The sequence below is a fragment of the Sorex fumeus genome, unplaced genomic scaffold (genome assembly GCF_029834395.1).
Source record: "Sorex fumeus unplaced genomic scaffold, SorFum_2.1 ptg000042l, whole genome shotgun sequence".
Classification (NCBI taxonomy): domain Eukaryota; kingdom Metazoa; phylum Chordata; class Mammalia; order Eulipotyphla; family Soricidae; genus Sorex; species Sorex fumeus.
The window spans coordinates 5,417,868-5,486,734 of NW_026606099.1; the positions used below are offsets into that span (position 1 = coordinate 5,417,868).

Here is a 68,867-nt window from a genome sequence, read left to right on the forward strand (position 1 = left end):
CCGTCTCGGTAACTTGCCGGGCTCTCCAAGAGGAGCAGAGGAACCGAACTCGGGTCGGCCCTGTTGGCCACGTGCAAGGCAAGCGCCCTATACACTGTGCTATGGCTCCAGCCGTCTCCAATAACAAGCGTCTGCTGGAATTTCATTTTTTTTTTTCATTTCATCATCCTGTTAATCGTCGATTGCCTCGAGCAGGCCCCAGTAACATCTCTTTCATCCTGGCCCTGAGATTATATTCAAGGCTCTTTAGGAGAATGAGACCCATCATTGTTACTGGTATTTGGCATATTTGGTACGCCACGGGGAGTTTGCCAGACTCTGCCCTGTGGGCAGGCTACATTCGGATAGCCTGCAAGTTTGTCCAAAGTAGGAATGAGGTAGTAAGATGTCGCGCAGCCGCAAATGCGGCCGCGCGGTTCCGGGATCTGGATTTTATAGTCTCTGAGTCTTGGCCGCTGATGGGATTACACGGCGCCAGGGGGCCAGGTGGTGGGTGTGACCCCCGCCTACTGGAATTTGGAGGATCTGGGTGGAAGATGCTCGACTCCAATTCGAGTAGGCTTGGAGGTCTTGGCTGGAATAATCTTTATTTTTTAACAAACAGCAAAAACATTTATAGGATGCTCATCTGATGCAAAGTATCTGTCTAGAGCCCAGTGAACAGAGAAAGAACGTGAAATTCAAAGACAAATAACTGATCCCCGGAATTCAAAAGGCTCAAGTCTGGGGCAGAAAAGATAAGGCAGAGAGGAAGAGGATCATGAACCAAATTTGAAGGAACTAGCTGGGACTGATTATCATGCTCTCTTGGTAGTTACCAGCTTTTAAATCCCTTCCTGAAGTTCTCTTAGATTTAATGATCCTGACTCTTATTTTCTCTGCTTTTCTTTTGGAATTCAACAGCATTTATGCATGCAAGACATTGTGCCTTGGGAAATTACCACATATATAACTTATAGCTCCTTTATTAGCTTTTTCGTGGGTATTTTTTGTTTGTTTGTTTTGGTATATGTCTAGTCTGACCTGTGGAATTGTTTTCTGTTGTTTTAATGTAATACGTAATGAAGTGCTGGGGACATGGTTCAAAGGACTGGAACACATGGTTTGCATGCTGGAGACCCAGATTTGATCCCTAGCATCACATGGTCTCCCCAGAATCACACCAGGAGTGACCCCTATGTACTACAAAGCAGGAGCCCCTAAGCAGCACCAGGTGTGGCTCAGAAACAAAATAAAACAAGAAAGACACACCTATCCAATATCTCACTTGCTCTAAGTAGAAGATTTGGTGATGAATGGATTTTTCTTTCAGGGGGTTACAACCGTGTGAGACAGGTTCTCAAAATAATGTTCTTGTTTGTTTATTTTTGTTTTTAAATTAATTTTTTTAATTGCATCCTAGTGAGATACAGTTACAAAGTTGCTCATGATTGGGTTCCAGTCATATGTTCCAACACTCATCCCTTCACCAGTTATGCATGTCCCACCATCAATATCCCCAGTCAAAATATTGTTTAAAATCTACATGCTAAAAGCTGTAGTCACTGTCCACTGTCCTCCCGTTGTTCATCGATTTGCTCGAGCGGGCCCAGTAACGTCTCCAATTTTTGAGACTTGTTGTTACTGTGCTTGGCATATCGACTACATCGCGGGTAGCTTGCCAGGCTCTGCCATGCGGGCGAGATACTCTCAGTAGCTTGCCGGGCTCTCTGAGGGGGCGGAGGAATCGAACCCTGCTCGGCCAGGCTGGTTGGGCGCAAGGCAAAAGCCCTACCACTGTGCTTTCGCTGTAGTAGGAGTGCAAAATTAGGAGTTAGCATGAAGCTGTAAGGAAGGTTTCAGGAAACAGATACATGAGCCAAGGAGTGAAAAACTGATAGATGTGCCAGAAGGGAAAAATGAATGTAAGGGATGAGAATGAAAAGGAAAGGGATCAGGAGGGGGAATGGTGCAGATGACAGAATATATTTTTACAATAGTAAAAATTTCACCTATAAATAATAAAGAGCATAGTTACTATTATGACAGTTTTGAAAACCTAAACAAAGTGAATAAGTTCATAGAATAATTAAATAGCCTGATTCCTGCTCATGGCGTGTCCCACTCCATTCTACATAATTGCCTTGCAACTACAGAAATTACCTCAAAACCACAAAAGGACCTCTTTGTCACCACTACTTAATGGAGATTTATCCTGTTTTGTGATGACTCCCGCAAACGAAATTCCTACGGAAACATAATTTTTAGTTATGCCGTAACCACCACCACCCCACATGAAACACACTGTCCTCCCGTTGTTTATCGGTTTTGCTCGAGCGGGTCCAGTAACATCTCCATTTTTTTTTTTGAGACTTGTTACTGTGTTTGGCATATTGAATACATCATAGGTAGCTTGCCAGGCTCTCAGTAGCTTGCTGGGCTCTCTGAGAGGGGCAGAGGAATCGAACCCGGGTTGGCCGGGCTGGCTGCACACAAGGTGAAAGCCCTACCACTGTGCTATCGCTCCAGCCCACATGAAACATATGGGAAGTAAAGTCAGAAAAGTCTGGGGCCAAAGAGACAGTACATTGGGTGGGGTATTTGCCTTGCATGCAGCTGACCTGGATTCAACCTTATTTATTTATTTATTTATTTAACCTTTTGGATCACACCCAGTGATGCTCAGGGGTTACTCCTGGCTCTGCACTCAGGAATTACTTCTGGCAGTGCTCGGGGTGCCATATGAGATGAAGGGGATCGAACTGGGTTGGTTGCATGCAAGACAAATGCCCTATCTGCTGTACTATTGCTCTGACCCTGAGATCTCTGACACGACATATGGTGCGGTATGTGTCCTCCTGCCCTGCCAGGAGTGATCCCTGAACACGAAGTCAGGAGTAAGCCCTGAGCACATCAAGTGTTATCTGAAACTTAAAAAACAAGCAAACAAAAAAAAATCAAAGACAGAAAAATAAAAATAAACAAAGGACATGTCAAATGGAAAAGCTTTTGCACAACAAGAAAAGTCATGAACAAAACAAGAATGTTTACCTCCTATTCTGTAGGAGGCAAATACAGAATAGGAGGAAAATATTTGCAAATCATATATATGATAAGGGATTATTTAAAAACAAAAAAAAACAGAGAAATATGATTTTAAAACAGTCAGAGGAGCCAGAGAGGTAGCACAAAGGGCTTCTGTGACGTGTTTTGCATGAGAAAGGCCCGAGTTTCTGAGTACTGAGCCACGCTGGAAGTCATCTCCAGACACCAAGGACTGGGCACCACCATGTGTAACCCCAGACCTCCCAACCTCCAACCCACGATCATGATCATCCTGTTGTTTGTCGATTGCCTCGAGCAGGCACCAGTAACGTCTCCTTCTTCCTGAGATTTTAAAAGAGCCATATTCAATGCTCTTTTAGGGCTAGGAGAATGAGACCTATCATTGTTACTGGAATTTGGCATATTGAATACGACACGGAAAGTTTGCCAGACGCTGCCGTGTGGGCAGGATACTTTCGGTAGGCTTCTGGGTTCTCCAAAGGAAAAACGAGATAATAAGATGTCTCCATCCTATCTGCAAATAAAGAGAAAGACTTGGGATGGGCTCACCAGTGGTCTTGCATATCGGAGGCATTGCAAAAATAAATGAAAAGGGTCAGAGAAATTGACTAGATGTTTTTCCAATTCATGCATGAACTGTAACTGACATCACTAACCATTAGGGAAACGCAAAACAAACTCATGAAATATCACCTCATACCTGTTAGAACAGTAGCCATTCTAGTGACCAGAGACAGTTCAATAGTTTGAGTGCAAGTTTTGCATGCAGAGAACTTGGATTAGAAATCTGGTACTACATAGCCCCCTTGAGCATAGAGCCAGGAATGTACTCCAGAGCACAGAGCCAGGAATGTGCTTCCCTGGAGCACAGCCAGGTGTAGCCCAAAAACTAAAACCAAACCAAACCAACAAACAAACAAAAGCAAAGTGGTGTTATCTAAAGGACAAGAGAGAACATGTGCTGGAGAGGATGTAGAGCAAAGGGAATCCTTGTACACTGTTGGTGGGAACGTAAATTGGTGTAGTCACTATGGAAAACTATGGAAGTTCTTCAGTAATTAAAGATATGTGCTCCAGGGGCTGGAGTGATAGCACAGCGGGTAGGGTGTTTGCCTTGCACGCAGCCAACCCGGGTTCGATTCCCAGCGTCCCCTATGGTCCCCCGAGCACCGCCAGGAGTAATTCCTGAGTGCATGAGCCAGGAATAACCCCTGTGCATCGCCGGGTGTGACCCAAAAAAGCAAAGCAAAAAAAAAAAAAAAAAGATATGTGCTCCAGAAGTTCTACTTCTGGATATATATATGGGAAAGAAACAAATTGCTATCTCAAAATCCAATCTCCACCCAAGGACAGTAGATATAAGGGTCAGGAAGATTGCTCCATAGTTGGAAGCCTGTCTCATGAGTGGGCAGGGAGAGGACAGCTGGAATAGAGAAGGGATCACTAAGAAAATGATGGTTGGAGGAATCAGTTGGGATGGGAGAGGTGTGCTGAAAGTTGATAAAGGACCAAACATGGTAACCTCTCATTATCTGCATTGAAAACCATAATGCCCCAAACTCTGTCAGACCAAGAGGTCGTACTTGATCATTCGCGCTTGTACCATCAGGTCCTCGATGGATGTATCTGATGCTAGCGTACGTGAATTGAAAGTACAGACGATCATTTTTGTCTTCCTTCGTTGTGGCAGCCTAGTTCGGCCTTGAGATTTTGTCGGCCTCTCCTTTCTCATCCTTCTCAGTGCTGCCATGTCGGTGAAGCCTTCAGGGTCAGGTGAATGAGACGAGTTGTAGTTACTGGTTTTGGCATATTGAATACACAACAGAATAAATAAGAATAAATACACAATGGAATAAATAAATAAACAAGAAGGCACGAATCTCACCATGCCGTTTTCGACACTGGAGAAGAATTGTTCCTCGGAACATGCGATAAAAGAGGTGTCGGAGGCGTCGGTGTCCTTGTCAACACAAACTTGGCCAAGAGCATTGATTCATTCGAATGCCTAAAAACCCGAATTGGACGTTTACATTTGAATAGATGTGGCTCACTGCCTGCAGTTTTTATCTTTGTTGTCTACGCATCAACATCTCATTATGATGAAAGAGAAATCGAGAAGTTCTACATGGAGCTGGAGAAGTTCTATAAAGAAGACCACACCTTCTACAAGATCATCGTGGGTGATTTTAATGCCAAGATAGGACCGAGAAGATCAGCTGAAGAACTTCACATCGGGACCCATGGCCTAGAATGGAACGAACAGGGTGAGAGACTGTCTGAGTTCATCATGTCGAACAAGACCATCCATGGTAACTCACAGTTCCAGAAGGCAGAATCTAAACGTTGGACATGGGAGTCTCCCAGTGGACGATTCCACAACGAAATAGACCACATCATATTCAATCGACGGTTTTGCCTGACTGATGTCGCTGTTGTCCCAAAATTTCGAACGGGATCGGACCACCGTCTCCTTCGTGCAAAATTCTACTTCACAGAGCGGGGAGAAAGGGCTGCAAAGTTCAAAAAGAGAACTCCCAGAATGACCACCAACTGGGAACTCTTTGGTACTATTGCGGCAACATGGGAAGATGCCATTGTTGACAACATTGACGAGGAATACAATCGACTGGTTCAGCACCTCCATGAATGTGCGAGGAACGCCAAGAGAGAGATAGCCACAAAAAAACGCCTGTCTTCGAAAACTCTTGAGCTAATTCACCAGCGTGGTTTGGCGCATGCCTCAGGCAACCGCAAGCTAACATCTGAGCTCGCAAAGCAGTGCAGACATGCGATCAAGGAAGACCTCAAAGAGAGAAGAGCAGAAGTACTGGTAGATGCGGCAGAAGCCGGGAAAAGTATTCGTTACGCCCGCCTGTCCTTCGCCAACTACAAGACCAAGATGACTGCCCTCCGACATCCTGATGGATCCATCACATCCTCCAGAATGGCAATGGAGAAGATTATCCATGACTTCTACTCAAATCTCTTCGATAGCCATGTCCACTTGCCGACATACCAAATTCCACAGGATGGATATGTCGTTCCCAACGTTCTCCCTTCCGAAATCCGACACACCATTTCGTCGGTAAAGAAACAAACAGCACCCGGCCCAGACAAGGTCAGACCTGAACACCTGAAGAACCTGCCGTCAGTACTCATCAATACACTGGCTCGGCTCTTCACTCGCTACCTGTCTGAATGCAAGTTTCTGTCCCAATGGAAAACCAGCAGGACCGTACTACTTCAAGAAGGGAGACATCCATGACATTGGCAACTATCGCCCAATCTGCCTATTGTCTGTCATCTACAAGTTGTTCACTCGAGTCATCCTAAATAGGATTGGCAGAACACTAGATGAAGGACAACCATGCGAGCAAGCCGGGTTCCGCAAAGGATTCAGCACCATCTACCATATCCACACAATAACCAAACTCATTGAGGTTTCTCGGGAGTTCAAGATGCCGCTCTGTTTAACGTTCATTGATTTAAAGAAGGCCTTTGATTCTGTTGAGAAGGAAGCGGTCATTGAAGCCCTAGCCAATCAGGGCATTCAAGCCCAATACATCAGGATCCTCCGTGAGCTGTATTGCGGATTCACTACCAGGATCTCACCATTCTACAAAGAAGTGATCGTTGATGTCAAGAGAGGGGTGCGGCAGGGTGATACCATTTCACCGAAACTCTTCAGTGCCACCCTCGAGAACATCATGCGACGACTGGAATGGGAAGGAATGGGAGGGAAGATAGATGGTCGGCAACTACACCACCTCCGCTTTGCTGATGACATTGTTTTAATAACACCAAACATCAGCCAAGCGGCACAAATGCTGGCCGACTTTGACCGTGAGTGTGGAAAGGTAGGACTACAGCTGAATCTTACGAAGACAAAGTTTATGAGAAACAGCCTCATTTCTGGTCCCCCATTTGCTCTCAACGGAATGACCATCTCCGAATGCAACAGCTATGTGTACCTAGGTCGAGAAGTCAACATGACAAATGACCTGGCACCCGAGCTGCGCAGGAGGAAGAGAGCGGCTTGGAACGCCTTTAAGAACGTCGAAGAAATAGCTAAGAGGACGAAGAACCTCCGGCTCCGGGCACATCTCTTTGATTCCACTGTTCTTCCTGCATTAACATATGCCTCAGAGACCTGGGCCCTACGCAAACAGGATGAGAACGCTATTCGGGTCTCCCAAAGAGGAATTGAAAGAGCTATGCTTGGAATATCACGTTTCACTCAAATGAGAGAAAAAATCCGGAGTTCCAATATCCATCGACGATCAAGAATCAGGGACGCTGTCTCATTTGCCAAGGTGTCAAAAATCAGATGGACTGGTCACGTAATGAGATTTAAAGACGACCGCTGGACTAGAGCTGTTACTGACTGGATTCCACGGGATGTCAAAAGACCGTGTGGCCGCCCACCTACCAGATGGTCAGACTTCTTCGTGAAGATCATGAACGATCAGTTTGAGGCTCTTCATGTTCCTAGAGCGAACAGATGCCATTGGGCTACACTAGCACGCGACAGGGACAAATGGAGACGTTACTGGCGCCCGCTCGAGCAAATCGATGACTAACGGGAAGTTAAGTGATTAAGTGATAAGTAAATGCCCCAAACTAGAGAGTATGGGGAATATTGTCTGCCACAGTGGGAGGGTGGGAAAGGTGGAGGTATACTGGGGATATTGGTGGTGGGGAATGTGCACTGGTGGAGGGATGGGTGTTTGATCATTGTGTGATTGTAACTCAAACATGAAAGCTTGTAACTATATCTCACGGTGATTCAATTTAATTTGAAAAAAAAAATCCAATCTCCAATTCTGCATTCATGCAGCTTTGATCATGTAGCCAAGACATGGCGACAATCTAAATGTCATTCTCTAGAGGAAAGAAAAAAGAACCTGTGGTATAAAGGCATCTGGACATGAACACACACACATACATATACATACACACAACAGATTCTTATCCAATCATAAAAATGATGAGAATTCTGCCATTTCAGACAACATGAATGATGGTGACGGTATTATATAGCACTGCACTGTCCTCCCATTGTTCATCGGTTTGCTCAAGCGGGCACCAGTAATGTCTCACAACAAATTGTGAGACTTGTTACTGTTTTTTGGCATATCGAATACGTCACGGGTAGCTTGCCAGGCTTTGCCGTGAGGCAAGATACTCTCGGTAGCTTGCCGGGCCCTCTGAGAGGGGCAGAGGAATCGAACCCCAGTCGGCTGTGTGCAAGGCAAACTCTCTACCCACTGTGCTATCGCTCCAGCCCAACGGTATTATATACAGTAGATAAAATGTCAGAGCAAGAAAGATAAATGTGGGGCTGGAGCAATAGCTCAGCGGGTAGGGTGTTTGCCTTCCACCCGGCCGACCCAGGTTCGATTCCCAGCATCCCATAGGGTCCCCCGAGCACCGCCAGGAGTAATTCCTGAGTGCAGAGCCAGGAGTGACCCCTGGGCATCGCCGAGTGTGACCCCCCCAAAAAAGAAAGATAAATGTTGTATACCTCAATTATGTGTATAATCTTCGGGGAATTAATTTCAAACCAGAGAGATAGGTCAGTGCTCGCCTTGCATGAAGGAGACTCAGGTTCAACCCCTGGCATCACATACGGTCCCCTAAGCACCACGAATAACTGTCCCAACCAAAGCCTTTAGTGAGGGGGCTGGAGCAATAGCACAGCAGGTAGGGCTTTGCACGCAGCTGACCCGGGTTCGATTCCCAGCATCCCATATGGTCCCCTGAGCACTGCCAGGAGTCATTCCTGAGTGCAAAGCCAGGAGTAACCCCTGAGCATCGCTAGGTATGACCCAAAAAGCAAAAAAAAAAAAAAAAGCCTTTAGTGACCCTAAACCAAATAAAAATACAGTAATTTTGTTAAAGTCCTGGAAGCTCATGGTCCAAGATCAAGATACCATTAGTATATTTCGTGTAAGGCTTCTCTTCTCATGATGGGGTCACCTTTGTGTGTGTCCTTTGTGACCTTTCCTTTATGCACTTATTGAGAGGTCCCAGAGTTTCCATTTCCTACAAGAGACAAGCCTATGGCATTAGGGAGCTCCTCAATGGCCTCACATACCCATAGTTAGCTCCCCCAAACACTTACCACCAAATCTAGTCACACTGGGAGCTAGAGTTTCAAGACCTGACTTTGGGGGAAGAACACATTCAGTCTGTAACCGAGATAAACCTGCTGAGATAGATAGCGACAGGAGGTTGATAGGCCTTGAAAATGTTGTCTATTATTTTTCAGTGCACTATAATTTACAATATTTTTTTCACATTCATTATCTGATTTGACCTTTTATATCACTGTAGGATGGAGATATCATCCTCATTACTTAGGTGAGTAAACAGACTATAAGAAATTAAGTAGGACTAGAAAGAGAGTACAGAGGTTAAGGAGTTTGCTTTGCTTGTGGTTGTGGCCCCAAATCTGGTTGAATTCCCACAGCAGGTGTGGCCCCTGAGCACAGAACCAGGTGTGGCCCCTGAGCACAGACTCAAGATTGCCCCCTGGGGGCTGGAGCAGTAGCACAGCAGGTAAGGCATTTGCCTTGCACGCAGCCAACCCAAGTTCTATTACCAGCATCCCATATGGTCCCCTGAGCACAGCCGGGGTTATTCCTGAGTACAGAGCCAGGAGTAACCCCTGTGCATCGCCAGGTGTGACCCAAAAAGAAAAAAAAACTGGCCTCTGAACACCACCAAGTGTGGCCTTAAAAAAATAAAAAAAGCTAACTATATCCAAGACCATATTTAGCTAGTAAATAGGAACCCTGGCACTGAATCTGGTGTTTGATTAGGAATCTCACGTTATTTTGATTCTCTTGTGAGAAGTGAGGGAACAGAGAAGGCTGAAAAGAGGAGGGCAGCCTGAGAATCCCTTAGTTTCTAGGGTAACAGTATAACTCTTAGGTAACTGCTTCCACCTCCTTACTCAAACACCTTCAAGTGCTCCCCAGGACACTCCCACACCATGCCTATCTACTCCTCAAAGGGCTTTTTAGAAACATGTTCCTCTTTCTTGGAAGAGAAATGTGAATACAGATATTTCAAAGTTGTTTGTTTTTCTTTTCCACTTACTGCAGGGCTGGAGTGTGAGTCAGATTGGTAGGGCGCTTGCCTTGCACTTGGACAACCTGGGTTAGATCCCAGACACTCCATATTGTTAAGCCTACCAGGAGTGATCCCTGAGTGCAGAGCGAAGGAGTAGCCCTGAGCACCACCAGGTAAGCACCGCCAGGTGTGGTCCAGGACCAAAATAACAATTTTTTCATTTTTTTCATTTCATCATCCTGTTAATCGTCGATTGCCTCGAGCAGGCCCCAGTAACGTCTCTTTCATCCTAGCCCTGAGATTATATTCAAGGCTCTTTAGGAGAATGAGACCCATCATTGTTACTGGTATTTGGCATATTTGGTAGGCCACGGGGAGTTTGCCAGACTCTGCCCTGTGGGCAGGCTACATTCGATAGCCTGCAAGTTTGTCCAAAGTAGGAATGAGATAATAAGATGTCATAAAAAGATGTCCTGATAAGATGTCGCGCGGCCACGAATGCGGCCGCGCGGTTCCAGGAGCTGGATTTTATAGTCTCTGAGTCTTGGCCGCTGATGGGATTACACGGCGCCAGGGGGCCAGGTGGTGGGTGTGACCCCCGCCTACTGGAATTTGGAGGATCTGGGTGGAAGATGCTCGACTCCAAATCGAGTAGGCTTGGAGGTCTCGGCCCCGGAACCCGCGTGGCTTTGTCCCTCTGCCAGTACCTTCATGTGTGCGGAGAGTGGTCTCAGCATGGTGGTGGCTGGTCCTGGAGGTCTTCGGCTGCCGTAGCCCTGGTCGGGGCGGGGAGGAAAGCTCAACCCGCTCCCCTCCAAGGGACTCCGGGAAGGAACACCCAGGCGCGGGGGCAGAGACTGCACTGCTCTCGTCCGGGATCTGGATTTTAGGTGTGGTCCAGGACCAAAATAACAATACTAAACAAAAATAATTTACTAACAACAGAATGTTTTGGCAGGAGAGACAGTACAGGTTGTAAGGCATACCATCAACCCTGTTCTGAATCCCAAACACCACATATGGCCCCCCAGCACTGCCAGGGGTTCCTCCTGAGCACAGAGCCAGGAATAGTCCTTGGACGCTGCCTGGAGTGATCCAGAAACCCTTAAACAAACAAGCTTTCCTCTCCAAAAGACCCCAGTATGTTCTCTCCTCTTTGCTGATTAATTCCTACTTCTCTGTTCAACTCTTTTCTCTGAGTTGGACTGAGAGCGTCTCTGAGAGCAAGTAGTATCCCAACATATCTCCAACATCACACCATGAAATCATCAGATTGCATAAGTTCCTCCGGGAATCTTCCTAATATCCAGCAATAGCACCCACTCCATGTCTGTTACATGCTCATTGAGCAAACGGATGACTTCATACCTTGTCACAATTTTCCCACACAATGAGAGCCTTTTTAGTCTTATCCTACCCCATCCTCCCCTGCTACAATGTCTGCTTCTGTCACTCAGGAAACAATCCCCCCCCCCCCCCCCACACACACACTAAGCAGTTGAAGAATACAAGGATGGAGTGTTCACAGAATCACCTGCAAAGAGCCCCTCCTCTGGGCTAAAAGTTCAGGTGGACATGCTCTGCCTGGGAGGACGTTGCTGCCTCTGCTGCTGTTGGGGAGGGGAAGGAGAGGAGAGAGGGGGTGTAAAAGCTGCACTAATGACTAGTTTTAATAAGTGACTACAGCTGTGGACAGGAGATCTGGAAGCTGTGAGCAGGACGTTGTTGCTGCTGCATTCTGATGCAACCACTTCTCAATATTTGCAAAGCGAGGGACACACTGCCTTGTTCTAGAAATAGAGCACATTGCTATGGCCTTGCTTATGAGCCTCGATTGCAATACAGTGGCCTTTGTCTGACATCTGTCTTCTTCGTTGGGGTGGATGGGTGGGGGTGGACACAACCAGCTGTGATTAGGACTCACTCCTGGCTCTGTGTTCAGGGAATCACTCCTGGTGGTGATAGGGGACAATATTCTGTGTCAGGGAGTGAATCGGTGTAGGCTGAGTGGAAGGCAGTTGCGTGCCTTAGCCTCTGTCCTTTCTTTCTGGCCTTGTTACGAGAACTAAAGACAAGACAAGAATTGAAAGAAGAGACTGCAAATCATATTTTATGACTTGTATCCAGAATGTTTTTTTAAAAAATCAATAATTAAAAAACAACTCAGGGACTAGAGAGATAGCACAGCGGGTAGGGCGTTTGCCTTGCACGCGGCCGACCCGGGTTCGATTCCCAGCATCCCATATAGTCCCCTGAGCACCGCCAGGAGTAACTCCTGAGTGCAGAGCCAGGAGTCATCCCTGTGCATCGCCAGGTGTGACCCAAAAAGCAAAAAATAAATAAATAAAAAAACTTAAAAAAATTAAAAACAACTCAAACTGAAAAAATAAGCAGTAGCTAGAAAGCTTGGAGGGCTGGAGTGCAGGGCCAGAGCTTGTTCCCTGGCACCATGTGCGTCCCCAACCTAGCACCACTGGAGGTGATATTGGTTGGTTCCCTACACTGCTGGGCCTAAGCAACATTGTGGTATAACCCCAAACCCTGAGCCTCCAAGCATTGCTAGTAGAGATTCCTCCCAACTCCAGACCATGGGACGCAGATTTTTTGAATTTTTTGTTGTGGTGCTTGCTGGAGATTGCCCCCTTTTGTTTGGGCTGGAGCGATAGCACAGCGGATACAGCGTTTGCCTTGCATGCGGCCGATCTGGGTTCAATTCTTCCGCCCCTCTCAGAGAGCCCAGCAAGCTACCTAGAGTATCTCGCCTGCACGGCAAAGCCTGGCAAGCTCCCCGTGACACATTCGATATGCCAAACACAGTAACAACAAGTCTCACAATGGAGACGTTACTGAGCCCTCTGGAGCAAATCAATGTATGGGAGGACGGTGACAGTGACAGTTTTGGTGCTTGCATACTTCTGTATGCCAGAGATTTCACAGTGTGTTCTGGTACGCCCCTGGTATGACAGCTAAGCCATAGGACTGCATTCACCCAGGCCGGTAACACTGTGAAGATGTACAGAATCATTCATATAATTCTGTATGTAAGGAATTTAAGTATTTTTCCCGGGCCATAGGACTAGAGTTTATAACTCTAAAGTTTATAACTTTATGACTTGATTTATTTTATTTTATTTTGCTTTTTGGGTTACACCCAGCGATGCACAGGGGTTACTACTGGCTCTGCACTCAGGAATTACTCCTAACGGTGCTCAGGGGACCATATGGGATGCTGGGAATCGAACCCGGGTCGGCCGCATGCAAGGCCAAGGCCCTACCCGCTGTACTATCGCTCCAGTCCTGAAATTATATATTTTAAATAATGCAGTTTATAATATGTAAATTATACCTAAATAAAGTTATAAAACTGTGGGGCTGGAGCTATGGCTGACCTAGCGGGGCTTTGCACGTGGCTGACCTAGGTTCAATCCCCGGAGTCCCACATGGTCCCCCGAGCACCACCAGGAATAATTCCTGAGTGCAGAGTCAGCAGTAACTCCTGAGCATCGCTGGGTGTGGACCCAAAACAAAATAAAACAATTTTCAGTTTTGACATGAAATATTATTATGAGATAATAAACATAGTCCTTATCCTCCTCTAAAACTTCCTCATGCCCCTGGGTAATCCATACCATCCTCCCATAACCCAGATAACCACTGAACTGTGTTCTATCACTATAGATAGAACAAATTTTCTAGTCTTTTTTTGTTTTGGTTTCGTTTTGTGCTATCACTGTACTATCAGTATCACTGCCCAGATTTTCTAGTCTTATACAAGTAGAATCAGACAATACGGTCCTATTATTCAGCTTCTTTTAGTCACATCGTTTGAGATTTATCCATTGTTGTATCACAGTTCACTCACAAGTATGTGAAGGACTGTAGTTCCTCCTTGGGTATAGTATTAGATGGCAATTTTTTTTTTACTTTTTTTCCAGCTAATTTAAAATGCTAAGAACATTGTACATAAGCCCTTTGTGAGCCTGTAAGGTTCTTTTGGTGTAGATATCTAGTAGGTATGGCTGAAGATGGCTCAGTAGTAAAAAGTGCCTGCTTTGAAAACCTGAGGCTGTAAGTTTGATCTCTGATGCCCCAAGTTCAATCTTGGTACCTCTGCCAGTTAAGACACCTAGTGCTGCAACCATGTCAGGCCTTTGGGTACAACAACCAGGTGTGTGCAATAATTACGTCTAAAGTATCTGACACTTAGCAAGCACCGCAGTGAAGATGTGGGAGCCCTGCTGCCAGGACTATGACCCTCCACTGGGCACATTTGTTACCACCTCTACTAAAGATGTATGACCCATGGGAAGCACATCCAGGCATGTATGAGACACCACCTCCCCTCATCACCCAACAAAGCAAAAGGAGGTATCCAATTACCTCACTCTCCCATCTCAATTCCTTCTGTAGTCCATCCCTAATTTTCTCTCATTTGTTCTGCTTCAGCAGCTTGGTTTTCTTGGAGGCTACTCTCATTTTTACAGTTCATTGGGTACAGATTCAGCTACAATGATTGTTTTAAAAATACGAATGACGGGGCTGAAGTGATAGCACAGTGGCTAGGGCGTTTGCCTTGCACGCGGCCAACATGACCGACACAGGTTCGATTCCCAGCACCCCATATAGTCCCCTGAGCACCGCCAGGAGCAATTTCTGAGTGCATGAGCCAGGAGTAACCCCTGATCATCGCCGGGGTTAACCCAAAAAGCAAAAGAAAAAAATACGAATGATGTTATGTACTAGTTCTTGCTTCTCATTTAATTCCTCTCCCTCTTTGGAGGGTGGGTGGGGGGGCACACCTGGCGATGCTCAGGGCTTACTCTAGGCTGTGTGAAGGGATCACTTCTGGTGGGCTCAGGGGCACTGGGGATGGAATTCAGATCTGCCATGTGCAAGGCAAGAGTTCTACCCACTTACTATCACTCCAGCTCCTAGTTTTTCTCTTTATTGCAATGACTGGCACCTACAAGTGCTTACACTCCAAAGCCCTGGAGCTTTTTTCACAACCAGAATCAGAAAAGGAAGCTGAGAAAATATAAATAAAAACAAATCTCAAATCAATTAGCACCAAACTTTAAGGTTTAAAACAAGTAAATAAAAACATTCATTGTCTTACACAATTTCTTAGAAAGCTGGGAGAGGCATAACTGTGTATTTCTATTTCAGGGTCTTGCAATAAGACTGGAAAGCTGGTCATCCAGAGGATTGCTTGCTTTGAAGTTGCCTCACTCACCTGTTAACAAGACTCCATCGTTCCTTGCTAATAACTGGCAGAAGGCTCAGTTACTCTGTATCTCGACCTTTCCATAGGTTGAGAGTCCTCCTGACATGACAGCTGGTCTCAATTGGGGCTTGGGGTTCTTATTGTGACCTAGTCTCCCGGGTCTTTATTCACAAAATCACAAAAAATCACAAATCATCCTGTTAATTGTTGATTGCCTCGAGCAGGTCCCAGTAACGTCTCCTTCATCCTAGCCCTGAGATAATATATTCAAGGCTCTTTAGGAGAATGAGACCCATCATTGTTACTGGTATTTGGCATATTGGGGAGTTTGCCAGACTCTGCCGTGTGGGTCTTTATTAACTCCATTTTATTCTGTCTTCAGAAGAACGTCACCATGTTCAGCACAGTGATGTTTATATATCTAATTATTTTTTTTTAATTTTTAATTATTTTTTTTTTGCTTTTTGGGTCACACCCGGCGATGCTCAGGGGTTACTCCTGGCTCATGCACTCCGGATTTGCTCCTGGCGGTGGTGCTCAGGGGACCATATGGGGTGCTGGGAATCGAGCCTGTGTCGGTCATGTTGGCTGCGTGCAAGGCAAACGCCCTACCCGCTGTGCTATCGCTCCAACCCCTAGCTAATTATTTTTTAAAGAAAAAAAACTTTGCCACATGTATATCAATAACATAAATATTATCGTTCTGGTTATTTTATATTTACATATATTGCACCATACTGTACGATCATGCCATTTTTTTCACTCACATTGTGTTGTTTAATGTTTTAGATGTACCCACACTATTCAATACTCGATTATATTATTTTAATAAAATTAAATATAAAAAGAAATAAGATGTAACCACGTACACATTATCTTACATAGTAACCCTTACATAGTAGGATGCTTGCCTTGCACTCGGCTGACACAAGTTCTATACCTGGCATCCCATACAATCCACCAAATCCAGAGTGATCCCTGAACACAGAGCCAGGAGAAAACCCTGCCCTGAGCACTACCAGATGTGGCCTGAAACCAAAATCACAAATCACAAATCATAAATCATCCTGTTATTCGTCGATTGCCTCGAGCAGGCCCCAGTAACATCTCCTTCATCCTAGCCCTGAGATTATATTCAAGGCTCTTTAGGAGAATGAGACCCATCATTGTTACTGGTATTTGGCATATTGGGTACGCCACGGAGAGTTTGCCAGACTCTGCCGTGTGGACAGGCTACATTCGGTAACCTGCCAGTTTGTCCAAAGTAGGAATGAGATAATAAGATGTCATAATAAGATGAAACCAAAATAAAATAAAAGATGTACTATTTGCATAGTGTAAATTTCTTTGTATTTCTTGTAATTCTATACTGCACGCCTCCCTCTGCACCCCCCTCCCCTCACCCCCATGCCCCCAACACCATGGTAAGCTTGCTACTGAAGACCAATTCTGTTTCTATAGCCTTTTGTGTGTGTGGAGGAGGCCATGCCCGGAGGTGCTCAGAGTTTATTCCTGACTCTCTCTGTGTTTAGGGCTCACCTCTGGAAGGGCTCAGGAAATATATGGTGCCAGGGATCGAACATGGGTCGATGGTGTGCAAGACAAGTGCCCTATCTGCTGTTGTATCTCTTCAGTCTGGTTTCTGTTGCTATTTATAACCCCCAAAACCTCCATTTTTTTGGTTTGCTTTGTTTTGTTTTGGGGCCAGGGTGTAATACTGGCTCTGTGCTCAGGGATTACTCCCGGTGGGGTGTGAGGGAGTACCAGCGATTGATACTGCGTTATTTGTGTGCAAGGCAAGTGCCTTACCTCTCCAGCCCTCTATAATCAATGTATTTTTTAAAACTTTTTTGAGATATAATTATCTATTGATGAAGATTTGGAAAAAAGAATGACATGAGGGGCTGGAGAGATAGCACAGCAGGTAGGGCGTTTGCCTTGCATGCGGCCGACCCAGGTTCGATTCCCAGCATCCCATATGGTCCCCTGAGCACCGCCAGGAGTAACTCCTGAGTGCAGAGCCAGGAGTAACCCCTGTGCATCGCCGAGTGTGACCCAAAAAGCAAAAAAAAAAAAAAAAAAAAAAGAATGAAATGAGGGTAAAGGTAAAGGTAAAGGCCCTCCCGTTGTCGATTTGCTCGAGCGGGCCCAGTAATGTCTCCATTGGAGACTTTGTTGTTACTGTGTTGGCATATCAAATACATCACGGGTGGCTTGCCAGGCTCTGCCGTGCGGGCGAGATACTCTTGGTAGCTTGCCCAGCTCTCCGAGAGGGGCGGGAGGAATCGAACTCGGGTCGGCCATGTTGGCTACGTGCAAGGCAAGCGCCCTACCGCTGTGCTATCGCTCCAGCCCTTATCACTTATTATCCATATCAGAGGATGAGATGATTCTTCAGTGTCAAGGTACTACCTCTTTTTCTGTAGTTGAGAAATCACATTCCTTTTTCAAAAATTTTTAAAAAAATTTTTTAGAATTTTTATTATTTTTTATTTCAGTCATCATGAAACTAGGTATTCATGATTTGGTTTCAGACATCCAATGTTTCAACACCAATGCCTTCACCAGAGTCCCTTTTTCCCTCCACCAAAGCCCTCCTCACTCCCATTTTACTTCCCACCCTGCTTTTATGAGAAGCTTTTTGGTTTTGTTTTTGTTTGGGGGCCACACCCAGCAGTGCTCAGGGCTTACTCCTGACTCCTTGCTTAGGGATCACTGCTGACTGGCCTGGGGAGCCATTTGGGCTGCTAGGGACGGAACCGTGGCTGGTCGTGGACACAAGGCAAGTGCTCTACCTGCTGCGCTATCTCTCTGGCTCCATGTAATTCCTATATACTAGTAATTATTTCTACAAATATCATTACTCATGGACTTGCATCATTCATGATGTCACCCATGACTCAAAAATTATTACTGTGTTTTGTTGATCATGATCACAAATGTCTTACTCAAAGTATGCATAAAAATTTGAAAAAAATTTTATGGTTAAGTTTATTCCTTGCCACGCTCTGCCGTGTGGGCAGGATACTCTCAGTAGCTTGCCAGACTCTCTGAGAGGCATATATATATATATATATATATATATATATATATATATATATATATTCCTCTATGATTTGTTGCCTACTGTCTGAACCCCATCAAATATGCCAAAAACAGTAACAATAACGGGTCTCATTCCCCTGACCCTGAGAGGCTGTTAAATCTCAGGGCTGGGACAAATGGAGACATTACTGGTGCCCACTTGAGTTAATCGGTGCCCACTTGAGTTAATCGATGAAAAACGAGATGACAGTGATACACTGATACAGTGAAGTTTATTCCAAATTTTATTTTGATTTGGAGCGATAGCACAGCGGGTAGGGCGTCTGCCTTACAAGCGGCCAACATGGCCGACCCGAGTTCGATTCCTCCGCCCCTCTCGGAGAGCCCGGCAAGCTACTGAGAGTATTGGATATGCCAGACACAGTAACAACAAAGTCTCCAATGGAGACGTTACTGGGCCCACTCGAGCAAATCGAAGATCAACGGGAGGGCCTTTACCTTACCTTTACCTTTTATTATTATTTTATTCGTTATTATTATTATTTTGTTGTCATTATTATTTTGTTGTTGTTGCGGGAGGCATACCCAGTGGTAATAATGGCTAATTCCTGACTCTGTTCTCAGAGATCACTCCTGGCAGGGCTCAGGGAAGACCTTGTGGGCTGCTGGGTATCAAACCCAGGTCAGCTGCATACAAGGCAACTGCCCTATCCTCTCTACTATCTCCGGCCATCATTCAGAATTTTACATTATAAATATAACACTAATACTCTTTCTAATCCTGTCTGCTTTTATACTCTGCATATTTGTTGTCAGGGCTAGGAATCGAATCCAGGACCTCACACAAACAAGACCTCTGAGTACAGGCAGATTCACAGACATAAGCCACCTCTAAGCTACATCCCCTGCCCCTTTGTACTCTTGAAGCCATAATCACATACTTTCCAGGCTATGATTTCTTTCAGTGTTGACGACATCCTACTTGCCACAAACCACCATTGATATTTGTGAGGGGCTCATGGGGAAGAGCACGAGATCCCATTTGTACATGCCTCATTTGGAATAACTTAAAGTTGACATGGCAGGGAGATAGCCGCTGGCACCACATACCCCCTAAGCATTGCCCGGTGTGGCCCTGCAGACTCCCAAGCACTGCCAGTATGACCCTGGTGGTCCCTTGCAATGCAGTATCTAGAGCAGTATCACATACACAGGCATTGCCAGTGCCCCTGGACCCACTGAGCATCAGTAGAAGGTGAAAAAAAAAATAAATGAATAAAATTGACATGGGAAGGGGCCATGGATGTGGCTCACTGGCAGAGTACTTGCTTTTTTTTATTTTAATTTTTTAAAATTTTTATTAGTAAGACACCATGAGGTACAGTTGTAGACTTACAAATTTTTGTGCTTGGGTTTCAATTGTACAATGATCAAATACCCATCCCTCCACTAGTGCCCATTTCCCACCACCACGAATCCCAGTATCCCTCCCACCCCCATCCCCCCCATCCCACCTTTCCTCTGTGTCAGGACATTCCCTTTTGTTCTCTCTCTCCTCTTGGGTGTTGTGGTTTGCAAAAGAGGCATTGAGTGGCAATCATGTTTGGTCTATAGTTTACTTTCAGCATGCTTCTCCCATCCTGGGAGGATCCTCCCAACATCCTTTATTTGGTGCTCCCTCCTCTAGCTGAGCTCCCTTTTCCCCCAAGCATGTGTGGTTGGCCTCCAAGCCATGGAGCTAACCTCCTGGTACTAATCCCGGGCACTCTTGGGTGTTAGTCTCCTATTTTGTTACTTTATGTTCCCCAGATGAATGCAATATTTCTATGTCTATCCCTCTCTTTCTGACTCATTTCACTTATCTTGATACTTTCCATGTAGTACCACTTGTATGTAAATTTCATGACTTCATCTTTTCTAACAGCTACGTAGTACTCCATTGTGTAGATGTACCAAAGTTTCTTTAACCAGTCATCTGTTCTCGAGCACTCAGGTTTTTTTCCAGATTCTGGCTATTGTAAACAGTGCTGCAATGAACAAACAAGTGCAGATGTCACTTTGAGTATACGTTTTGCCTCTCTGGGATATATTCCCAGGAGTGGTATTGCTGGGTCAAATGGGAGCTCAATTTCTAATTTTTTGAGAATCGTCCATACTGTTTTCCAAAAGGGCTGAACCAGTCAGCATTCCCACCAGCAGTGAAAGAGGGTCCCTTTCTTGCCACATCCGCGCCAGCACCGGTTGCTTTTGTTCTTGTGGATGTGGGCCAGTCTCTGTGGTGTGAAATGATATCTCATTGTGGTTTTGATCTGCATCTCCCTGATGATTAATGATGTGGAGCATTTTCTCGTGAGCCTTTTAGCCATTCGGATTTCTTCTTTGCGAAAGTTTCTGTTCATTTCATCGCCCCATTTTTTGATGGGGTTGGATGTTTTCTTCTTGTGGACTTCAACCAGTACTTTGTATATCCTTGACATCAACCCCTTGTCAGATGTGTATCTGGCGAATATCCTTTCCCATTCTGTAGACTGTCTTTGTACTTTGGTCACTGTTTCTTTTGAGGTGCAGAAGCTTCTTAGTTTAAGATAGTCCCATTTGTCTATCTCTGTTTTCACTTGCTTGGCCAGTGGCGTGACATCTTTGAAGATACCATTAGCTTCAATGTCATGGAGGGTTTTGCCAACTTTGTCTTCAATGTACCTTATGGATTCCGGTCTGATGTTGAGGTCTTTAATCCACTTTGATCTTACTTTTCAGAGTGCCTGCTTTTTATGCATAAGGCCCTAGGTTTGATATCTGCACCTAAAAAGGGGGGGAGGGAGGGAGGAGAAAGCAAGGTGTCACCACAACATTCAGAAGCAAAAGAGGATATAAGTTGAAAAGGGCCTATTGGAACTATGGTGAAATAGTCTCAAAAGCATCTGGAAATGGGTGGATAAGAAAAGACCTTTGGGTTACTCCCAAAGGTATCTGCAACATATGTATACAGAGTCTCTGGTGGACAGGAAGGTGGTGTGTGGTTATTCACAGGATAAAAGATACCTGCTGCCACCCTGTTGCTCTTCAGTTTGTAGACCACAGGCAACTCAGTCAAGAATGCTAGTCATCCCCAGTAGTTGGATGATTGATCACCGTGATACCTAAACCCGTATCTAACAACCAAATAGCATGTCAGCACTATCGTGGGGGTCCAGTCTCCATAAATTCCACTTAAAAATGCTGCACTGGCTAGCAAGTATAGTTGACTTGCCAGGATACCTTCTTGGAAGAAAAATTGTGTCACAGGATCTTAGGATGATTTCACAGGTTCCAGAACCCCAGGATCCAGGCTGGAAGATGTCACGAAGGGAAGAAACTGGGACCAGGACTCACACAGGACTGGGTCTGTGCTGAACATTGATGGTGTTGCTGGCCCTGACTGGTCATAGGCACATGAGATTTAAACAATTTCCTGGAAGGCTTTCCACAGCTTTTGCCCTTGAAGCATAGGACCCAACACAGGATTCTAGGAATCAGGGTATTATTATGGAGTAGTGATCTTTTTTAGTTTTTGTTTTCTTGTTAGAGGGCCACACCTGGATCTGTGATGGTGTTTGCTTCTGACATTGCTGAGGTTGGGGGTGGGATCCAACCTGGGCCTTGCGCATGCAAAGCAAGGACTCCAGTTCTTTGAGCTCTTTCTCCAGCCCCAGATGTTGATTATTATGTGACTTATGAAATCTTATAAAAAGAGCTTCCATCTTGCTCTATCTCTGGATTGTTCACTGAGAGAAATCAATCCTCATGGTGTGAGTGGAGCTCACAGCTCCCTTTTGTACAACGATCATTTTGTATAACTTTTATAGGACTATTAGAAAAATTGGAAAAATATGTAGATAATGATATTGATCAGTTGCATAATTACTAAAAATTCTTGTGTAAGTAGTGTTTTTTGTTTTGTGGCCACACCCAGCAGAGGTCAGGGGCTATTCCGGGCTGGGCGCTCTGAATCACTACCAGCAGTGCTCAGGAGACCATGTGGTGTGGAGGGTAAAACCTTGTTTTCCTGCATGCAAAACATATGTTCAAAGTCTGTTAGCTATCTCTCCCATCTTTCAGGGAACAAGCCCTGGCGGAGCTCCAACCCCCTGACTTCCTTTTTCAGCCTCTCCTTTCCTCTTCCACCCATCGTTTTCTTTCCATTTGAAGCAGTGACAGTGAAGAATCTCTCAAGCAGAATGACAGAAAAGTTGGACCTGGCAATCTGCGGGTTCCTTTGGGCACTCAGCATCTCCACTTGGGTTTAGAGGATGGCCTTCAAGATTGGTCATGCGTCCACTTCAGGTCAGGGGATTTTTTGTTTGGTTCGGTTTTGGGGGCACACCCAGCCATACTCCAGTTACTCCTGACTACTCTGCACTCAGAAATTACTCTTGGCGTACTTGGGGGACCATATGGGAAACCAGTATTGAACACAGGTGGGTCTCGTGCAAGACAGGAGCCCATCCCCCTGTACTCTCTGCCTCCGCCCCCTCCATTTTTTTTCCATTTTTTTTTGGCCACACCCAGCAATGCTCAGGGTTGACTCTTTTTTATTTTATTTATTTTTTTTATTAGTGAAACACCATGAGGCACAGTTGTAGACTTACAAATTTTTGTGCTTGGGTTTCAGTTATACAATGATCCAGTACCCATCCTTCCACCAGTGCCCATTCTCCACCACCACCAATCCCAGTATCCCCCTCATCTCCCCCAATCCCATCCTGCCTCTGTGGCAGGGCATTCTCAGGGCTTACTCTTGGCTCTGCGTTAATGGACCATTCCTGGCGCGGCTCTGGGTATCGAACCCGGGCTTGACGCGTGCAAGGCAAGCGCCTTACCTGCGGGATTATTTCCGGCCCGGGACAGGGGCTTTACAATTTCCTTTTGTTGCTGAAGGATTCGCTCGGAGTTCAACGGTGTGCTAAAGCTCGAACTCCTCTGCAATCGTAGTAAGTTGGCCCCTTGGAAGACACTTTTTTTGTTTTGTTTTATTTTCTTCCCCGCTTAGACATTCTACGATGAACCTAAAAACGGAACCTGGGACTGCGTAGCGCGGCGAGGGGGGCTCCGCTCCGTCACGTACCAGGTGTCTCGGGTGGCGCCCGCAACTCCTCCCTTTCTCCACTAGGGGCCGCTGGGCGCGCTGGCTTCCTTAACTCTCGGGAAAGGAGGCGGAAACCTTTGCTACGACGCCGGTTGGCTGCCAGAGGCTTGATTGACACGGCGTCAGCGAATGACTCTGAAGCAAGTCGCCGTTGTTTATGCGCGTACGTCTAATGGGAAGGCAGAGCGGCGGCCCTCGGCCAATGAGGCCCGGGCAAAAGTGGAGTGGGAGGGCGGGCCTTGGGTCGAGGGGCGGGCGCTGCGTAAAGAGCCTGGAGCGGCGCCGGGCGAGCCAGAAGCACATCCGGCCGCGGGAGAGTTGCGTCGTCTTCCGAGCGGAGGTGAGGGCGGGGGGCGACGTTTGGGGCCGGGACCGCGCAGGCCGGAACCGAGGCGCAGAAAGGGCTTCGGGGCTCTTGTCTCCGTTTTCGGATTGACTTCGGCGGGGTCCGGCCTGTTGACGCCACCCGGGAGAGCTGGGCGGGGAGGGTGGGAGCGCGGGAGCCGAGGACTGCGCAGGCGCGACGGCTCCGGCGTCGGGGGAGGGCGGGCGGCGGGGCCGGGTCTGGGGGCGTCGGGGCGCGCGAACGCGGGCAAACCCCCCTGGCAGCCTCCGCCTTTCTCGCCCTCGGCCTTCCCCCGGCTTCTCTGCCGTCGCCTGTGGGCGCTGGGGCCGCTTGGCTCGGACCCAGCGATCGGAATTCAGGGCACGTCCTTCGACCACCCATCCCCCCTTTGATTTTCTTCGGGGACGGAAAGCGACGCCCCGGCTCGGTGGTCCCGATCGCCCCGCGCGGCTGCTGGCGCTGCTGCGGGGTCCGGGGCCGGCGGTCGGGCCCGGGCGGGACCAGGCTGCCCGGTCGCGGCGGGGCGGGTGATGTCACACTCGCCTGTGACACGGCGAGGCGCCTTGGTGACCCGGAGGCCAAGAGCAGAGGCGGGGGCAGAAGGACCCGGGCTCGGCCTGGCCTCCCGGCCGCTCGGGGCAGGTCACGCTCCGGCCGGATTGGTCACCTTTGGACAGGTGAGGGTGGCCTCGCCCGGCCCCGGCCGCGAGCCGTGGGCACGTCCTGGGACGCACGTCGCCGGCGGTTGCTTGTTCCGGGGGGCCCGGGCGCAGCCGCCGGGGTCGCCTCCGCGTTCGTGGGGGTTTCCCGGGTGTCGATAGGCTCGAGCTCCCGGGTCCTAGCAGGTTGCGGCGCTTTCACCCGCCAGCCACCGCGAGAGCTTTGAACTTGAGACTCTGCTGAACGTGGAATAGACCCAAGAGCTGACGTCCTGCAGCTCGGAAGATTTTCAGGTTAAAGGTCGATGCTGAGTGGGTTTTTCTAGTTAGTCATTGATAACGTTTTCCAGAGCGTGTTTTGGATGCACGTGTAAAGAATTCAGTTCCAGAAGGGCTGGAGGGTCTGCTGGGTCCAGAGCACCAGCTATCAGCCGCCTCGGAGCCCCTCGGGCCGCGGCCCCCCCCACCCATGCAAGAACAAACAAGATAAAGTTGCAGAGCCACATTTCTTAACTGCCTTCTGCAAACACCATCAGCAATACTGGGCTGGCTCTTCTAGTGTTCTCTTATTGCCCTGTGATTTTTTTTTTTTTTTTGGTTCTGGCTTCAAGAATATGTTGACATTTAGATTTTGCTGTTTTCCTCCAGTGGGAACAGAACGTTTGAATCCTTGAGAAAGGCAATCTGTAATCTGGACTCACAGTTTCCGTCTTTCATTATTCATCTTGTGGAAACATGGCTTCCTTTCTCTTGCTGGCTACCTAATCGGACTGAGGTCTTTAGTCTGCTAAAGAACAGGAAAGGTGGGGTCAGGGAAATAGCTCTGTGAGCTGAGCACATCGCCCAGCCTAGCCCAAGGCCGGGAGGAGCCTTTAGCACCTGGGCATAACCCCCAACGGGCACAAGCAAAAGGAAAGCATGGAAAAGGTAAATTTAATGCTGATTTACATTTTCCTCCCTGAGGTGATGTAACTCACCGTTTTTTTTTTGTTGTTGTTGTTGACACAGTGAAAAATACAGAAATAGGAATTCTCTTGAAACTACCTTAAGGAAAACTTCCTGGTTTGGTGTAGGATGCGGTAGTGAGAACACTAGGCTTTAGAGTCCTGGAGGGTCTGCTTCTGACTGTTTCGAAGTTGATATTGGGCAGGTCAGTTCTAACGTCTTTGTAGTGCTCTACAGTGGTTTTGCAGGCCTTCTTACTGGCTTTCATTTAGCTTGACAGAGTAGATTGTTATCCTTATCTTAAAGATGAGGGGGTGAGATGACCTTAGGTAAAATGATTTTCCGGTAAGGACTGGAGAGATGGTCCAGCAGGTAGGGCGCTTGCCCGCCATGCTCCTGCTCTAGGTCCGGTTCTCTGCTTCCATATGGTTCCCTGATCACTGCCAAAGTTGTGGCACTGTAGCACCGTCCTCCCGTTGTTCATCGATTTGCTCGAGCGGGCACCAGTAACATCTCCATTGTGAGACTTGTTACTGTTTTTGGCATATTGAATATGCCACGGGGAGCTTGCCAGGCTCTGCTGTGCAGGCGGGATACTCTCGGTAGCTTGCAGGGCTCAGTGAGAGGGACAGAGGAATCGAGCCTGGGTCAGCCGTGTGCAGGGCAAACACCCTACAAGCTGTTCTATCGTTCCAGCCCACTGCCAAAGTTGAGTGGTAGAAAATGGCTGAACGTGTGACTCTGAGTCCAGTGCTCTTTTCACTCTTGTATAGCATTTTTGTTTTGTTTTTTTTTTTGGTCACACCCGCGATGCCCAAGGGTTACTCCTGGCTTTGCACTCAGGAATCACTCCTGGTGGTGCTCAGGGGACCATATGGGATGCTGGGAATCGAACCTGGGTCGGCTGCGTGCAAGGCAAATGCCCTACCCGCTGTGCTATTGCTCCAGCCCCTCGTATAGCATATTTGAACTTTTTAGTTCTTTTTTAAAGCAGTGTAGAGGGATCAGCTCCCAAGGCCTCCCTCATGTGAGACAGGCACGCTGATAGACATCCCCAGCCCAGACCCCCTTTTCAGTTCTTAAAATGCTGTCCTAATAGATTGATGGGGAAATCAAAGGAAATGACTGTGTTTAAGAAGCGCTTTGACAGCCATTACACTTTACATAAATGAATTCAGTGTTTTTGTTGCAGAAGGTACTGCTGCTGACCTGAAGTTTCACTTTATTTCATAAACTCCCCAGGAGTATTAATTCCCACTGGGAAAATACTGACGTCTCCTGATGTTCTATCTACTACATTTTCCTTTGCTACTTTGGCTTAGCTGTAGAGTCTCGTACAAGTATCTTACACTTGACTGTTTGTTCCCTAGAGTTTCTTTTTTCTTTTTCTTTTCATTTTTTTTCTCTTTGTTTTGTTTTTGGGCTACACCTGCTGGTGCCCCTGAGTTTGTAACCATATTTCATGGGGCAGTTTTTCTATTACATTTTTTTTGTTTGTTTTCTAAAGCTCATCCAAGGAGATGAGAGACTGGCATTTCAGCCAGTCACTCCTGTTATTTGACCCTTCCCCCCGCCCTTACCTGCTGGGGAATGTTGATGTTCTGAAACTTGATTCAGATAATGGGTCTGATTTGCTCTGGAGGCTCCTGGTATATTTAAAGAGTTAGGGGAGGTACACCCAAGGACAGTAGAAATGAGGGCCAGGAGGACAGGTCCATGGTGGCAAGCTTGCCACAGATCTGTGGGGTGGGGGTGAGGCAGTTAGGACAGAGAAGGGACCACTATGACAATGATAGTTGGAAATGACCACTCTAGGCAAGAACTGAATGCTGAGGGATGACTCGGTCTGATCCCCAGCATCCCATACAGTCCCCCGACACTGCCAGGAGTAATTTCTGAGTGCAGAGCCAAGAGTAACCCCTGAACGTCACCCCGGTGACTCAAAATGCTAAAACAAAAGTAACAACAAAAAAACCTGAACACCGAAAGGAGGAGGTAAAGGGATACACAAGGTAACTTTTCAGACCTTTATTGCAAGTCATAGAGCCCAGAAGGAGAGAGAAGAAAAGTGTCTTCTGGACAGAGGGAGGCTTCGGGGGTGTGGGGAGGGAGACTGGGAATATTGGTGGTTGGAAATGTACACTGGGGAGGGGAGGGATGTTGGAACATGGTATGAATGAAACTCAATCATGAACAATTTTGTAACTATCTCAAGGTGATTTAATTAAAAACAAACAAACAAAAAAAGAATTAGGGGATTGTTAGCTTGAATCAGATTCAGGCTTTGCCCTGAAGTTATGAGAGTTCTAGGCACTACTTAAAGTGTGAGAGTTCTGGGAACGGTTGGTTGGAATCCACGCTTGGAAAAAGAGCTTCAAGGGTAAGGATCAAATATATCATGGTGCATGGTGCGTTTGGTAGGGCATTTGCTTTGCATGTGGCCGACCTGGGTTCAATCCCCAGAGTCACACAAGGTTCCCCAAGCCTGCCAGGAGTGATCCCTGAGCACAGAGCCAGGAGTAAGTCCTGAGCACTGCTGAGTGTGGCCCAAACAACCACCCATCCCACACTTCAAAAAGAAAAAAAAAATATGGTGCAGAAAATAATGTATCGGGCTGGAGAGGTAGCCCCAGGACTGCATGGTACTGTGAGTAACCCAGGAAGTGGTCCCTGGACATGTTGCCAGATTAGACCTCCTACCCCTGGGTGTGGGCCCATCATTTTTCAAAATAATTAAAGCAGTAGTTTTTCTTAACCATTGTGCCAGGAGTAGGCACCCCAGGTTCACATTTTGTGGGGGGAGGGCACACCCAGTAGGACATCGGGTTTACTCTTGGTTCTGTACTCAGGGATCACTCTGGGCAGGGCCTAGGGTGACGTGGTGCTGGGGATTGAACCCAGATTGGCCACTTGCAAGGCAAGGCCATAACCACTATGCTATCACTTTGGCCTCCAAATTTTTTAAATAATCTACTAAGGGTAGATTTTCAATCTGCAGTGGAAACTAGTCTGGTTCGGAGATAGCTCTTAGATAGGATTGTTACCTAATCCTGGGCATTTGGTCAAAGTTAAGGGAGTGATTTTGGATTATTTCCTATCAGAACGGTTCAAGTCCAGCCCTAGTCGGTGGCATTTTTTTCAATTTCCAGAACTGACCTGATTACCTCCGTTATCATTTAGTGGTTATTAGACTGTCTCAGAATGCCTCGGCCCCGTGGAATAAGTGGAACAATGTAGGGGCTGGAGAGGCAGGAGTATACGTGCATGTGACTGACCCCAGTTTGATCCTTGCCACCACAGGGTCCCCCAAGCACAGAGGTGGGAGTAGCCCCCCAAACCAAAATAAGAGGTAAAGTGTCAGTGTACCAGAGTGTCAGTGTGCCGTTTGAACAAGTCATTTTAACTAGTAATACAGTTTATCAAATTCCTTTCAGTATCAGTTTATATTTTTTTTAAAAATCCTGCCATAATCTATCTGAATTAGTGATGTTATGGTAATGTAAAAATTAACTTACAGGACATATGTAAACTAGGTCTGCAGTGTATCTTCTAAACCTTAAGTCATACAACTGAGAATTATATTCTGAGAACATAAGAGAAATAAGTATTTACACTAGTAACATGAGGCACTATTTCAAGCGTTTCATTGTGTTATTTCACGTAATCATACTGTAAAATAGAGAACATCATATATAATTATTTTATCAATGAGGAAACTAAAGTGTGGTTTAGAATAGGAGCTTGGGGTGTGTTAGACAGCTGTGGAAATAGCAGGAAATGACAGCTAGAAGAATCGAACCTAGCAGACCATGCTCTTAAGCCACTGTTAGGGAAGTGGTTACATTAAGTCAGACTACTCAGTACAAAAATACTCACACACCCTTTTTTCCCCCTAACGGTTTGTGATTTTCTCTGTTAAGTATCAATTTAATCCCTTTTGAATTTGGGGTATGAAGGTTCTTGATGGGTTGAATAATTGCCGCAGTAATGAAGAATTATGTAATTGACTGAGTAATGTGACTAGTGTCTTTGACTTAGTTGCTTTAATATTTTAGATTGTCTAAACTGAGATAGCTCTATTACTCGCCGCACAAATAAGCATGCTTTTATTTTTCAAAGCAAGAACTTTTGGGAGTTGGTGGGTTTGGGCCACACTTGGTGGTTCTCAGGGGCTGTTCTGGTTCTCTGCTCGGCACTGACCTGGTGATGCTTGGCAGACCATCTGCGGTGCCTGGGAATCCAACCAAGGTATTGGTTGCTATCGCCACCTCCAAGGCCTTACCTACCCCGAGAATTTTTCTTAATGCATAATAATAAATGCATAAGTTTTAGCCCCTTGGCCATGGTTTATATGCTCTGTTTTGGGTGGTGGAAGTTGGGGGATGGGCGGAAATTGGATCGTATCTGTCAGTGCTGGGGATTGAATCTCAGCCTCCCACCTACTTACCTCACATGAGCTCAGCCCTTTGTATTTTCGCTCTGGCCTGGTTCACTTAATAGTTGTTGGGATGATTATAGGGATTCCCCCCCCCCCCCCCCCCACATTCAGTGGTGCTCAGCGCTTACTCCTGCCTCTGCACTTCAGGATCAGTCTTGGCGGGCCTGGGGGTGCTGGGGGATTGAATCCAGGTCAGCCATGCGCAAGGCAAGCGCCCTGCGTAGACTATTTCTGGGCTGGAGACGTAGTACAGTATATAGGGCACTTGCTTTTCATGCAGGTGACCTGAGTTCCATCACCAGTACCACATGTGGTTCTCAGAGCCCTACCAGGAGTAATTCCTGAGCACAGGACCAGGAGTAAGCCCTGGACAGTTTGGGGGGGCCCGCCTCCACCCCCCCCCAAAAAAGGGCTCTTTTTCCACCTACCTGTCTACCTCTCTCTGCTGCCCTCCCCCACTCAAGCAGGAACCGACCACAGGAATATCAAATTCAAAACCATTTTAAGTTGGTCAGCCTGCCCACCGCCTGCCCTTGGAGGGTTGGGGAGGTGGGGGAGGGTCACACCATGCGTTATTGGGGATTGCTCTTCCATGCAAAATGTGCTCAACCATTGAGCTGTCTCTCCTGCCCTAGGTAATACTTTGAACAGATCTTTAGCAGTTTGTGCATGACAAATTTTATTATGCATAAAAGATTCAGAAGTTTTTATTATTGGGGGGAGGAAGTGGGGGCGTTGGTGAGACACCTGGCAATGCTCGGGGCTTTGCTCCTGACTCTGCACTCAGGAATCACTCCTGGCTATTTTGGGGGAATCCTACGGGATTCTGGGGATTAAGCCTGGGTTGACTGGGTGCAAGACAAGCACCGTACTCCCTGTACTATCTCTCTAGTCCCTATCCTGGTAAGTTTTGGATTCCTGCTCTGCTAAGGATCAAGCCATAAGAAGAGGCATTGAACTAAATTAAAAGAATTCGGTTATGATTAGCACCTAAACATTTTCTTGTCACTTAAAACTGCGGTATAGTTGAGTTTTCCAAGTCCACAAGGCACGGTCCACTTTTTCTTTTTTTAAATAGATGCTTATTATTTGTTTTTTTGGGTCACACCCAATAGTGGTCCTGGCTTTGCACGCAGGCATTACTTCTGGCAGTGCTGGGGGACCATATGGGATGCCGGGGATGGAACCCAGGTTGGTTGTGTGCGAGGCAAATGCTCTACTCACTGTACTATAGCTCCGGCCCCCAGCACTGTCCACTTTTATTTTTTTAATTTTATTTAGTTTGCTTTTTGGGTCACACCTGGTGATGCACAGGGGTTACTCCTGGCTCATGCACTCAGGAACCACTCCTGGCGGTGCTCGGGGAACCATACGGGATGCTGGGAATCGAACCTGGGTCGGCTCCTACAAGGCAGATGCCCTACCCACTGTACTGTCGCTCCAGTCCTACTGTCCACTTTTAAGTTTGCATAAACACCACCACTTCCCTTTTAAAAGGACTAGAGACGATTGAGTTACTCGATTCATCTGTGAGTTGGCATCCAAAGTAAGAAAGACCCGCTGCTGTTACTCATTAAGGGGTTAGGTGTGGTGTGCTACAGGAAAGAATTTTTGAGCAGCTTATGTGCACATCTCCCCTTTATTATAGTAGATTATACCTAACAAAATCTGCTTTCTTTGGGGGGCAGGGCTCCTGAGATAGAAGTCTTAACCTCCTAAGTGCAAGTTATGTGTCCTAACACTGAACTGCATCTTTGGCATCTTAATTTTTTGTTTTTTTGTTTGTTTGTGTTTTTGGGCAACTCCTAGTGGTGTTCAGGGCTTATTCTTGGCTCTACATTCAGGGATCACCAGGGATACATCTAGGGTTATGCAGTGCTAGGGATCCAGCTCAGGGACCCCAGAAACTAAACTGCATCACACCTTGAGGTATCTCCTCAGTACTCCCAGCCTTGAAAGTACTTTTTATGGCACAGAGAGGGTGTGTGCTCAGGACTTATACTTTGTACTCAGAGCACCTTAAATGGTTCTAGGGAGCAAACTAGGCTTCAAGGCTTCAAGGCAAGCACCCTGTACTGTCACTCCAATCTCTAATGTTCCCTTTTTAGAAAGATTTTTTCACTTGACTTTCAAGAACTTCTCTGGAATATTAGCCAAGTTGCTTGGTTAATGTTTTTGTTTTGTTTTGGTTTTTTTTCTTTCTTTCTTTCTTTGGGTCACACCTGGCGATGCTCAGGGGTTACTCCTGGTTCTGCACTCAGGAATTAGTCCTGGCAGTGCTCAGGGGACCATATGGGATGCTGGGGATCGAACCTGGGTCGGCCGCATGCCAGGCAAACGCCCTACCTTCTGTGCTATCGCTCCAGCCCCTGGTTTGGTTTTTTGACTACTCCCAGCGATGTTCAGGGATTACTCCTGACTGTATGCAGGACTTGCTCTTGGTGGCTTGGGGGACTATATGGGATGCCAGGGATCCAACCCAGTCTGCCATGTGCAAGCAAATGTCTAACTTGCTGTATTAGTGCTCGACCCAGTTAATGGTTTTTAATGCTTCAGGATCTATTTTTGGGCTGGAGTGATAGCAATAGTTGAGTATGCTTGCATTGTGTGTAAGAAACCTGGCTTAGATCCCTAGTACCATGTGAATCCCCCCAAGCACTGAACCTGTAGTGAACCTGAAGTACCGAGCCTGGAGTAGCCCCTGAGCAGTGCTGGTTGTAGCACCACACACACACACACACACACACACACACACAAAAGTTCATGTTCCTGGGACTGAGAATACTTTTGGTATGTGAGGTCTTGATTTTTGAGTATATATGTTATTTGAAATCTTGTTCAGTAGTTTGTGTATTGTTGAAATGTAGATAACTCTTTTGGGGGGTGATGGGGATCACGTCTAGCAAGCAGGGCTTGCTTCTGGCTCTGCACTCGGGGATCACTCCTAGTAGGACTTTAGGGGCTATATGGGGTGCCAGGGATTGAACCCAGTGTCTGCTTGCAAGGCATGCAATTTATCCACTATACTTTCTACCCCCAAGACTAAAAATACAATCTGCCAAAACTAATAAGAGGTTTTCTTTTGCTTGGTAGGGCCTCCGCTCAAGCTTAGGGGATGAGTGTGAGGGACCAGCGGCCATTGCAGGCAGTTTTCGGAATTCTGGCAGTAAGGACTTGCGTGATCTGGGTGGGTTCTTTACTTGAGCGTCTCAGGCTGGGCACATCTGAACTGTCTCCCTCACCTCAAATTGATACATTTAGCTCTGTATTTACCTTCGTTCTTGTCTTTTTGGTTTGTACCTCGTGCGAACTGTCCTATCTCCTAGATCCTGAGACTTAGCTTTTCTCTCGTATTTCCACATTTTCGTATCCCTTGATGGTTATTAAATGTGTGCATATTTTATTGCATCCTGAGACTTGGGAGCTATCTCAAAGGACGGGAACACATGTGGGAGCTTTGCACGTGGGAGCTGTACATTCCATCCCCAGCACCTCCTGGTCCTCCATGCGCTCCAGAAGCAGCCCCAGCACAGCACCAGGAATAATCCTGAGCACTGTCAGTTGTGTCCCCCAAACAGAAAGGCTGAGGGGGATCATCCCTAGGGTGCTCGGGACCGCGTGGTCCCAGGGCCTGAATCCAGGACTCGATCTTGCAAAGGCCGTGCCCCAGTCCTTTTTGCCAATTCCCTGCCTCGGGCCTTGGGGGATTTTAAAAACACAAGTCATTACTAAATAATGGAGAAATATTCACTGCCTCGCTTCTTCCCTACTCTCCTATCCCGTGATGGTGTGTTTGTTTCCATCAGTGTTTCAAGAGAGGCAGTGAGTACCTTCTTGGAAATGTCAGAGTGAACTGGGAAAGAAGATTCTCTGCCATCCCACCCCGCCTAGCTGGGGGTCTGGTTACAGAGTATTGCGCCTTTTTTACCACTCCCCCCCCCCCCCCCCCCATTATTTAACTCTTGAAATTGGAAGCAAGAGGTACTTGAGCATGTTGTTGTGTGTACTGAGAAACTTGGGTCTGACGGTTGCTTCAGTGCTGTTGCAAGTTCTATCTAGGGATGTCATTAGAGGTGTTAATGGAAGCTTTAGACAAAGACACTTTCCTGGTGCTGGATTCTGCCATCCTGTAAGTGAGCTCTCAAGAGATGGGTCCATCGTGATCACGGAAGGCGGTGGTGGCGGTGCAACCGCCTGCAATAATTGCACCATCTCAACCAACAGGGCTCGGTCCTGTGACTGGGAGGGCGAGTAGCAGCTCTGCTGGGTTCTTCTGCTTCTGTTTCTGTCATAAGAACAGAACTACAAGAGAATTGAGGTGAGTAGGCTTGTTGGTGAGAGAGGAGGGAATTCAGAGAAAACCAGGCAGCTGCTTAATTTTCTCATTTGTGAGAGAAAGAATCAAATACTGAACTCTGAGAATGACATTTTCCCGAGTGATTTCTCTATACGTTGATTTGGAGATCGTAACTTTTATTGACCAGAATAATTTTTCCTGAAGAGGGGGCTTGGTGCTGTTTAGGAGGGAGTAATTGGCCTCTCAAGCAACTTAGCTTTATATAAAAGGGCAATATGGATCTATTAGCCTGGACTTATAGATGTATACATATATTTTTTGTGGGGCTATATGTTTAATGAGTAAATCTTGATTTTATTTGTTTATTTATTTGCTTTTTGGGTCACACCTGGCAATGCTCAGGGGTTACTCCTGGCTCTGTGCTCAGGGGACCAGATGGGATTCTGGGTCAAACCCAGGTTGGTCCTGTGCAAGGCAAACGCCCTACCTGCTGCACTGTCGCTCTGGCCCCAGATCTTGATTTTTATGTTTTATAAATTGATCACATTTAGGATTGCATGTGAAGTATGGAAAGGAGCAAAGTTTCAACTTAGGATACTGAGATAATGTAACTTGAATAGAGTTTAGTCTTAAGGCTGAGCGTCGCTTGGTATCTCTCAAAGCACAGAACTGAGAGTAGCCTCTGAGTACTGTCAGGTGTGACTCAAAAAAAAAAAACCGACATAAAATAAATTGCATTTCCCCTGACAGCTTGGAGTAGTAGACAAGATTTGAATAAGGTTTATAGATCAGAAAATAGTATCGTATCAATGTTTAATTTCCTGATTTGATCATTTTTAGGATATACTGTGTAGAGATAATGGTATTATGTTTGCACATTGAGGAAAAATATAAAGTATTTTACTACGTATGTGTATGTGTGTGGGGAAAAGGATAATACAAGTAGGGTGATACAGTGGCATTTAGGAAATATGGACCATTTCAACGTTTTTCTGTTTCCTCGCTATTCAACTTTTCTCTGAGAAAGATCAGAAATCCTGTTGAATCTTTTCTGGGGCCAGAGACTTTGCTCAGTATTAGATGCTTACCTTATGTGTGTGAGACTTGGTATTTGAGACTCTCCCCCAAAGGAATGGAAATCAAATTCTCAGGCAAAATAGTTTAGGAAGAAGTTGGGTTCATTTCATCAGTACCCCATAAAATAATGGTGGTTGCAAATATATTCTAGAAGAAAATGCAAATGAGAATAGTCATGTTAGGCCGTGGGGTTTTAAATAACTTATTTCTCCTAGAAAAAGTTGTTTTGTATATACACGTGTCTCTAAGATAACCTTTCTTCATCTTCTTGATCCCACAGAGTGGAGGCTGTGTCCCACAGACTCTGGCATCATGAACATATTTGATCGGAAGATCAACTTTGATGCCCTCTTCAAATTTTCCCACATGTAAGTGTTTTGACCTTGATTGAGCTTTTCTGTCACTTCCCCCTTCACATGTCATCTTTTTTCTTAATTTATTAACGTGTGTATAAATTGCCATTAACTCTGGATATGAATCAGGTCCCCATGTTTGAAGGGCTACAGTGTGAAAATGAATCAGTTATTTACGTTTGGGTACCGACTGTCTAAAACTTGGGAGCTTTTGTTCTTTTCCAGCATCTTAAGATTCTGTTAATGTATTTCCAGAACTTTTTAAACTTGTAGTAATACTTGCACATGGTCTCAGCGAAGACCGGGAGGAAAGTGAGTCTTAGCTTGGAGGTGAGGTTGGTCCTGGAGTGGTGACTGTTGCCATTCTTTCCTAGAACCCCCTCAACACAGCAGCACCTGAAGAAGGTCTATGCCAGTTTTGCGCTGTGCATGTTTGTGGCGGCTGCGGGGGCCTATGTCCACGTGGTCACCCATTTCATTCAGGTAAGAGAAGTTGTTCTGGTAGCCGTGGCACACGTTGCATTAGGACGAAACTACAACCTGTACCTCTCCTTAGTACTTTTCATTAGTTTCAGTCATTAAACCAGGACATGTGCAGCCGTCTGCATTTCATGGCAGCTGTGCCCTCAACAGACAACATCTTGCGGATGGGAAGGGCAGGTGACCACACCCAGTAGTGCCAGGAGGACCATGAGGTGCTCAGGATGCAATCCAGGAGCCCTGCATGCAGTGCCTGTGCTCTGCCACTGAGCGTCATCTCCCCAGCACAAGTTACTGCTTTTTGTGTGTGACTCTGGCTGTTGAACCCAGGACTCAATGCATGTAAAGCACACACAGTACCACTGAGCCACGTGCCCGACCCCCATACAGGGAGAAGGTTCAGCCTTACACCTGATACTGAAAGATGTGCTACTGATACATTTGGGCCCCAGTCACAGCGTGGACAGTGCTGGGATCTTCACTGAACTCTTTGTCTTTTTCTCCATTATTTTTCTCTGAATGACTGGCAGTGCTTGCTAACAGTATGACTAGTTAGCAAGAGTCTCAGGACTGTATCTTTTTAAGGATTGTACTAATCTTGTTCTCTGAAAATAGTTATTGCTGGACAGTTGAGGGAAACCTTCAACAAATTTGTTTTTAGTGTTTTTTTTGGGGGCCACACTCAGCAATATTCAGTGGGCTTACTCCTGGCGCTGTGCTCAGGTATCACTCCTGGCAAGCTGGGTGGGGGGGGGGGGGGTTGGTGGGTGTGGGGAGGGATTATTTGTGGTGCTTTGGATTGAACTCGGGTTGACCATGTGCAGGGCAAGCACTCTACCCACTCTGGTTCCAACAGTTCATTCTTTTGTTCCTTATTTTTGTTTTTTTGGGCCACACCCGTGATGCTCAGGGCTTTCTATATAGGATGCCAGGGATCAAACCCAGTTAGCAGCATGCAAGACAAGTGTCTTAGGGATTATACAATCACTTTGACCCCTCCAACAGCTAATGTTTTTGTGTGTTGAGGGAGTTGAGGTCTGGCCAATAGGAATAGAAGAGACAGTTGAAGAATATAACTAAAATTCGAAGTTTTTTGCTAACCAAGGTGTATATAATTTATTTTGGGTTTGGGGTCATACTTGCTCTTCATAGGTGTGGGAAATTAATTTGATTCTTTTAGGTATTTTATTATTGACTCTGATCTTACAGGCTGGCCTGCTCTCTGCCTTGGGTTCCCTGGGATTGATGATTTGGTTGATGGCCACACCTCATAGCCATGAAACTGAGCAAAAAAGGCTGGGACTTCTTGCTGGATTTGCTTTCCTTACTGGTATGTTAGACCTCGGCTTACTAGGATGGAGGAATTATTAGTCTTAGTATTTCTTTAGACTAATGCATCAGATTTGTATTCCGATTCACCCCAGTTAGTACATTTGAGTATATCTTGCCTGGAGTTACTTTTGATTTCATCTTGCATTTACACAGAGTATGCGCTTTGTCACGAGAGGCAAGTTTTTGCTTTTGTATTCAAAAATAAGTTTGTGCTTACACAAATGAACAGTTTTAAGACTTAGGTTAAATAACTTGTTAATGGTTAATGCAGGGCTCAACTTAGCCCTAGACTCCTGCTTCTTTGGACTCAGGTTGGAAACTCATAGGAACATGTAGTCTGAATTTTGCAGACGGTTAATTAAAGCTATACATTGGGCCTTATGCTGCCGATGCTGATTCTCAAGCAAAGAATTAAAAGCTCTTTTAGAACTATAAGATAAACCTGTTTCAAGCTACAGAAAGTACTAGCAAAGCAACTTTTGAGTTAGTACAACGCATTCTGAGTATCGCCTATACATTTATACAGGGTTGAAGAAATTATAGAAAGGAAAGGATTAAGAGATTAAGATTTTTTAGAGGAGGGAACCCTAGTATTTGGAAGGTCTTAGGAGGGGAATTAGAGGAATTACCAGAATGAGAGAGGTTAGTAACCAGAGTAGAGGAAATCTGGTTGTGGGGCCAGGTTGCCGCGGTGCCTCTGGTTGCAGGTGAGCACCTGCAGAACCGGTCTGGCCCTCCTGGCTACAAAGGGAGGCAGTTCTGCCTGACTGGCCGTATGTGGGACACAGCGTTCCTCTTTAGCCTTTTCTTCTGGAGTAATTTCTGATCTGGCCACATTACTGGCTCACTTCACTTCTCTTCAGTGTTTTGAAGCCCATGTTGTGGCTCAAAATGTTTGACATGCCTGCTTCACTGTTCTTCAGTTCTTGTTCTCTCAGAGGCACCCGTTATTTTTAGTAAGAAGGATTGTTTTGCATTGTGTAAAGTATTTTTTTTTTTTAATAATCAAAGATGGAGATAGAAGAGAGATTTAATTCTTTCCATGTGTCTTTGGTGGTGCTTTTCACCAAGTGGGCATGCCTGGGACATTAATGATCAGTTTGGACAAGGGTCCTTTTCAAGAACTCATGTAGTGTGTTCTGGGCTTTTTTTGTTTTCTAGGAATCGGCCTGGGCCCTGCTCTGGAGCTGTGTATCGCCATCAACCCCAGGTAACTTGGTCTTTCTGCCTTTAGACATAGCCTTTTTCAGTGCAGCTCTGGAGTCCTCAGTGTCATGTCTTTTCCTTGACAGTATCCTTCCCACGGCCTTCATGGGCACAGCAATGATCTTCACCTGCTTCACCCTGAGTGCACTCTACGCCAGGCGCCGGAGCTATCTGTTCCTTGGAGGTAAACGTTGGGCGATAATCCTGGATCTACCCAGGATTTTTTTTTTTTTTTGGCTTTTTGGGTCACACCCAGCGATGCACAGGGGTTACTCCAGGCTTTGCACTCAGAAATTACTCCTGTTGGGTGCTTGGGGGACCATATGGGATGCTGGGAATTGAACCCCGGTCGGCCGTGTGCAAGGCAAACGCCCTACCCGCTGTGCTATCCCACCAGCCCTTAGCCAGGATTCTCCTTAGAGCTTTTTCCCTGTTCCCCAGTTCTTGTGACTATTGGATTAAAGTTGTAAGTTCTTATTTGGGGGGCACAGTAAGGAATGGCTTTGGGGGTAGGGGGATTATTTATTTTTTTCCCAGCTTCTCTTAAGATGGCTTTTTGTAATCTCATGTAGGTGTCTTGATGTCAGCCATGAGTCTGATGTTCTTGTCTTCTCTGGGCAACCTTTTCTTTGGATCCATTTGGCTTTTCCAGGTGAGACATGGCCTATAAATCTCAGGGACCACGTGTCTTTTTGCCAGGCCTTTAAGTAAGATAGTCGGAGGGTTTCACCAGGATCTGCTAGTGGTAGGGTTTTGTGCGTACATTCCAACACCACGTTCTCCCCGAGAGTTCGCTGTTCTACACCATTGTTTTGGTCTTCACCCCTCCAACCCCCACTCCACCCCTCATTCTCCTAAAACATCAGCACAAATTTCCCTCGGATATTGCCATCTGCTATGGGGGAAAGCACAGACCAAACTGGGGTTTGTTTGAGCTTGGTTAAGGAGAATATTGTTTCTCAGAGATTAAAAGATTATTGGAGTAGCCAGGGAGATAGCTCGAAGGACCAGAACATTCGCTTTGCAGGTGGGAGGCCCAGGTTTGATCCCTGGCACCTCCTGATATCCTGAGTTCCCACAACTCCCCTTCTCCCCCAGATCATGTAGAGTTGTGTCTAGGAAAGTAATGTCTTCACCATGGGCTTTAGTTCCCATGAATACTAATGTTAGTAGACTTAGAATTTGATGTACTTTTTTGGTGGGGTGGTGGAGGTTGGGCCACACCCAGCAGTGCTAAGGGCTTACTCCAACTCTGGGATCATTCCTGGTGGGTTTGGGGGACTATATAGGATGTCAGGGATCGAACCTGGATCGGCTGCATTGCAAGGCAAATGCCATCCACTGCACTGTCGCTCTGGAACTTCCGCTAACAAGGAGCTGGGGAAAAGGGTGGATTCCTCCTTGATGTTTATCAGACGGTAACTTCAATTTATTTTCACCAGGCAAATCTGTATATGGGGCTGGTGGTTATGTGTGGCTTTGTCCTTTTTGATACTCAACTTATCATTGAGAAGGCTGAAAATGGAGATAAGGATTATATCTGGTGAGTATAAAATGGTTATCGTGAATACTAAGGATGCATATGCTCTTCTATTCTGTGACTTTTTTTCTGTGTCTCTGGGACGATCCGTTGCCCAACCAACCTTTCCACATCAGTGGGGAAAGCGGACACTAGGTCGCACTGAATGAACTTAATGTGGCCATGCTTCAGAAGTGTACTTAGTAGGATGCCTATGGTTTTGGAACTGTGCGCCCAGTAGTATAGTCTTTTGGTTCCTGAAAGACAGGGTGAATTTTTTTTTCCTGTACTGCATGGCTTTGTTGTCATTAAAAGGATTGGTGAGGCTTGGTGGGAGTTGATTTTTTTTTAATGTCCTGTACTTCTGTGAGTTCAGATCAGTTTGTAAGCAATCGGATTCTCTTTCAGGCACTGCGTTGACCTCTTCTTAGATTTTGTTACTCTCTTCAGAAAACTCATGCTGATCCTGGCCATGAATGAAAAGGTTAGTGATCTGTACCAGAAGCCGAGAGCGTGCTCTGGAACGTAGTGTATATGTTTGAAAACGGCTCACGTACATTTGAAAAGTGGTGTAGAGGTACCCTTTGGGTGGTTGTTGAGAAAGAGGTAACTGAGAAATCTTTATAGACCAAGCTGTTTGACACAGTCTGTCTCGTATAGTAAGTGAATGTGAAACATAGTCTGCCCTAGCAGTAGGGAACAGATAAAATTAGGAGCTTTGTTGTAGGGGCCACTCCCACTTGGACCACAGCTGCTGGTACTGGGGGTGGGAAGGAGGGGCATCCCGTGTCAGGAAACAGATCAGGGCTTCACCGGTGCAAGCCTATGTTCTGCCATTTGAACCACATCTTTGGCCCCTTTTAAGGGTAAACTGCTTATCTGTCAGCTTTGCTGATTGAGAGCTAAGCATCTGGCAGTGGCAGTGGGCAGGAGAGGTCAGGCAACTCGGCCGTGCACTCTTGGCAAGGGAGTGCGAACAGATGAACTGTAGGACTTTCATTCTGTTCATCTGTGAGCAGCTGGAGGAAGGAGTGAGATTCCGATTCTGCAGCGTTGAGGTATTTTGTGGTTTTGTCTTGATGCCTTTCGGCCCTTAACCAGAGACTCCCAGATACTGACTGACTCAAGAGTGAATCGTGTCATTCTCTCCGTTTCTAGGATAAGAAGAAAGAGAAGAAGTGAAACGACCGTCTGGCCTTTCCCTCTCGACTTCCTCTCCCTCCACCCCTCATCTTCTCTTGCACACATTGCAGGTGGCGTGTCCTATGATAATGAAAAGCATCAGAAAAGCTTTTGTACTTTGTGGTCTTCTCTATTTTGAATTTTTGGATCAAAAAACTGATTAGCAGAATATAGTTTGGAGTTTGGCTTCATCTTCCTGGGGTTCCTCCCCACTCCCTTTCCTGTCAACCCCGCCCTTGCCCTCCTCCTCTGCTCTGGCCGTCTGTCCACGTGACGAGGACTGGGCGGTGCGGAGGCAGCAAACGTCACACATCCGCTTTCCAACCATGCTTCACCAGGACTGAGCTGTCCAGTAGAGTCACCTGGCCTCTCCTTTGCGGTGTTGGTCTGTGCGCGGGTGCTGTGGGACAGAGCAGTGTGTTTTCCATTGGAAAGAAGCTTGCTGGTCCGGTGTGACTCGGGCTCATTAGATCTGAACTTCGGTCAACCCCTCCAACGAAAATGAAGAGCCTCTTCTGATGAATATTTGGCTGCCTCCAACTTTCCAAGTTCCTGCTGGTCCGGCAAATGCCTTTTTGCCTTGCCGTCATGAAAAGAAATGTGGATTTCTGGGGTTCCCTTCACATCCCTTGCCTGATCCTTGGGGTGCATGCCTGCTCTTCCCTCCACAGGGCAAGGGGATCTCAGCACGAAAGCACGAAGGGAGAGCTCGGCAGACCTCTGTGAAAAGGCTGAAATCTGTGTGACAGGCACAGGGGGAAATCCCTCAGCTCCCCGGGGCTTTATTATTTTTCTGTTGGTTGATCACTCCACCAGGTAGCTGCGATTTCAGGTTTCAGAGGAGGAAGAACCGGGAGGGCGAATGGTTGGGCCTGTGGGGGTCATGTACTTGCCCAGCCAAACAACCTAGATTAGAACTTGCCTGGGGCAGAAAGGAACAAAATCTCCCCTGAATGGTTCTTTGTTCCGATCAACCGTCTTCTGGTCGTTTTGTCATATCCTGCCTGGACATTGAAAGATAACCATCAAGCCAGAGCTTTGGGGCAGTAGATAAATGTTCATTTTACACATGCACTTTAGTTTTTGGCCTGTTCACGTGTTTCCAGAAATCTTCACCCTCCCGGGTGGGGCTCAAGTGATAAAAACGCAAACCACACCTGATCGCCTACCATGCGCGTGGTGGTTGCACGTGAGGGAGGCCACCCCGGACACAGACCACCAGCCCCTTCTGTGGCCTCGCAGCCACAGAGGAGGGACAGCGTGGGTGGCAGTGTGGACCTGGCTGCTCACAGGTTCTCGGGTAAGGGGTCCTCAAGAGCTGGTTCCCCGCAGGATAGCGTTACTTGGCTCTCAGTTACAGCCAGTTTCCGGTGGTGGCTGACCTGCACCGGGTCCCTGTGCCCAGCTGTGTGAAACGCGGGCGTGGCTGCCCCCCAGGATGCGACTCTGATTTAGCTGCTGCCTCCAGCTCTGGCTTGAGAACTTCCTGGAGGGACTTCTTTCCACTAACCCCCCCTAGCAGCTCTCCATCAGTTTGTTCTCTGCAAGGTCTGAGAATCTGAATAACATCTCTTGAAGCCAAACTCCACCTCTTGTGCTTTTTAGCTTGGGATAAAGGAGTTTTTCTTTAGAAACAGTGCCAAGAATGACAAGATATAAAAAAATAAAAATACTTTTAAAGAAAATGCCTAACAGGTTTTTAATACAGTAATCACTGTAATTATCACTTTCTTTTCTAGTTCTTGGTTTTCAGCCCAGGCTGCATTCTCTAACTCATACTGTGAAGACAAAGGTGTTTTTGATTCAGAAATATATGAGATCTACATAGTCTTAATTTGTAAAAAATAAAGAAAATTCCTTAACCTTTCCTGGTGTCCATATGTGTGAAACTGCCTGGTCGGGGCTTGGAGGGGGTGGGTCAAGATCGTTTCTGCTTGGTCTAAATAGAAAGGAACGAAGACCCATTCTGTCACCCCGGCTCATGACAAGATGTTGGGGATCTTTTTGCTGGCCCTTGTTTTAGTTTGTGTGTCCTGTGCAATCGGTTCCAGATGCAACAAATCTTGAGAGGGAAAGGGTGAGTGGCAGCTGTACTGGTGGCACTCAGAACTACAGGTGGTGCTGGGGATTAAACCTGTAAATTAGGGGCTGGAGCAACAGCGCGGTGGGTAGGGCGCTTGCCTTGCACGTGACCAACCCGGGTTTGAGTCCCAGCATCCCATATGGTCCCCTGAGCACCGCCAGGGGTAATTCCTGAGTGCAGAACCAGGAGTAATCTCTGTGCATCGCCGGGTCTAACCCAAAAAGGAAAAAAAAACCCTGTAAGTTATTTCTTGTTTCTTGGTTTTGGATCACGCCTGTCCTTTACTCCTGGCTCTGAGCTCAGGGATTGCTGATGGTGGACTTGGGGCTATGTGGGGTGTTAGGGATCGAACCCAGTCAGCTGCATGCAAGGCTAACGCCCTACCTGCTGTACATAGTAAGTTCTTTTGGTCACCAGTAGTGTTCATATTCTTGGTTCTACTCAGGAGTGACCTCAGGGGCTTCATGGTTCTGGGAATTCGAACCAGGGTCAGCTGGAGACAAAGAGAACACCTTGACCTTCGTGTGTCTCTCTGGTCTCAATATAAAAATTCTTGCCCTTGGACTGGAGTGATAGTACAGCGGGTAGGGCGTTTGGCCTTGAATGTGGCTTACCCAAGTTCGATTCCCAGCATCCCATATGGTCCCCCGAGCACTGCCAGGAGTAATTCCTGTGCATCGCCGGGTGTGACCCAAAAAGCAAAAAAAATTTTAAATTATGTGATTATAAACCAAAGTTTGCATTTCAAATAGTTGATTCCGTTCTGATGTTTTCCCTCTGATTCAGTATATCGAGTTTCCTGCTAGGATTTGACTTAGTATGAATAGTTTGTCTAGATTACTTCCAGCTAAACTTCGGACTCCCATGTGCCCAGCCTATGCTAAGGGAAGTCTCCCTAACGTAGAAAACGAACTATTAAGTTCTTACTGGGCTGGAGTGATAGCACTGCAGGTAGGGCATTTGTCTTGCACGCGGCTGACCCGGGTTCAATTCCTCCGTCCCTCTCAGACGAGAGTATCTCGTCCGCACAGCAGAGCTTGGCAAGCTCCTCATGGCGTATTCAATATACCAAAAACTAACTAAAGTCTCACAATGGAGACGTTACTGGTGCCCGCTCGAGCAAATCAATGAACAAGGGGAGAACAGTGCTATAGTGCTAAGTTCTTCCTAGCCTGGGGTATGAGGACAGAGCAAAGATAGTAATACAAGGGAGGGCTAAGATTCTTGCCTTAACACACAGCCAGTCCACCTGGATCCATCCCTGTCTACCCTCCTTCCTCCCCACACCATGGTCCTTAGAGCACTGTGTGATCCCTGAGTGCAGAGACAGGAGTAAGTCCTGAGCACCACCAGGTGTGGCAAAAGACAAAAGCTCCTCGTAGCCTGTGTGGGCTTCTGTTTTGGGTGAAGGGCTACAAATTGCCAGGCACTGTGCAGAGTCTTTTGAGGTTTAGTTTAATTTTTCCAATAGAGTTAGACAGTGATGGATTTACTGCACGTGATTCATCACAAGGCGGCACCAGCACAGGAAGCGGTGGATGACCTTTGCAATAGAAGCAAGGTGCACTCTGACACTTGTCCTCTGGGGGTCGTGTTAGGCTTGTGGGACTCTGACCTGTATTTTCACCCCAGAGGGAAAGGACCAAGACTTCTACCTTCAAACGTGGTAACTAGTATAAAAGTGAATTTCAGCCTTGCCCTAAGAGCCCACTGATGAGGGCCAGGAGATGGCATGGGGTTGGGGTGCACGTCCAGCATGTCCTGACCTGGTTTTAATCCCCAGCACCAAGTCTCCTGAGCATCATCAGGTGTGACTAGGTGCCCCCAGCATTGCCAGGGTGGCCCAGGTATCCCTGGCACCAAATGACTTAAATAGCATTGCGTCCTCAGGTCCTTTAAACAGTCCAGTTAGCCAAGGATTACCAGTGGGCACCCCCCACATACAGGCCTCCTGAACACCCTGAAGTGCTCCCCCAACCCCTGCAAGTAAAGATACAGAGATAAGGACTATAGTGGTTGCACACAGATTCTCCAATCCCTAGCATCACATAAGTTCTCGAGCACTGCCCAGTCTTAGTGCTGGGACAGGCTTAGGTAAATTACCACTGAGAGCCTGGTATTCCAGCCTAAGAAGCTGATTTGGTATTAGGGTTAGAGCCCAGAAGGACTTGGAGCAAGTGAGGGGGCAGATTTGTGCTTTCATTTCTCAGGTGATTGGAGACTAGATTGGGAAAAGTGGCCGGCTGAAAAGCAGTTATACTCTGCTTATGTTGTGGCCTCATTCCTGCTGAAAGGAGCAGAGCTCCTTGGAGAAACAGTATTTAGAGAGGCACAAGATGGACTTGGGGCATTATCATATGGTAGCAAAGAAGCTACCAAAGATGAGTAGTTTCACTCACAAGGATTCAGAGACTCACCCTCCTACTGGCCAAACCCTGAGCACCCCTAGAAGTGGATTCAAAACGGTGCTAAAAGGAGCCCTGGACACCAGCGTGTGTGACCCAAGGCAAAACCTAAAAAAGGGAGAGTTTATAGAAGTGGGCTGGAGCAATAGCACAGTGGTAGGGCATTTGCCTTGCGTGCAGCCAGTCCGGCAGAGCCGGGTTCGATTCCTCCGCCCCTCTCGGAGAGTCTGGCAAGCTACTGAGAGTATCTCGCTCGCACGGCAAAGCCTGGCAAGTTACCTGTGACGTGTTCAATATGCCAAACACAGTAACAACAAGTCTCAAAAATGGAGACATTAGTGGGCCTGCTCGAGCAAATCGATGAACAACGGGAGGACAGTGTTTGTATGACAGTGTTTATAGAAGTATTTAACTGATAAATGAGGAAATTCTAGGATTATTGTTAATTTGCACATTTGCAGATGAAAGGACAATAATGAAATGGTAACAACAGCTACTACCATATTAAAGACAACTTATGTGCCTCCTGGAGCAATAGCATAGCGGTAGGGCGTTTGCCTTGCGCACAGCCGCCCGGCTGAGCCAGGTTCGATTCCTCCGCCCCTCTCGGAGAGCCCGGCAAGCTACCGAGAGTATCTCACCCACACGGCAAAGCCTGGCAAGCTCCCTGTGACATATTCGATATGCCAGACACAGTAACAACAAGTCTCACGATGGAGACGATACTGGGCCCGCTCGAGCAAATCGATGAACAAAGGGAGGACAGTGCTATGTGCCTCCTGATGGAAATAAACACTGCCAGAGTGTTTCCTGCAGGAAAAGAAAATGGTCTGGAGAGAGCTTCCTGCGTGCAAACTCTGCCTGGGGGAGTCCGGGTTCAGCTCCTGGCACCACATGTTCCTGCAAGCACCTCCACTACCAGCTGTGGGGATAATTGTACCTATGGCAGGTGACCTTTTTACTGGGTGGCCCTCAAGGACACTGACTACTGGTATCTGTCACACCGAAGCCTACAGCCAGATTTGACTGGAGAACCCCACAGAAAAGTGTGCTCAGTAGAGCTAGATCATGAAGGACTACAGACACCTCCTTGGCTTTGGGGGACGCTAGGCACGTGACCTGAATCCACGCAGCAGTTGCTCCTGGCTCTAGACTGAGAAGTCACTCCTGGTGATGCTTGGAAGACCAGATGGGCCACTGGGGATCAAACCTGGGTCAGCCACATGCAGGGCAAATGCCCTTCCTATTGCATTATCTCTCCAGCCCCCAAATCCATGCCTTTCTGCGTGTTTGAATGTTGCTGGGGGCTGGGGGACTGGCGTTGTGTCCTACCAGACAGTGCTCAGAGCATATTCCTGGCTCTGTGCTCAGGGGCCATACTTGGCAGGGGTCAAGGGGTTAAACTGGGGTCAATCACATGCCTTATGTTCTACCTCTCTGACCCTTTTGCAGTTTTTTTAATGAAAAAAAAATTTTTTTTTTTTTGCTGTTTTTGGGCTAGGTCCATGGTGCCTCAGGGACTATTCCCAGTTATTCCCAATCACTGGTTGCTGTCTGTAATGCTTGGGGGACCCTGTGGTGCTGGGGGTGTGTGCTCAGCGCTTAGAGCTGTCTCCCTGGCCCTTTTTGGAAGTTTTTCTTTTTCTTGTTTGGTGTGTTTTGGGCCCCGGCTGGCAGTGCTCAGGGGCTTCTCCTGGTTCAGAGATCTGTGCTCAGTAGCACCATCTGCAGTGCTGGGGATTGAACTTGGCTTGGCTATACAAAGATGCAAGGCAAACATGGAGTTTTCTTTTCATTTTGAAAATTTTTATGATAAAAAAGTTTTAAAATCCATAGAAAACCTTTTTCTTTTTTAAGTTTTTATTTATATATATTTTTTATTGAATCGCTTTGCTCGAGTGGGCCCAGTAACGTCTCCATTGTGAGACTTGTTACTGTGTTTGGCATATTGAATACTCTCGATAGCTTGCCAGGCTCTCTGAGAGGGGCAGAGGAATCAAACCCAGCTCGACCGGGCTGGCTGCGCGCAAGGCAAACGCCCTGCCGCTGTGCTATCACTCCAGCCCATTGAATCACTTTGAGATACAGTTATAAAGCTTTCCTGTTTGAGTTTCAGTCATACAATGATGAACACCCATCCTTCCACCAGTGCACATTTTTCCATCACCGATCTCTTCAGTATCCCCCCGCATCCCAACCCTTCCCCTGCCTCTATGACAGATAATTTTCCCCACACTCTCTCTCTACTTTTGGGTATTATGATTTGCAATATAGATACTGAGAGGCCATCATGTTGGTCCTTTATGTACTTTCAGCACACATGTCCCATCCCAAACGACTTCTCCAACCATCATTGACTTAGTGATCCTTTCTCTATCACAGCTGCCTTCTCCCCCAGCTCATGAGGCAGGCTTCCAACTATGGAGCTATATTCCCGGCCCTTGTGTCTACTGTCCTTGGGTGTCAGTCTCGTATTAAGTTATTTTATATTCCAGCTCCCAGAGGAGAACAGCACAGAGTCTCCTGCCCCCGCGCCTAGCTGTCCTCACTGGGATCCCTTGGAGGGGGTATGGTTGAGTTTCTCCCGCCCCCCCCCCCCCGCGTCCCGAGCAGAACCCCAGCAGCTGAGGACCTCCAGAGCCAACCACGGCCATGCTGGGACCACCATCCACATTTCCGGACGGGCCTCATGCATGAAAGAACTGGCAGAGGAACCCAGGCATGCGGGTCCTGGGGCTGAGGTCTCTAAGCCTACTTGGATTGGGACTGGGCCTTCTCCACCTAGACCCTCCATCTTCCAGTAGGTAGGCGTCACACTCACCAACTGCTGCCAGCGCCAGGTTGGTCCCATCAACAGCCAAGACGCAGAGACTATAAAACCCAGATCCCAGAAGCGTGCGGCCACATTTGCGGCCGCATGACACCATATTATCTTTTTTTTCCTTTGGAGAACCTGGCAGGCTACCAAAAGTATCCTGCCCGCACGGCAGAGTCTGGCAAACTTCCCGTATCGTATTCAATATGCCAAATACCAGTAACGATGATGGGTCTCATTCTCCTAATCCTGAAAGAGCATTGAAATGGCTCTTTTAAAATCTCAGGGCTAGGATGAAGGAGACGTTACTGGTGCCTGCTTGAGGCAATTGACGAACAACAGGATGATCGTGATCGTGATATTCCACAAATGAGTGCAGTCCTTCTATGTCTGTCCCTCTCTTTCTAACTCATAGAAAGACTTTTTCTTCCAAGCCCCCATGTTCTCTGTTGAGCACAAATTCCTCTTTCTCTCCTTTGCTTTTTTCCCTCTGGAGAAATCCATGTTCTCTCTCTCTCTGTCTCTCTCTCTCGCTCACTCGCTTTCTCGCTCATCTTCATCTCATCTCTCTCACATGTCTCTTTCTCTCTTCCTTTACATCTCTTTAAATTTCTTTCAGTAGATCTTCACTTAAGCCGAATGGATCCGGAGTAATAGTACAGAGGGTGGGCGTTTGCCTCACAGGGGGCCAACCCAGCTTCCATCCTTGTCATCCCATATGATTGACTGAGTGTAAAAACCCCTATCTGCAGGGCTGTGTAAACTCTCACACAGGGATTACACCTGAAAGGACGTTGGGTGCTTTCGAGCCGCTTCCCCGCCCCAGATGGCCGTTGCCTTGGACACTCGAAGGAAGAACCAGGGCCAAGCTGGTTGCTGATTAGTTGTCGTTTATTTATTCTCTCATTTCTCCCAGCTCTCTCCAACCCTCTCTCTCCTCTCTCTCTCTCTCTCTCTCTCTCTCTCTCTTTTTCTAACCGTGCAATTCTTTCTTCCCACTGTATCCGTCTTCTCTATCTCCCCTCGCCCCCAGCAGCTGCTCTATCTTTTTTTTTTTTTTTTTGCTTTTTGGGTCATACCTGGCGATGCACAGGGCTTACTCCTGGCTCTGCACTCAGGAATCACTCCTGGCGGCGCTCAGGGGACCATATGGGATGCTGGGAATCGAACCCGGGTCGGCCGCGTGCAAGGCAAACGCCCTCCCCACTGTGCTATCGCTCCAGCCCCAGCTGCTCTTTTCTATCCCCTCACCACACCTCCCCAACCACGCCTCCCACGGGAACTGTGATCAAAAATGTTTTTCCAGTCTTCCCGACCACCTGCAGCCAACAAGGGCAAAGCAGCCCTTAGCCCAACAACTTAATGAACATCTTTAATTCTCCTTCCTAATATTTGTCATTCTGTATGAACACAGTAATAGACACTTTTAGGCTTGTAGGGTGACTCTCTCCTGGGTACATCTCACCACAGACTCAGACTACAGTGCTCAGTCTGGATCAATCATTCCTAGCCCTAACAGGGCCCAAAATCTAGTTATTGCTTTTGGATCGTGACAGAATTTGTCCATGCCCAAGCTCTTAACTTATAGTTAAGCATTAGGGCACTTTGGCCAGGCCCATTTCGATGCCAGGGTAGCTCAGAGCTTACCGCTTGCCCGGGGTCCATCCAGTTCCTTGTCAGGACCCTGCTTTTGAGATCTAGGAAGTAAAGGCAACTGAGGTTTAAGTTAAGAGAGCAGATGTCGGGTTGGAGTGATAGCACAGCAGGCAGCGGGTAAGGCATTTGCCTTGTACTTGGCTGACCGAGTTCGATTCCCAGCATCCCATATGGTCCCTTGAGCACTGCCAGGAGTAGTTCCTGAGTGCATGAGCCAGGAGTAACCCCTGTGTATCGTCGGGTGTGACCCAAAAAGCAAAAGAGAGAGAGAGAGAGAGAGAGAGAGAGAGAGAGAGAGAGAGAGAGAGAGAGAGCAGATGTCTAGGAGGTAATATTATCTGGAGTCAATCAACTCCCAAGCCACAGGCTTGTCTTTTTATTTTTTTATTTTTTTTTTGCTTTTTGCGTCACACCTGGCGATGCACAGGGGTTACTCCTGGCTCTGCACTCAGGAGTTACTCCTGACGGCGCTCAGGGGACCATATGGGATGCTGGGAATCGAACCCGGGTCGGCAGCGTGCAAGGCAAACGCCCTACCCGCTGTGCTATCTCTCCAGCCCCAGGCTTGTCTTTTTAACTCTCTTCCCATATTTATACAAAAAGCAATTACTCTGAAATAACTAACCATGCAAAGGACATTAAGGAAAAGAGAAAGACAATATTTACAAGAGTCTGATCAGGAGATAAAGGTAATTGACAAGTTGAGGGGCAATCAACAAACACAAGCTCCCAGGGACAAACCAACTTTATCTACACACTGACGTTATCCAAACGTTATCCTCACCACCAGGTGTGGCCCTCCACCGCCCCCCCAAAAAAGGAGAGATAGTGAGTCATACCTGGGCAGAAGGTCAAAAACATAACTTAAAAGATCTTAAGTAAGCAGACATTCCCACCAGCCTAAGTGGGAATGCAGATATTAATTTGCAACACAAAGCAAATGGGAATCCTCTCACACTTTGAGAAAAAAAATCACCAAGATCAAGTTTTCCTATAAAAATCACACAAAAAGTGGGCCACACTTGGTCTTATACTAATTAGGAACTCTGGCTAGGTAGTTGCTTTTCTTTTCTTTTTTCAGTTAACTCTCTGAGTCTGAGCACCTTTATTATGCAATATTTTTATTCTTGAAAATGAAACCCGGGCACTGTGAGAGCCGCTGCTGCTTGTGCTTCAGTCCTATGGGACAATTGTTTAAAGAAAAGACGAAATCCTGCATTTCACGGCAACTTGCATGGACCAGGAGAGGGTAATGCTGAGAGAGTGTGAGTCAAAAACTGGATGATCTCGTTCATATGTGAAGAGCTAAGGCTCACGTCAAGGGAATGAAAAACAATGAAGGCCAAAGATATCAAGATTGCTGGGGTTAAGGTGTTTTTTTTTTTAAGGGGTTAAGGTTTTTACCTAGTATCCTGCTGAACCTATTTCAAATCCCCACCACTGAATATGGTTCCCAAGCACTGCCAGGGGTCAATCCTCAGCAGAGCTGGGAAGAGTCCCTGAGCACTTCTTGGGAACCAAAGTAACCCAGTAACCACTTGATCACTTGACTTGATCCCTTGACTTCCCGTTAATCGTCGATTTGCTCGAGCGGGCGCCAGTAACATCTCCATTTGTCCCTGTCGTGTGCTAGTGTAGCCCAATGGCATCTCTTCGCTCTAGGAACATGAAGAGCCTCAAACTGATCGTTCATGATCTTGATGAAGAAGTCTGACCATCTGGTAGGTGGGCGGCCATGCGGTCTTTTGACATCACGTGGAATCCAGTCTGTAATAGCTCTAGTCCAGCGGTTGTCTTTAAATCTCATTATGTCATCAGCCCATCTGATTTTTGACACCTTGGCAAACGAAACAGCGTCCCTGATTCTTGATCATCGACGGATGTCGGAACTCCGGATTCTTTTTCTCTTTGAGTGAAATGTGATATTCCGAGCATAGCTCTTTCAATTCCTCTTTGGGAGACCTGAATATCGTTCTCATCCTGTTTGCGTAGGGCCCAGGTCTCTGAGGCATATGTTAATGCAGGAAGAACAGTGGAATCAAAGAGATGTGCCCGGAGCTGGAGTTTCTTCGTCCTCTTAGCTATTTCTTCGACGCTCTTGAAGGCGTTCCAAGCCGCTCTCTTCCTCCTGCGCAGCTCCGGTGCCAGGTCATTTTTCATGTTGACTTCTCGAGCTAGGTACACATAGCTGTTGCATTCAGAGATGTTTGTCCTGTTGAGAGTGAATGGGGCATCAGGAACGAGACCATTTCTCATAAACATTGTCTTCGTGAGATTCAGCTGTAGTCCGACCTTTCCACACTCACGGTCGAAGTCGGCCAGCATTTGTGCCACTTGGCTGATGTATGGTGTTATTAAAACAATGTCATCAGCAAAGTGGAGGTGGTGTAGTTGCCGAAAAACCCAGTAACCAAAAAAGAAAAAGCCCCACAGGCCAAAACAAAAACCAGTGACTGATGTATCCTGCAAATCTGTCTATAGAACTGCGTTTGCTGGGTGTGTGGGGAAGAGGGTTGCTGGTACTCAGAGACTGGGCGGAGGTGGGGTGAGGGTTGGGGTGGGGGATGAGGGGTGGGATGAGGTGCAGCAACATTGAATTCTTGAAATAATATGAACACTATGTAAGTTAGGGTGCCATAGAGGGGGGTGTGAACAACACGAAAAGTAGAGGAGTGGATCGCTGGTTGCCCTGTCTGCAGGAGGCTCAAGTTCCAACCTGAGTACCGCTGGAGCGAATTCTGAGCACTGAGCGGGAGTAAGCCCTGAAACCCTCCAGGGCGTTTGATCCCCAAAACCAAAACTGAAAAATGAGTTAAAAAGATACCTCACTGAATTATGCATGCTGGAGGCTGGCCACCACATGGTCCCCCAGGAACTGACCGCTGGGAGTGACCACCAAGCGCAGTTGCCCCTGAGTACTTCTAGGTGTGACCCCTAAACCAAAATAGTGATAAACACAAGGCAAAGATTAAAAATACACACCCAGGGGGCTGGAGAGATAGCACAGCGGGTAGGGCGTTTGCCTTGCATGTCTCCAACCCGGGTTCAATTCCCAGCATCCCATATGGTTCCCTGAGCACCACCAGGAGTAACTCCTGAGTGCAGAGCCAGGAGGAACCCCTGTGCATCACCAGGTGTGACCCAAAAAGCAAAAAAAAAAAATGCACACCCATACACACACACATATGTGGAAACACAGCAGACTAAGTTGTTGAAGTGGTGGTTTGTTCCAGGTTAATGATCAGGGGGGAGAAGGTAAGAAACACGCGAGATTCCAGGTTCTGCTCAGGTGCTTGGGACGGTTCCATCCCAAATTTCTCCATCTTCCCTTTGCCCCCTCACAGCTGGGCAGGTCCTGGCCTTTGAATTTTTCTGCCTAGAACTCAGCCTCCTGGTCTATCTGACTCTGTCGTCCCACCCTGCCCTTAGTTCTGACGTTGTTCTCTCATCGAGAAGCTTCGGAACCTCTCCCCCAGCACTGCCCACGCTCTGCTGTGGTCACCACTGTGGGATACACCACATTCACCTGTTGGTCCCTGTGCTTCACACTAACTAGCATGGAGCAGAAGGATGTTTGTGGTAAAATGACAGCGTGGGAGTGAAGAATCCCGGTGGGCACCACAACACCGGAGAATTCTCCGGGTCCCAAACCAAGCCGATATCACCAGGGTGACCCAGATGGAACAGGTGCGGTCTCCCCACCTTCTCCAGATGGAATCCCGGCGACCATGAGCTTCTACAAACATGGCTCCGGTATGTGGGTCCCAGGACTATTCCTCCGAACCACGCTGCCACTTATGCGGCCGCTCAACCTTTCCTGATATACAAAGTGAACAATGGGAAAAAGATGATCTAGCGTCTGCCCCTAGAAGGCAGGCTTGAATGGCGGTGGGAATAGCCAAGGAAAATATAATCCCAAAACCATAGAGAGAGTATCTGAGCAATTGTCTGCTGTAGAGGCAGGGTAAGGACTGAGATGGAAATGGAGGGGATAATGGGGATATTGGTGGTGGAAATTAGTTTGCACTGATTGGGGGATGGGTGATCGATCATTGTACAGCTGAATATCAAACATGAAAGCTTTGTAAATGTATCTCACGGTGGCTCGTGCCTCTGGACTGTGAATTAAGCTACAGCCCAGTGCCACCCCGGGGAGGAGGGGAAGGGCTTTATCCCTTTCACCTTCTTTCCCTTGGTGGCATGGTGACCGCCATCTTTCAGAGCCTATTGGACTGAGAGGTACGAGCCTGCAGTGATGAGGGCCTCACAGGACAGGGGCTGGAAAGGCTGGAACTGGCCCTTCTCCCCGCCCCAATGAGACCTGGAGTTGCTGGCCACCAATGGCTCCTCCAGCTCCTGACTGGCCATGATCCCAGAGGCATACAAACCAATCCCAGAACCCAGCGGCTTCTGGCAGAAATCCCTCCGGACTTAATTACTAAAATATCAGAAATCCAAAATTGCGTGGCAGCTATTGCAGCCGCGCGACATCATATGCTCTTCATTATCAGCAATAGAAAACAAATTATCTAATGATGCCTTCTCGGCAGGTCTGAATGTTGGGGGAAAATTCCAAATAATAATGGTAGGTCTTCTGTCAAAAAATTGAATGTAATCAAAGTAGAGAGAGAGTGAAGTGGAAATCATCTGCCACACTGGCAGGGGGAGGGGTGAGATGGGGGGTATATTGGCGTTCTTGGTGGTGGAAAATGTGCACTGGTGAAAGGATGGGTGTTTGATCATTGTATGACTGAGACTTAAACCTGAAAGTTTTGTAATTTCTCACGGTGAGTCAATTAAAAAACATATGACAGTGTGGGGCATGCGTGGATGAGAAAGTGGAGGAACAAAAGGAAAAACTTCAGATCGTGTGTGCATGTGTGCGCGCGTGTGTGCGGGCGGTGTAGAGGAGCAAACCTGGCTCTGCCACCGAAGTAGCCACTGTCCATTGAAAGACCACCATGCTACTGGCTTTAGGAAAACGCTAGCATGCAGCAAGCTTGGGGCACGGATTGGCAGAGCTGCTGCAGAGGAAGAAAGATGTGGACAGAGAGGCATTTACGTCCATTCAAGTCTACATATTTATGCCCTCTGTCCTTGGGCGGACACATAGCCTAGGGACAGTCAGGATTTGGTCACAAAAGGCGTCGAGCAGCCTGTATTTCCTCTTCTAGCCACATGGTGGCGCTTTAGGCCTGCACAAGTCTTCCTCGAGCACACGACCTGGTGGTGGTATATTTTTCCAATTGTGGCTTTTATTTGTTTGTTTGTCTGTTTTTGTTTAAAGAATAAAAAAAGAAACAAAGTAAATTTTGTGTTTTTAAAATAATCCCTTGGACAGGAAGATTGCTCCATAGCTGGAAGCCTGCCTCATGAGCAAAGGGGAGAAGGCAGCTGGAATAGAGAAGGGATCACTAAGAAAATGATGGCTGGAGGAATCGGTCGGGATGGGAGATGTGTGCAGAAAGTGGATAAAGGATCAAACATGATCTGCATTCAATCTGCATTGAATCTGCTTTGCAAACCATAATGCCCAAAAGTAGAGAGAGAGTATGGGGAATCATGTCTGCCATGGAGGCAGGGGGAGGGTGGGAGACGGGGGGTATACCGGGGAGATTGGTGGTGGGGACTCTGCACTGGTGGAGGGATGGGTGTTTGATCATTGTGTGATTCTAACCCAAACATGAAAGCTTGTAACTATCTCACGGTGATTCAATAAAATTAAAAATAATGAAATAAATAAAAGAATCCCTTGAAGGGCTTCTGCCTGAGTGCAACCATGTCTCATGAGTCTATGGCAGAAATCTGATTTCCTGATGGTTTCTGCACCCAGGCAGCAAGCACTGCACAGGCACCTGTCAGCACGCTCCCGAGGGACTCTTCCACGGGAATCTTCCGCTGCGTGTGGGGTGCTGCCTCCGGTTGTCCTCTGCCTACACATCCTGTCCTTGTCTGTTTGGGGTACGTCACAGGTTTGGGAGTTGCACCATCCCATCCCTCTGGTGACTCTGTGTCCCTCTGTGCCATTCCAGCCAGCTGCAGCGGGTGTGAGGTTTCCATATATACATCGTTCCGCTCTCAGTCTGATCACTCTCTCTGTCTACGGTGGTGGTGCCGAGAGCCAATCCTGACCCTTCCAGTTCCCCTGTACCCAGCTCCTAATAACACCCTACTTTGCTTGATTTTGAATGCGGATTCTGGAGCTCAGCGTCCTGTTAGTAGAAGTGTCTACGAAATGGGGAGGCCAAGTTCATGCGCTCATACAGAGCACTCTCCTCACGCAGCCCTCCGCACCCTCTGAATGTCTTACGATGTGGATAGAGAAAGTAGGAGAGACGTAGAGGGCTCATTGCTGAGATTGGCAGATTGGCAGAGGGGCAGGCCAAGAAGTCCAGGTGTCCAGGGGAGACCAGCGCACAGTGGAGGCTGAAGAGCAGGAACACCCTGTGTCATGGTCTGCAGGGAAAGTGGGATTTGTCTTTTCTCCTCTCGCCAGGTTGCAAGGTGAAGAGGTCTGGCTCTGGGATGCAAGAATGAAGATTGGGGGGCCGGAGCAATAGCACAGCGGGTAGGGCGTTTGCCTTGCACGCGGCCGACCCGGGTTCGATTCCCAGCATCCCATATGATCCCCCTGAGTACTGCCAGGGGTGACTCCTGAATGCAGATCCAGGAGTAACCCCTGTGCATCTCCAGGTGTGACCCAAAAAGAAAAAAAAAAGAATGAAGATTGCAGCCTTCCTGCAGGGATGGACTTTGCTGCAAAGGAAACACGGAGGTGTCTCCCTATGTCCACAATCTCTCCAGCGTTCCCGTTGCTCTCCTGACCCAGCCCTGATCTCCTGCTGCCTACGCGTCCTAGGGCAGGTGTAACACGTGCTCTCCTTTCCCTTCTTCTATTTTCAGACCATTCTTCCCCCAGATCCCTCAGCTTCAAATTTCCTGTCACTGGGCTCTATGACTTATTGAACATAAATGACCGATTGGACTTCCTTCCGCCTCATTATTATTCGAATTCTACCTCACATCTTAGAGACTCTCAGTGGCACACAGCTCATCCTGCAACACTCAGGCCTCTCAGCCCCCCGGACTCTCAGAGACCCAATCCCAAAGGCACCCCCGCCCCCCGTCCCTGCCTATGCCCACAACTGCAGCCCTGGGTGCTATAACAAATGCCAAAAGCTTTACGTTAGATATTATTTTCTCTCAATCCTGGAAGCTGGAGCCTGAGGTCGGAATGAACAGGGTTGGCCTCATCTGAGGACCCCGAGGAGACCCTTCTAGGCCTCTCCCCTAATTTCTGAGAATCTGCTAGCAACACCGGCATTTTTGGAATCACACCTGGCCTTGCTCAGGACCCTCTCCCTGTCTGTCTTGGCACCTTCCTCTGGGCTTGTTAGTGATGCAGATGATGCTGGCGGCAGTGGGGGGTGTGAAGTTGTGTGAATTGTCTGTCACAATTCCCAAGTTCTTCAATATTTTCAAGAACGAAAAGATTGAGATGCTCCGACTCAGAGTTGGAAAGTAGAAAAGTTTATTGGAAAGTAGAAGAGAAAGGAAAAGAAACTCCCCACACGGGGAGGAACTTAGCACAGGACTAAGGTAAAAGTAAGTTTCGTGCAGGCCTTTTAAATGGCCCTTTTGCATTTCTTGTCAATCGATAAGTGTTACAGAGAATGCAGGAAATCTCCGTGGACAGGGTGGTCAGGCTGGTTTGTCTTTCTGGCCCCTCTGCCTCAGGTATTGGCCATTATCTTACTCTCCCTGTGAACCTAAGCTCTGGGGCACAATTTTATGATGGACAAGTCCTTGTTTATCAGAAAAGCCCAGGAATTTGCAGGTGGTCAAAAATATAGCATGAGCCAGCAAAAAACCGGGATTGCTCACAGCAGCTGGTAAGGGTAAACTGAGGCTTCCTCTTTTATTTGATCCTAGGTCAAATTTCTGCTTTTTTTTTTTTTTTTTTTTTTTTTGCTTTTTGGATCACAGCTGGCAATGCTCAGGGGTTATTCCTGGCTCTGCACCCATGAATTACTCCTGGCAGTGCTTGGGGAACCATATGAAACACCAGGGTTCGAACTCTCTCAGCTGCATGCAAGGCAAATGACCTACTTGCTATACTATGGCTCCACCCCTCAAATTTCTTTTCTTTTTTTTATGTAGGAGTACTGCTATTTATTCAGTCACTGATTAGGCTGATTGAATTGTGCATGAACTCCACCTTACTTTTTTTTCCAGTTTTTATAATTTTCAAACAGTTACAAAGCTTTTGGGTTTAAGTCTCGGTCATACAATGAAACACCCATACCTTCACCAGTACCCATTCTCCACCACCAAAAACCCCAGTATGCCCCCATCCCACACCCTCCCCCTAGCTGTGGGGCAGATGATTTCCAAATTACTCTCTCTATACTTTGATTACATTCAACATTTCAACACCACACCCACCATTATTATTTGGGATTATACCCCAACACTCAGATCTGCCGAAAAGATAACAGTAGACAATTTGTTTTCTAATGCTGGTCATGAATAACATATGATGTCACGTGGCTTCAGTAGTGGATGCACGATTTTGAAATTCCGAAATTTTAACACTTAAATCTGGAGGGATTTCTTGCCAAAACCTGCTGAGTTCCGAGATTTTTTCCTGAGTCTCTGGGATCATGGCCGTTCAGCAGCTTGATCAGGAGCCAGAGAGGCCGTTTGTGGGCGGCGACTCATGTCTCATTGGGTTTGGGAGGAAAGGGCCAGCTCCACCCCCATCCCGTGAGGCCCCACGTGTCTTGTCTCTGTGGGCCCAAACCTGACTGTCCAGTGGCCTCTGGAGGATGATGGCCACTGGGCTGTCAGGGGGAACAGACCAAGGCACAAAACCTATTCCCACCTGGGGTGGCCCAGCGCCGGTAACCTACTGCAGGGACCAGACACATTTCTGCCAAAAACTGTTGGGTTTCGAGATTTGTTTCTGAATCTCTGGGATTGTGGCCGTTAAGCAGTTCAATCAGGAACCAGAGAGGCCATGCCTCCAATTATATAGCTGAGCTGGAGGTGGTTTGTGGGTGTATCTCCCACATACCTAACTTTTGGCCTTTTACTTTCTTGGTAAACTTTGCCCCAAGTTTTTGGGGTCTGACCAAAGGCACAGCAGCAATTTTGGGGTATCTGGAAGTCTGAAGGTGCCATGAGGCTGCTGATGCATTTGCCTCACAGGTACAGATTGACCTGCTGGCGGCACCACACCCCCCTCAAATTTCTTTCTTTCTTCTTTTTTTTTTTTTTCATAAAGATGGTAGGTAATCTGTATTAACTACCACTCAAATGACCTCATTTTAACTCGATAGCCTCTGTCAAGACCCTAGTTCCAAATAAGAATGCATTTGGGGACATAGGGGTTAGGATTTTACCTTCCCTTTTCTGGGGGAGGGTATCATTGGCCGTCCTCCTTTCCCCATAATCTCAATTCCACGCAGCCTATCCTTTGGGGTGGCTCCTCATTTCTCTCTACGGTCTTTTCAGCTCATTCCTACTAGTTCTCTACTTCTGCGATCCCCTTGATCCCACAGGACCGCAGGCTCCTGTTCCTACCCACTTTATTCCTCTCCCTCTCTTCTGCCTCCTCTGTAAAACCACATCCAAAGGACAAAGCCTCTCCCTTCACACAACTTCAATTTCTTTGGTTCTCTCTCCCCTTTGTTCTCATTTGTTAAATTGGCAGCCCTGACTAATCCAACCTGCTCCTAGTCTGTCCCCACGGTGGCTGTCGAGAAGCCCCAACGCATTCAGACTAATAAGACTCACTTAAAATCTCTAATCACCTCAAATGGACCCTTGATGCTGCTTGAGGATCCCATTAATCCTCCAGCCTTTGCACTTTGTTGAGCTCCTAAATGACCTAATTGACATCCTAAATGGCTATTCACACTTTCTCTTCTTGTCTCAAACCTCCAGCACTAATTATTCTCACCCTTCCTCCTGGTTGATGACCTTGACCATTTTCTTGAGAAAATAAAAGCAACCATAGGCCCACTTTTATGGATAAGCATTTTAGTTGGCTCTGTCTCTGCCATCCTCCTTCTGTATCTCTGGATTCCTCCTTAAAGCAATTTGTTCAGGGTGCCACAAGCTATTCGTGTCAGCTCAGTACTCGGCGGTGGAGGGGTCATTCCCATAGGACCTGCAGGATCTACCCCCTTTTATTCCTCTCCCTTTATTCGTTCTTTCCACAGCTCCCACTTGAGACCATTGAGCTGTCTCACCAACCCAACTTCTCCTATCTTTAAGACTCAGTTCTAAGAAACAGCAACTCCTCTATAGCATCAAGCATTCCAGGTTTCTAAATATTCACCATAAAAAAGAAGTCAGGGGCTCAAAATGCTGGTGCACATGGTTTGTGTGCAGAAGGCCTCGGTTAGACCCTGGCAACACATGGACCCCAAGCTGGCCAGGAGTGATCTCTGAGTACCGCATCAGAAGTAGCCTCTAAGCACAGCTAGGTGAGGTCCCCCGCCCCCCTCCAAGAAACAAAACAAAACAAATTCAAAGCCCCATTCCTTGATCCCAAACCCATCTCCTATTCTCTTATCCCAGCATCCTTAGATTGTCTAAAGTTTCCCTTTCTTTTCCCCTTATTAAAACACTCTAAATTATTGTAAGGTTTCTGTGGATCTCAGCATCACAAAATACAAAAGATGGTTTGGTTTCGTTGTGTAGTTTTCAAGACAGTTACAATCTTCATCTAGACAGACATGAAAACAAAATTTGAAATCCATCAGTCTTGAAATGTGTCTTCCCTCATGTCTCAGGGCCCCTTTCTCTCGGCATCACCTTGGCAATCTCCTGGACTGTTTCTCCCTCATGTCCTTTGACCTTTATGAGCCATGGAGTATCCCAGAATTTAGGAATTTTATTATTCTTTCTCTTTTGGTGATCTCATCCAAGCCTCTGGCTTTAAATAGCATCAATATGCTGTTGACTTATTAGTTTGTATCTCTGGCCCAAGCTGCTTTTCCAAACCCCGAATTTCTATAACCAGCTGATTACCTCACATTTTCCACTGGATGTTGTCCAATAGACATCTCATATTGAACATGTCCAACACTTAACTCCTGGCTTCCTATTTCCCAAATCTGGTCTGTCCACAGTCTTCCCCTATCACCACTTTAGCTCACCGATTGCTCTAATGACCTCAGAGCATCCTGATGCTTGACTTCTCCTCACATCAGTTACATTAGCAAGTTGTATTGTCTATGGCAGTGGTCCTTCCACTGACTTTTCATATGAATCTGCAGCTATAGGAAGGGTAAGAACACTGGTCTGCCCGCTTAGTTGTAAAGTCTGATCATGGTCTGGTCCGCAGAGAGGCGCTGGTCCCAGGTGTAGCAGGTTGAAGAATACAGTGCCTCCCCCAATTAGGCTGCCACCATTCACTGCAGTGACTCAAGATGCCGTGCTAACTGCCGGCTTCCATGCTGGCACTCTGTAGTACATTCTTATTGCTCTGCAGTGACTCAGCAAAAGCCCAAATCCCTACACTGGGCTCCGCAGATCTACCAAGATCACTTCTTCCTGCCAAATTGACTAAGGGCTGGGGAGACTGTAAGCTCATGCTTTGCGTGCAGGAGTCCTCAGTTCGATCTCCAGCACTGCATGGTTCCCAAAGCACCACTGGGAGCACTGAGCTGGGAGTAGCCCCAGAGCATCTCCAGGCAACCCGTTCCCCAGAATAGTTTGATAATAGTGATGAAGAAAACAGGGAGCTAATACCACATATGTTGATATTGTTGAAGAACAATGGTTAATATCTTTTTAAAATTATGACTCAGCAATTCCACTTAGAGTTATTTCTCTTATGGAATCACACCAGTGACAAACTATATGTGTTATGTTCACTGAAACATTATTTGATGTGACAAAACAAATAGGCACGTTTGTACAGCGGGAGATTGCATGATTATGCATGATTATGGGAGGTTCATGAGCTCTGAAAAGATCAAGGTATATTACTAAGTGCTAAAAGAGTAAGCAGATCATTTTCAAAAGAGTAATTTTGTTGTCTAATAACAGGTCAACGTAAACATTCAAAACAAAAGTATGAAAGGATTCCTTATGCTGTTGGGGGACCGGGAGGGGAGTGAGGTCCAAGATTGTCTCTTCATTGTGGAACAACCTATTTGATTTCAACAAGCTCTTTTCAAACCACGAACGTGTACTTATATAATTTTGGTCTTCTGTGGGGCAGGGAGAGGCACACCCGGAGATGGCTGGTGACTACTCCTGGCTTTGTCCTTAGGAGTCACTCCTGCTGTGCTTAGGGGCTATGTGGAGCTGGGATCACACCTGGCCCTCCTACTTGCAAGGCATGTGCTTACTTTGTCTTCACTACTTTTTAAAACATTTGTTTTTGGAGGGGGAAGATTTATACCCAGCAGTGCTCAGGGTTTTCTCTTGACTCTACATTCAAGGATTACTTTTGGTGGTGTTTGGGAGAGTCCATGTGGTGCCAGGGATCAAATCCAGTTCTACTGTGTGTAAAACAAGTGCCCTACTTGCTGTACTATCTATCTAGTCCATTAAAAAGGTTTGTGTGTGTGTGTGTGTGTGTGTGTGTGTGTGTGCCACATCTGATGATGTGCAGAGGTTACTCCTGGTTCTGCACTCAGGGATCACTCCTGGCATTGTTCATGGGACCATAAGGAATGCTGGGGATTGAACCTGCATTAGCCGCATGCAAAGCAAATGCCCTACCTGCCTGCCTCCATGCTGGCATTCTATTGCCCTAATCCCTTAAAAAGTGTTCTACAAAAGGGAATGCCCTGCCACAGAGGCAGGGTGGGATGGGGGGGGGAATGGGCGTGGGAGGGATACTGGGACCCGTGGTGGTGGAAAATGGGCACTGGTGGAGGGATGGGTACTTGATCATCGTATAACCGAAACCCAAGCACAACAATTTGTAAATCTACAACTGTACCTCATGGTGTTTCACTAATAAAAATTAAAAAAAAAGTGTTCTAGATGCCGGAATGATGGTACAGAGTGTAGGGTGTTTGCCTTGCATGTGGCTAACCTGAGTTCCAATCCCTTCTAGCCCCCAGGCATCCCACATTGTCCCCTAAGCAGTGCCAGGAGTTGCTCAAAGAAGAGCCAGAAGCTAACTCCTGAGCATCACTGGGTATGGCCCCAAAAAACAAACACACAAAACCAAAATGTTTTCTAAAAGTTCTCCTTCATTCTGATTATCAAAATATTTACTTTAAATTCATGTGACTTAAAAAATTATTGATGTACTTGAATAAACTCAAACAGGATTATAGAATAGGGGACACATATTAAGAGTTTGATGCAGATGGGGTTGAAATAACAGTACAGTGGGGACGGTGTTTGCCTTGCACGCAGCTGACCTGGGTTCAATTCCCAGCACCCCATATGGTTTCTGAGCTTGCCAGGATTGATTCCTAAGTGCAGAGCCAAGAAAAAGCCCTGAGCATGGCCAGGGGAGCCAAAAAACATATAAAAAAGAAAAAGAGTTTTACATAGAACATGATTATTTCTTAAAAGTTCGTATTAAGGGCTGGAGTGATGGCACAGCGGGTAGGGCGTTTGCCTTGCACGCGGCCAACCCGGGTTCGATTCCCAGCATCCCATATGGTCCCCCGAGCACCGCCAGGGGTAATTCCTGAGTACATAAGCCAGGAGTAACCTCTGTGCATCGCCAGTGTGACCCAAAAAGCCAAAAAGAAATTTCTTATTAAAACAAAATTAATTACAGAGACTCTTCCAAAATGAAAAAAAAAATCCACTGACATGGCAATCTGCCAAGTTCCCCACCCCCCCACTTCCACATGGGACTTGAAAACTTTTCAAAGTTTTGCTGGTCTTCGGATGCCCCGGGGGATGGACCGGCAGGATGCAGGATGTGTCTGGCACTTCAGTTTCCTTTGGGAGGCCCAGCAGAAGCATCACAGACATGTAAGATGAATATTTACCCATGGCCATGGAGTGCTGGCACCTCCCGTCTGCCGGGAGCTGTGGATAGGAATCTGACAGGGCATGTTCTGCCTAGGGGAATCCAGTGGCTTATTAGCTAAACACGTCTATAATAACCAGGTAGACTGGGGTGCCCTGGCGGTGTGTTGCTTTGGGAACTAACAGAAACCAAGATGTGGCTTAAAGAAGCTGTGTCTCCCTCCAAAAGCAGCCCAGAAGCATGAGACACAGATATGAAGGCTGGATGCCTCGGAGGAGGAGGACCCTTCGCTGAGAGAGGACCCACTTCCTAGCTTTTTCCCTAATAAAGCACCCCACCAAGACTCTGCTCTCCTTAGCGACCACCAAATGGGTCCATTTGGAAAAAAACTCACACAACTAACTTGGCAGAAGCAAGCCACATTCCCGTCTTGGGGGCCCCCCGCATCTCAACTCTGGGTGTATCTCTCTGCTCTCTCTCCCCAGTGAAGAAGCCTGTGTCCTCTCTGAATATGTTTCTTTGTCTTTCTCTCCATTCTCGTCTCCAGAGAAAGATGTGTCATTTCACTATTTGTCTCTGGAGCTTTGATGATGGACCTGGGAAACCTGGACAGAGGTCAGAGGTCAGGCCTGACTTTCCTTATTGGCGAACAGCCGCCCTGGCTCCAGTCTGGCCACAGTGCCCTGAAGACCTGAGTGATGGGGACCACTCCAGGCTGTGAAGACCAAGTGGACCTCACGTACAGTTCAGTGACTGCCCCATGGGGCTGGTGGGACGTAATTGCACACCAAGCAAGTGCTCATGACAGACTTGACCGGCCTGGCTCCACTCCCTCCAGTGCATAACCAAAGTGAATCGAACAGGAAGCCAGACCCCCCCTGCTCCCCGCTGCCAAGGTCGCTGCCCCTCAATCCCGCTTCCTTAATTGTTAGGCTGGACATCCAGGAGTCAGCTCGTCGCTTGGACACTCTGAGGTCACAGGACTGACTAGGGAGTCGCCAGAGCCCACCTCACTCGCCCACGGAGCACAGTAGTGGGGGAGGGCGAGAGCACTTTGGGGAGAGTGAGCACGCAGAGCCATAGGAAAGGCTGCTTTCTGGGAGCCTCTGCAAGGGAAGACTCGATTTATTGCCAGCAGGGTCAGATTTATGTACCTCAAGAAACAGGGAACAAACTTTCCGTGGGAAACAGGGAACAAACTCTTCATGGCGGTATTCAGGATACGCTTGCAGAAAGACTTCAGGATGTTGCGGTCTGTCATTCCGTTTTGCTGGGGGTCCTGTTTGCCCAATCGTTCCCCCGTGACTGGATGCCTCAGCTGCCTGCCAGAGGGGAGAGGGGACGGGAGACAAGAAGGGCCGCTGCAGAGAAATCAAAGTGGAAGCTAAAAAAAAAAAGTGGAAGCTATGGGGGAGGGGCCGCCTCCTGCTCATCCCTATAGGGCCAAGTCTGGGGGTTCCATCCTCAGCCCCAGTCACTCCCCAGTCGTTCCTTGCGGCATCCCACATCAGCTGATCTCCAACGTTTCCCCAGGCACCCAGAAGACACTGTTTTGGGGAGCCACTTGCAACACTTCCCTGCAGTGCGTGGAGAAACTGGTTTTCCAGGATGCCTCTTGTTCACCTCCGCGTCCCCCTGCAAGCGCTAACACAGATGGAATGTGCGTTGGTGTGGGGTGTGCAGATGCACGTGCTGAGGGGGCTTGTTGGCTCACCCTCCTGTGAGCAGCATGCTGGGGGAAACATTGGCCCTAGGTCCCAAGTGTGGGGAATGTTCCCCAGCTATGGTGATTGAGACTGAGGCATTTTCCCCATCAAGACACACTGCCTTGTCGCCAGGCCACCCCAGGGGGGAAAGGGTGTTCCTGCCACCTGCTTCCCCCTGGCGGCTCAGTGGCCATCATCTTCCAGAGGCCATTGGACAGTCAGGTTTGGGCCCGCAGTGGCGAAACTTGTTGGGCCTCACGGGATGGGGGTGGAACCGGGCCTGTCCTCCCCACCCCAATGAGACCCCAAGTCACCGTCCATGAACGGCTTCTCTGGCGCCTGATCAAGTTGCTCAATGGCCAATGATCCCAGAGACTCAGGAGCAAATCTCGAAACCCAGTGGCTTTTAGCAGAAATCCCTCCAGATTTAACTGTTAAAATTTCGGAATTTCAAAATCACATGGCCCTACTGCAGCCACACGACATCATATGTTATTCATAACCAGCAATAGAACACAAATTGTCTACTGTTGCCTTTTCAGCAGATCTGAGTGTTGGGGTAAGATCTCAAATAATAATGGCGGGTCTGGTGTCAAAATATTGAATGTGATCAAAGTAGAGAGAGAGTAATATGGAAATCATCTGCCCCACAGGTAGGGGAGGGTGTGGGATGGGGGTATACTGGGGTTTTTGGTGGTGGAGAATGGGCACTGGTGAAGGTACGGGTGTTTCATTGTATGACTGAGACTTAGACCCGAAAGCTTTATAACTGCTCTCACGGTGATTCAATAAATAAAATTATAAAAAATGAAAAAAAAAAGTAAGGTGGAGTTCATGCACAATTCAACCAGCCAATCAGTGGCTGAATAAATAGCAGTACTCCTACATTAAAAAAATAAAAATAAACTAAAAAAAAAAAAAGACACACTGCCAGGGAACGAAGCAATACCAGCATTCGCAAACATGGTGCAATGGTCCCGCAGCAGACTGGCCTGACCCTGGGCACAGACACACAGACAGACCCTTTGGCTTCAGCCTTGAAGAGATGAAATCCAGAGACAAACCCACCAAGCCATATAGCTTCCTGGAAAGGAAACCGTGTAAATATTCTGCAGGCAAATAATTCTGTTCGAAAAAGGAAGTGAATTAATCCATCCGACTCAAAGAGAAAAATGTTTGAAAAGCAAAAGGCAAGAGCTGGAGAGATAGTACAGAACCTCACTGCTCCCTGGAATTGGACAGAGGTGGTCTAGAGAGGAACTGACCCCCCTACCCTTGCTTGGGCTGAGCAGAGCACAGGACTCAGTCCAGAACTAGAGCAATGTCGTGACCGGGCCCAGCAGGGTTCAGTGGCAGGACTCTTTTCTTGGCTTGGCAAACTTCTGGTGCCTACACAAGTCTTGTGTCTCTGCAGAGTGTCACCCCACTGGTTGGTGGAGACTCATAGCCACAGGTTCAGGGGAGCTGAGCTTGACTGGCCCAGGTGACCTTCAGAAGTGTCCGAAGGGGGACGGGGCGAGTATAAGCTCCACCAGGTGAGTGCTGGGACAAGTCACAAACCTACCTGCAAATTGCCTGCAAATGTCCAAGCCAGCCGTACTGTGTGATGCAGCTGGTTCCCACTGGCTCTCTGTAGGCCATTGCCCACCTCCAGTCCCCAAAGGAAACCCAAGGGCTGGCAGGCCACAACCTCCCTGTGGTTCTCAAATTATGTAGCACATCTGAACATCTGAAATAAGTACTGGAAACCCCCATCCCCTGCCCCAGTCTCATTCCTGGCCTCCCCTTTCTAAAGTGAGTGCTTCAGAGCAGAAGAACATCTAGCTGAAATGGGAGAAGAAATAAGGCTGAGAAGACCAGGGGTGTCAAAAGGAGACAGCAGACCCCAAAGGAAATCACTCTAAGTGCCTTGCCACCAACCAAGATTTTTTTTTTTTTTTTTTTTTTTTGCTTTTTGGGTCAGACCTGGTGATGCTCAGGGTTACTCCTGGCTCATGCACTCAGGAATCACTCCTGGCGGTGCTCGGGGGACCCTATGGGATGCTGGGAATTGAACCAGGGTCTGCCATGTTGGCTGCGTGCAAGGCAAATGCCCTACCTGCTGTGCTATCGCTCTAGCCTCCAAGACTTATTTCTTAATAGTTAAAAAAATTTTTTTTAAATTGAATCACTGTAAGATACAAATGATTTTCTAACCCAATTGTGCTCTCAATCCCTCCAGGAGTAAATTTAAAACCATCCTGGAATTTCCTGTTCCATTTTGCCTGATAAGAGTTAAGGGTTCTTTATTTTGTAGTAACTTCCTCACCCCACTGACTTCCTGCTCTAAAGACCTTTCTTTTTTGTTTGTTTTTGTTTGGGGACCACACCTGACATTGCTCAGGGCTGACTACATTCAAAGGGTGCTGCTGGCGTTGCTTGTGGGACCATAAGAGGTTCGAGGGACAGACCAGGGTCAGCTGCATGCAAGGCAAGAGCCTTAACTGCTACGCTCTTGCTCTGGCCCAGAGCCTTCTATTTTTGTCCTTGGAGTTGGCCTACGATGAGAAACAAGCATGACATATCCAGCTATTTCTTTTCTTTTTTCTTTTTTATTAGTGAAACACCATGAAGTACCGTTGTAGACACACTTTCGTGCTTGGGTTTCAGTTATACAATGATCGAGTACCCATCCCTCCACCAGTGCCCATTCTCCACCACCAATGATCCCAGTATCTCTCCACCCACCCATCCCATCCCCTCCACCTCACCCCGCCTCTGTGGCAGGACATTCCCTTTTGCTCTCTCTTTCCTTCAGGGTGTTGTAGTTTGCAATAGAGGTATTGAGTAGCCATCATGTTTGGTCTATTGTCTACTTTCAGCACGTACCTCGCATCCCGAGCGAGTACT

At 47.2% G+C, this 68,867-nt stretch overlaps 1 protein-coding gene across 2 annotated transcripts; it reads left to right on the forward strand.

Annotated features, from left to right (window-relative positions):
• Nucleotides 1-23,760: 23,760 nt before the first annotated feature.
• TMBIM6 (transmembrane BAX inhibitor motif containing 6) lies at nucleotides 23,761-43,217 on the forward strand. 2 transcript variants are annotated; one of them, XM_056120217.1, is made up of 10 exons: nucleotides 23,761-23,856; nucleotides 35,559-35,646; nucleotides 36,006-36,114; nucleotides 37,321-37,441; nucleotides 38,605-38,653; nucleotides 38,736-38,833; nucleotides 39,222-39,301; nucleotides 40,092-40,192; nucleotides 40,577-40,652; nucleotides 41,327-43,217. In XM_056120217.1, exons 2-10 carry the CDS (start codon nucleotides 35,591-35,593, stop codon nucleotides 41,348-41,350), a joined length of 714 nt encoding a protein of 237 aa, XP_055976192.1. In that variant the 5' UTR covers nucleotides 23,761-23,856; nucleotides 35,559-35,590; the 3' UTR covers nucleotides 41,351-43,217. The 2 variants fall into 2 exon arrangements, with proteins under 2 accessions (XP_055976192.1, XP_055976193.1); XM_056120218.1 differs by lacking the exon at nucleotides 23,761-23,856 and adding an exon at nucleotides 34,127-34,222.
• The last annotated feature ends 25,650 nt before the right edge of the window (nucleotides 43,218-68,867 follow it).

Excerpts from the sequence above, each read along its gene's own strand:
- TMBIM6 (XM_056120217.1), top strand. The coding sequence starts at position 35,591 with ATGAACATATTTGATCGGAAGATCAACTTTGATGCCCTCTTCAAATTT. Across the intron at positions 35,647-36,005 it reads CTCTTCAAATTTTCCCACAT|AACCCCCTCAACACAGCAGC; the intron begins GTAAGTGTTTTG and ends ATTCTTTCCTAG. Across the intron at positions 38,654-38,735 it reads TGTATCGCCATCAACCCCAG|TATCCTTCCCACGGCCTTCA; the intron begins GTAACTTGGTCT and ends TTTCCTTGACAG.